Source organism: Talpa occidentalis, unplaced genomic scaffold (genome assembly GCF_014898055.3).
Source record: "Talpa occidentalis isolate TD23 unplaced genomic scaffold, MPIMG_talOcc4v2.1 talOcc4.8, whole genome shotgun sequence".
NCBI lineage: Eukaryota > Metazoa > Chordata > Mammalia > Eulipotyphla > Talpidae > Talpa > Talpa occidentalis.
In genome coordinates, this window is record NW_023605194.1 from 20,878,814 (window position 1) to 20,949,710 (window position 70,897).

At 44.8% G+C, this 70,897-nt stretch overlaps 2 protein-coding genes across 6 annotated transcripts; one reads left to right on the top strand and one right to left on the bottom strand.

Annotated features, from left to right (window-relative positions):
- The first annotated feature begins 428 nt into the window (after positions 1–428).
- On the top strand, positions 429–29,365 carry SEC31B (SEC31 homolog B, COPII coat complex component). Of its 5 annotated transcripts, none has more exons than XM_054690264.1 (26): positions 429–615; positions 4,142–4,265; positions 4,601–4,724; positions 10,719–10,914; positions 11,133–11,228; positions 12,167–12,310; positions 12,658–12,800; positions 13,585–13,684; positions 13,809–13,970; positions 14,472–14,606; positions 17,083–17,313; positions 19,216–19,290; positions 19,546–19,644; positions 19,967–20,066; positions 20,580–20,758; positions 20,994–21,120; positions 21,469–21,614; positions 22,331–22,504; positions 23,022–23,183; positions 25,526–25,703; positions 26,121–26,426; positions 26,665–26,723; positions 27,015–27,161; positions 27,424–27,543; positions 27,979–28,050; positions 28,258–29,365. In XM_054690264.1, exons 1-26 carry the CDS (start codon positions 604–606, stop codon positions 28,435–28,437), a joined length of 3,591 nt encoding a protein of 1,196 aa, XP_054546239.1. In that variant the 5' UTR covers positions 429–603; the 3' UTR covers positions 28,438–29,365. The 5 variants fall into 5 exon arrangements, with proteins under 5 accessions (XP_054546239.1, XP_054546240.1, XP_054546241.1 ...); XM_054690265.1 differs by having other exon boundaries at positions 12,170–12,310; XM_054690266.1 differs by lacking the exon at positions 429–615 and adding an exon at positions 763–842.
- A 3,738-nt stretch (positions 29,366–33,103) lies between these two features.
- WNT8B (Wnt family member 8B) lies at positions 33,104–36,574 on the bottom strand. The gene is made up of 5 exons (XM_037497142.1): positions 36,545–36,574; positions 35,616–35,754; positions 34,690–34,815; positions 33,824–33,966; positions 33,104–33,649 (listed from the first exon to the last, which is right to left on the bottom strand). The coding sequence occupies exons 1-5, from the start codon at positions 36,557–36,559 to the stop codon at positions 33,104–33,106; spliced, it is 969 nt and encodes a 322-aa protein (XP_037353039.1). The 5' UTR covers positions 36,560–36,574.
- Positions 36,575–70,897: the final 34,323 nt, after the last annotated feature.

The following is a 70,897-nucleotide window of genomic DNA, read 5'->3' on the forward strand; positions in this document are numbered from 1 at the left end:
GAATCCCTGCCTCCAATCTCTTTCCAAGGGGACCCATAGTACTAGTCTCAAAATACCATCTATATCTTATTACATCCCTGTCCATAATTTTCAGCAGCTCCCAATTAACTGCAGCGTTGAATTAGTATTCCACAGTGTATGCAGCCCACTCCCCATGAAATAGCCTTTCATTCACGGCGTGGGAAATGTTACCAAGCCTGTTAGCCAGTTCTGCCCCTTCCTCCTTGCTGGAACACCACCTATCATTTTGCAGCTCCAAGGAATCACATCCGTCTAGCGCAACCTTCGAGGAAGCCCCTGGTCTACAGTAAGATGCCCTCCGCACACCTAGAGCCCTTAATTAGTCCAACAGTTTCCGGGCACCAGCTGTTGCTGGGCTGCAGTGCCGTCACTCGCCGCTATTTACAGCCTTGATTGCTCCACACCATTTCAACCAAGTGGATTCCACTGAGAGCTCCTGGAGCTAGGCCCGGGTCTTTGCTTCAATAAATAGATAATGAATTAGTATTTTCGCTTTTCCGAGGCTGCTTACGGAGCTGGCTCAAGTTGAATAGACCAGGACTTACAGGTAGCAGGCTCCGGCCACGGCAACAGAACTGTGCAATGACAGAGCAGGTGAGGGAGGCCTGATAAAAATCACAGTCCTCCAGGGAACGTGCTCCGTGGGTCGGCGGGGCCGGGCTCCGCGCCTCGAGCCGGGTGTGAGCGCAGGTGCCCTGCCAGCCAGGACAGCTTTTGGCCCTCCGCAGCCGCCGTCCACAACGCCCTGCTGAGCCCCAAAGCGGGTTGCGAGGACCCGCTCGGCTTCCACGCCTGACCCCTGACCTGGGCTCTCTGCGCAGGTTGGTTTTCCCACCTGTTTGGGGCCCCGGAGAGCAGAGACCGTGCTGGGGGCCAGAGCGCCGCTCCTCCCTCCGGAGAGGGTGGGGGTGGTGTGGGGAGGTGCGGCGGGCGGGAGGAAGAGCTCGCCCCCCGGAGACCCCGGCCCGCGCCGGCCTCGCCCCCAGGGCTCCCTCCAGGGTGCCTCTCCGGGTCCCCCACTAAGCACACCCTCCGAGGGAGCGCGGCTCCCCTCTCCCCGCCGCGTCCGGGGCCCCCAGACCGACGAGGGGCTCTCCTGCGCGGCCCTCGAGCCTTGCCATCCTCCTTGGGCGGTGATCGGACCCGAACCCGGGGCGCGCCGGGTCTCTGTGCCCGGCCTGGGCGGGAAGGCCTGTCATTGCTGACCCGGCTCACCGAGCTTCGGGTAAGGCCCGAGAGACTGGGCGACCAAGGCAGCGGGCGACCTTCTTTACTGCAGGGTTCACCCCTTTGTTGGTCATAGCGCGACCTGTCTTCACCCCCACCCTGAGTACCCCCGCCCGCCATCCTCGCCCCAGCCGGGTGCTTTTAGTGAACGTCTGTCTCTGAACGTAGCAGACTAAGAGTTTATCTTCCCAATATCTAGGCTGTCAGGGATTTAAACACTGTTTGGGGGTTAGTTTAATACGATGGCTGAAAGCACGGCTCTGGAGGCCAGAAAACTGGAGTTTTCTTTGCTGTAAAACGGTGCTAGTAATAGTACTTAACGCACAGAACCATTGTGAGAATTAAATGAGATAGGCACGTCAAAAGCGCTGTGCTAATCTAGCTACTTTTTTTGGGTAAACCATCTTTCTCCAGAAACGTGAAAATGCCTTCGACCAGCAGGTGGCACCGGTGACTATAGTGCGGTGTGCAGTGTCAGAAGACACTTCATGTAGCCTCAAGTTTAGAGGCCCCCTGGAAATCTTGGCTAAATTGGTAGCCTTAAACCTTCTTGAAGCTGGAAAGTACAGTCGAGATTGAGTAATGCCACCTCCTGTTTCTGTAGGATGTGACTGACCTAACTGTGGTTTGCTCAGCAGGTCACAGTGGGTCCAAAGTTTCCTTCCTCAAATCAGAGTTACTTTAAAAATAAAAACCTCTGCTGCTTTGCTATCCACTTGAGTATGTTTAAATTGAATTGGAAACTACCAATTAAAAAGAAAATGATGTCTTCATATATCCAACAAATATTATCGAGTACTTGCTATGTGTCAAACATTTTCTGCCGTTGGTTACAACATGACATAGCAAACACCATGCCAACTCTTGTGGATTTTACCTATTAGTGGATGATACCAATGATATAATTGTAAATAAATGTATAATTGTAAATTCCTAAGAACAAGAAAGTTGAGGCTATTTGCGATTGGATGGCTCACCTCTCTGAGGTAAGAAGCTGAACCCAAAAAGATGTGATAAAAAGTCAGTCACCCAGAGAATGAAGTAAGGACATTTAAAGTATAGGAAACAGAATTTATAAAAGCTCAAGGTGTGAAAAAGCCAGGAAATGAAAAAAGCACAATGAATTAGGGGGGAAGTGGTACTAGATGAAGTTTAAGGGATAGGCTGGAAGCTTTGAGCAGGGCCGTCATACAGGGTTTGAATTTTATTCTGAGCATGGTAGAAGTCATTGAAAGCTCTTAAGCATGAAATTCCAAAATCCTGTTTTTTAAAAAAGATTTATTTATGCATCCAAGAACTGGGGTATAGGTTGGAGGGGTGGGGGGTGGGGCGTGGGCAGGGGAGGTTGAGAGGATTCACCAGAGACAGAGTAGGGAGCAGAACAGCCAGGTTGACTGAAATATACTGCTGAGGGGAGCAGCGGGCGAGACAGGAGAGGTCTGCTGCGCCGTGTGGGTTAGCTCCCTGGCTGGGTTTCAAACTCATGCTGTAGTGGCTGCCGATAGCCTCATAGTGCTGAGACTTAACCCCTTGTGCCACCAGGGAGGCCCCCAAAATCCTATTTTTTAAAAGTTCACTGCTCTTGTTATGTAGAGAATGAACTGGGTGAGAGTAATGAGTACTAGGGAGATGGTCGGCTGGAAGATTACTGGTGAAAGGTGATGGTATCTTCTAATATAGTGGTGGTAGTGGAGCTGGAGAAAAATAGTTGAAGATATGTTTTAGAAGGGAAGGAAGGATCAAAGGAGTTTTCAGCTTTCTGGTTTGAGCACTTGGATGGATTGTGGTACTATTTACTGAAATGAAGAAAACAGAAGCAAGAACAGATTTACAGGGAGGACATGGTGGGCTAGAGAATTCCATTTTAGATAGACTAATCTTTTGCTATCTTTGCTATGTGCAAGTGGAATATTTGATTAGGACTTGAATATAAGAAATTGGAGCTGAGGGTCTCCCCGGTGACACAGCAGGTTGAGCTCTGCGCTGTGAAGCTGTCTGCAGCCTCTGCAGCGCGGGTTCAATTCCCTGCTGTCCAGGGAGAAACCCATATGGCGCAGCAAACCTCTCCTGCCCTGCCCGCTGCTCCCCTCAGCAGTGTCTTTGGTCTGTCTGCCTGTCCTACTCCCTGCTCTCTCTGGTGAATTCTCTCACCCTCCCATGCCTCTGGCCTGCACCCCAATTCTTATATAAATAAATAAATCTTTTTAAAAAAAGAAATTGGAGCTGAGAGGAGAGATTTGTGTTGGTGATAAGAATTTGGGAGCCATCAGCATATGGATGATATTTGAGGCAATGAGAGACATAATCACTGAGAGATTATGTGGTTCGATGATTATAATCACCATTGGGCCTATAACAGCCAGTGCAGTTGAATATCTTCTGGGCTTTAAAGTATTAGGTTTCAGGGCCTCCCCTGTGGCGCAGCGGTTGAGCGCTGGGTTGCGAAGCTGCCCGCAGCCTCTGCAGCGCCGGTTCGATACCCGGCTGCTCCCCGGCCACCAGAGGAGGGTCCCACATGGCACGCAGACCTCTCCTGCCGCCCGCTGCTCCCCTCAGCAGTGTACTTCGGTCCTTCTGCCTGCTCTGCTCCCTGCTCTGGCTCTGGTGAATTCTCTCACCCTCCCGCGCTTCTGACTGTACCCAGTGCATGTATAAACAAAAACAAACAAACAAACAAATAAATAAAAAACATGCCTCTATAAAAAAAAATAATAAAGTATTAGGTTTCAGCAATTGAGTAAATAAACTGCCCTTACAGAGCTGCAGATGTCAGTAATTGTCACTCTGTCTTGCCCTGAAATGCCCCACCCCATGATGGAAAGAGAGAAACAAGATCTTCTGAAACACAAGTGTCCCTAGCTCTGGCTTTAAGCTTGCTGGTTTCTATTTTCAGTGGACTGAAGGCCATGTCAGTTTTCTGCCACCTACAGGACAGACAATGAAGCTGAAAGAACTCCAGCGGCCTGCAGTCCCTGCGTGGAGCCCCGCTAGCCAGCACCCTGTGTGTCTGGCCACAGGTATGGCGATATTGCAGACAAGGATCCACTCTAAGGTTGTGGGGAAACTTAGAATCCAGAATTCTTTATTGAGCATCAGAGAAAGCTTTAGAGTCATGGGAAGGTGGGGTCAGCTTACAGCACAAAAAAAGGGATAGTAAATGTTTTTACTGGGGGCAGCCTTGCGTGAACTCTAACTCAGTGGCAGATACCTCACGCTTTCTTTGCAGTTATCACTTGAGAAGGGTCTACCTAACCCCTTTCCTGTTCTCTCCTCTCCCTAACCAGTTATACCCACAATCCGTGCATATGTTTTTGCTCATGTACTGCCTCTTCCTGACTGTTCTTATGCCTAGGAACATCTGCTCAGCAGCTAGATGCCTCCTTTAGTACAAATGGCACACTGGAAATCTTTGAGGTTGATTTCAGGGACCCCTCTTTGGACTTGAAACGCAAGGGAGTCCTTTCCGCCTCAAGCAGGTACTATGTCTGAACTACTGGTGGGGGTGCAGAACAGATCCTGATCCTAACAGGGAATAGTGTGTGTTCCTCAGGGCTCATGTGGAGATCAGTGAGGAGAGAAGAAACTTCAAGTCAAAGAAAGGTTAACTCTGGGTTTTTTGTTTTTTTTTTTTTGTGATGGTACCAGCAGTGTCAGGCAGAATCATGTGTAGAGACTCCTCATTGAAGCCTGGACCCAGAGTGTACCTCATCTCTCTCTGAACCTGGGGACTGCCTCCTTCCTCCCTTGGCTCTTGTGAAGAAAACGTTGTTATGCAATATCTCTCTTTTATGCCTACACCAAGCAGAATAAATGATCTTCTCTCCATTGCCCTGGGGCACTGATAGGGCACTCACAGATTCTTTGGCCCTGACAGCCTTCAAGGACGGGTACTGGCACACACTGAGCATACATGCATGCAGGCACTGTGTTGGGGGCTCAGTCTATCCTGTTCAGGCCCCAAAATAGGCCTGGGTTATAAATACTGTTATTCCCATTTTACATAGACAAGAACAAAACTCTCAGAAGCTTGGATTTAAATCTAGGCGGTCTGACTCCCAAGCCTATCTTCTCTACATTATTCAAGTGTTCTTTTATAGGCTTTGTAAGGATGAGGCTTACATTTTGAAGCAATGGTGCCCAGATTTTTGTACCATCAGGAAAATGAATCATCACTATATTCAAGTTACATAGTCAACATAAGTAATATACTTACCGTGCTGTAATACATTGCAGCTTCTCTAATTTTTTAGGTTACAAATACAAATCTTTTTCTTATATCCCAGAGAATTATCTTGCCCATTTCATTTCAGAGATTACTGGCCTAGAATGCAACTTTCCATCTGTTGATTGATAAATCCTTTGTGCATATTTTGGTCCATCTGAGAGATATTAAGACAGACATACTCTCTTTTTCTTCTCACAGTTTAACCTAATAATGAAGGATTAGTTACTGTCCTCCATTTCTTGAGCCCCTATATCTTTTTATGACAGTATTCCTTATTTTTCAGGTTTTTAGAAAATACATTTTTTAAAAGATTTATTTATTTATTCATATAAGAACTGCGGTACAGGCCAGAAGTGTGGGGGGTGAGAGGATTCACCAGAGACAGAGTGGGGAACAGAACAGGCAGATTGACCAAAGTACACTGCTGAGGGGAGTAGCGAGCGAGACAGGAGAGATCTGCTGCGCCATGTGGGTATCTCCCAGGCCAGGGATCAAACTCATGCTGCAGTGGCTGCGGATAGCTTCATAGTTTGTGTCTTAACCGCTTGCACCACCAGGGAGGCCCATAAAATATGTTTCTTTTACATGGATAAATAACCTGTATCTCTTGAGCAGGCAGGGGGGTGGGGAGATGTTACACATATTGGTGAGATATTCTTAGCCTCTAAGCAAGTATTTCAGAAAGGGTCCCTGAAAGGGGTAAACTAATTCAATAAAGTTTACAATCACGGAGATAAGAAAATTAGCAATTGGCAAGGGCTTGTATCCTCACAAGCTGAACAGCAACTTCAGCACAGTAGTGACTCCCTATTGCTAAGAGTTCCTGAGAAAGAGGCAACATAATTGTTTAAGAAACCTTGAAAATTGAATTCTAAGAATCTACATGAGATTTTTGTCTGTTTTATTTGCTGCTGTGTCTCCAGCACCTACAAAAATGTCTGGCAATAGATGCTTGTTAATATTTGTATAATTTGGGGCCTCCCTGGTGGCGCAGCGGTTGAGCTCTGGTTTGTGAGGCTGCCCGCAGCCTCTGCAGCGCCGGTTCGATCCCCGGATGCTGGGCGAGGGTCCCACATGGTGCACAGACCTCTCCTGCCGCCCACTGCTCCCCTCAGCAGTGTACTTTGTCACTCTGCCTGTTCTGCTCTCTACTCTGGCTCTGGTGAATTCTCTCACCCTCCCACGCTTCTGACTGTACCCAGTGCTTCTATAAATAAATAATAAATCTTTAGAAAAATATTTGTATAATTTATGAGCCATATTAGAAACTTTTGTATTACCAAGCTGAACATTCAGGGCCACCTCTTCAGTTACAGATGGTCTTGGTGCCTTATGAGGTTTTTGGGTGGATGATCTGTTTGCTTTGTAGCCAACCAGGTTGCAGGGACTCTTTTTGAAATGTTGGTACTAAATTCAGGATCATGAACCTCACTTCACACCCTTCCTCCATGGCAGGGATTTGGGGGCTGTGACCAAAATATAGAATACATATAATTGATAGTACTTCCTGTCTACTTTCTTCTACCTTTATAATCATGTTCCAGCCTGGGTTAGGTCACTTACTCAAAAGTCAGTTTCACAAACTGTTGACCAAGATGCCAGCTCTGTCGAGTGCATCCCCATTCTCTGCTGTGTGTGTTCTCTTTTCTGTGTCATCTTCTGTCTGGTTCTGTGGGAGTTGCAGCTCTGGCCACGGTACTAATAAAGCACTGTGTCTTTGGGCCAAATCAAGGTTTCCTTCCTTATGTATAAAGAAGAGGTTGTACATGAAGGCCTCTAGGAACCCAGCAAGCTCTGAATTCAGATCTTATGTCCATTCTCTCCTCTTATTTAATTCTTCTAGCTTAGTGGCCTGTACTTCCTTTTTTTTTTAACTCCTCTTTGTGTCAACTATTATTTAGTACCTCTAAATAGGTACTTTTCAAAAGCTTCCCACTTCCTTTGCCTGCCTTTTTTTTTTTTTTTACCAGACCCATTCCTTAACCACATTTGAATCCTGAAAACTTCCTTAATCCTCAATCCAAATACATCAAAGAAATCTTATTTGTTTATAAATTCCTGCCTGAAAGAGAAATATTCTAACACACTGCTATGGGTATAAAAAGGGACAACTTCAAGTGTTAGATAGCCTGATGAGAGTGCACGGCTAGATACCACTGGATGCAGTCAAAATCAATAAGGATTAGCATGTGTAGTTAAAAAAACAGTATTTGGTTTGTAAGGTGAATCTCACTCAAGAGGAACGGTGTCTGGAAGAAAAATACATTGTTTGTGTATTTCATTGACTTGTGAACTGAGGACATTGCTGCTGGGGCCAGAGACCAACATGAGAGCTACACTCTGCCCTCTGTCGACACAGCGAGCCTGGATCTCTGACCGCTGTCACCTCTGTATGGCCCATCTCCTCATAACATGGAGAGGCAGCTGATCAACCTTCCAGGACTTTTCTCTCAGTTCTAGCAACTTGGGGAACACTGTAACCTCTCCTCAGGTGCCTGTATAAGGGACAAAAAGCAAGTGGAAAGGATGTCTTGTGTACTTCTTTTAGTTTTCCTGTTTCCAGGTCTTTCCTTTTCTATGGAGACATCAAGATCACAGTAGAGAGCATGGGCTTTGGAAGGACTCAGGTTCAAGTCCCAACTTCCATGTATTTACCTTTCAGGAACATTATTTAACTTCTCTGACCCTGTTTCTCCTCTCCAAATCTGGGGTACCGAGTCGGCACACAGAACCTGGTACATACTAGCCATTCAGAAAAGGGTTCTCCTCTTGGACAGCCATCACTGCATTCCACTAGCTTCGTTCTCCTGCTCTAATGACTGTATCATAGAAAGAGTGAGGAAAGGATAGTAGTTTCAAATAAAACATGCAAAGTTAACCATCCCCTCATGGGTCAATGCCCAGCCAAACAGGGCTGGCCCAAAGCAGGGCAACTGAGTCCTAAAAACTCGCCCTAGTCTAAGCCCCTTCTGGCAGGGAGGCTGAGGAAAGGGCAGAAGGGGCCAGGCAAGTCTGGGATGAAGGGAGTAAAAAGAAAGCACAAGATCACAGCTGCCATTCTCAGCCTCCCTCCTTCACGCACCAGGTCTCTTCCGAGTGTGTCTACACATCTCACCCCACATGTCTTCTTCCGTGGCCGAGAGGCAAGCCCACCCTTCTTCCCCACATGTCTCTGCTCCATCAGAACATGTGTTTTCTTTAGATACCAGCCATCATTGTGTGATTCCAGAGGGTCCCTGTTGTCGCCATCATTATCCTGAGAACCTCGATAACAGAGAATCCATGTTCTTAGTTTCTATTTTCAAGCCAAAAGCTTTTAAAATAGTCAAACATTAGAAACTTTACAGAGTAGCACAATGGACAGTCATCAACTTTCACTTAAATTCATTTGTTAATATTTTTCATGTTTGTACACTGGGCTCTCTTTGCCCATGACTGCCCCCTTCCATCCCTCCTGATGATTCTCGTTCCACAGCCCCTTGCAGAGCAGAAACGATTGACGCTTCTCAAGCCCCCTGCATGGTCAAGTCCCTGCCCTTGCTTAGCTTGTCCTTGGTGTTCCCTGACATGTCCCGTTCGGACTCCATGTCACTGTCGTGAGTGAATTTAGCAGGAGGACTGTGCTTTGATGTGCTTACAGAATGCAAATCATTTTGTCAACCCTGCGTTCTGCATTTCAGCTCTCTAACATAACCGGCCTTTGGTGACACCCCTCTTGCAGCCTCAAGTTGCCTTTTACTCTGTTCTGTATGTCCTGTCCTCCCAGTCCCATGCGAGTTTCTCACGGCCCTCTCTTCTTGTGTTCTGAGCGACCTGTGACAGGGTTCTGTAGCCCCGCTGTCAACTTGCCCTCTGCCAGGCTGAGCTCTGGCCCCTACATGACACGGCAGTCTCCTTTGTCAGTGTGGAGCCGTTCTCCCCTTGTCGACATCTGCACAACCTTAGAAAACACAGCCTTTCTGACAGTAGCGTTAGCGCCGTCATCAGTGTCACCTCGGCTGCTGCTCTGCTTCAGATGCTGACCTGGTCTGAACCGGTGCTCAGCTCTTTACTTCTGACAGGTTGGTTCTGTGCTAATGACTAGCCAAACAGTTTCCTGCCTGGTCACCCACTGCACGTCTCTGCTGACTGTTCCCTGTGCATGGAACATTTTATTTGGGTTAGGAATCTTGTGACATCCTATGGGAATCCCAGCTTCTGTGGAGGGCTGTGGAAGTGTCCTTGTCTAGCAGCTGTGAAATGAAGGCCAGACCACCTGCGAGGCTCTAGGGCTTTCACATGCCCTCCCTAGGGACTCTGCATAGGACTCAAATTTGTCTGTAGGGGGTACAGGCTCCATCTTTCTCTTATAAGCAAGACACTGGCATTGTCTTGTTAGGCCCATGCTCAGAAAGCCAGAAAAGGGTTTCCCAAATTGTATTAATTATTCGTGCCCAGCATCCCTGGGGGCAGACCCTTTGCTGCCATGTAGCATCTCCAGTGGGCCAACTTTATGGGAGAGGCAGGATGCAGGGAGGCCCTTGGGCCTTTCCTTACTTCCAATTTGAGAGGCAAGAGGAGACTGCAATTGTTGGTATAAGGAACCTGCTTCTAGTCAGGCACATAGTTCAGATCTTCCTCTAAACAGAAGACAGTATTTTATGATGTTTAAGAGCTCTGGCTCTGGAATAAGACGGGCCTGATTTTGAACCTTGACTGTCACTTCCTAGCCGAGAAATGGGAATAAAATTGCTAGCTGTGTATATCAAAGTTTTATAACTCTCTGTGCCTCAGTTTCCTCAGTGGAGAGTGAAGTTACTAATATCTGAGTATTAAAATATTAATATTAAGATATTAAAGCAGAATGTTAAATTAGCTAATACATGTGGAATACTTAAAACAGAGCCTGGCACGTAGGACATAATCAGTATATTGTCATTGCCGAGGGGTGAGGATTAAATCATCTATTTGAAGTATTCATCACCGTGCCTGGATAACCCCAATTATAATAACTTAAAAAAATTCCCCACACAATTGTAAGGCAGTGGCCTCCTGACTTCTGGCATAATACAGATGGAATGCTTTTCCAGAGAAAGGGCAGGATGGGGCAGAGAAGACCTCTGTTTTTGTGTCTGGGAACTGGGAGACTCCTGGCACCCAGCTGGGAGGGGGGTCCTGCATGAGGGCAGAGGCTGACAGAGACTCTACCTTTTGCTTTCCTGTGTGGACCTGAGTTGGTGCTGATGCCAGTTCCTCCTCTTTGTAGGTTTCACAAGCTGATCTGGGGGAGCTTTGGCAATGGGCTTCTGGAAGGCTCCGGGGTTATTGCAGGCGGCGGGGACAATGGCATGCTTACTGTATACAATGTGACGCACATCCTGTCTTCAGGGAAGGAGCCTGTGATTGCCCAGAGACAGAAGCACACGGGGGCTGTCAGAGCCCTTGACTTTAATCCTTTCCAGGTACTACATTTCATCAGTTGAGCAGGGCCATGCCGGGAGCGTCAGATCTGTGTGCAAGCACTCACTTGCGACCTCTGGTCCATAAGTGTGAGCCTTTTCCAGGCACTTACAGGGGAGGCTTTGGAATCCCCAAATGTGGGTCTTCCCCCTCCCCAGCCCCTTTCCTGTTCTAGCTTTCCCTGGCATGCTTGGTCTCCAAAGGCCTGTTCTTCATACAGGGCAACCTCCTGGCCTCAGGGGCCAGTGATTCTGAAATCTTCATTTGGGATTTGAATAACCTGAGTGTGCCTATGACCCCAGGATCCAAATCACAGGTGAGGAGGCTTCTGGGCTGCTAGTTAAGAACGTGCCACTGATTTCCCCAGCGCAAGTCTTAAATTCTGGAGGCTGACAGAGACAGGCAATCTCAGTCTTTACCACTAGAGGACAGTAAAGCTCCACAGACAAAGGTGCTGCCATTAGCTAATGGGGCCAGGGAAGCTGGCAGGGGTGTGTGAGGGGTGGTTTTTGGTGGTCATTAACTGTCCTGGGGGCTTCTGAAAGGACAATGAAGAAAGGTGAGGAATGTAAAAGACTTTGAGAGGAGCAGAGTACTGTTTATCACACTGTGCTAGCAGGGTGTAGCTACTAGGCTCAGTGGAGAAGGGATAAGAGTGGGACCCCAAGATAAATCCTTGTCCTTTTTGTGGGGAGGGGCTGCCTTGTCTCTGTATGTGGTTCTCCCGTGCAGTTGGGGCCTTGTGTATCTTCTGTTACTTGAGGGTTCCTGTGTGTCAGTTTGTAACTGGGCCCATCTTTTTGCTTTCTGGCTTTTCCCTGTCTTATGCTTACAGTATCGTGAGGTAAGTTAAATAGAATTTGATAGCACCTTGTGTCCAAAAAATAGCAATGAATTTTCTTTCTGCCTCATTCTCCCTGGGGTCAGAGTGTCTATGTTTCCTTCCTTCCCTCATCTCTCTCCCCTCCCTCTGTCACAGACAAGGATTATTTGTAAATTTCGACTCTATGCTCTCAGGAGTCCCTTGGGATGGGTGTAAAACCCAAGAATGCCTGCCATTCCCTCCACTTCCACACCAGTACCATAAAGGATCCTCTCTGGAAATTTTGAACTCCCAGCTCCCTGAGACTGTCTTGGTTTGGGTACCCCATATCTACTCTCAGACTTACTGTGGGTGGTTGGGAGCAGTGGAACAGCAGATGGCTCTTGGTCCAGGGGTGACAGGTTGTCCTGCGCCCCCTCATCCTGCCACAGCAGCCCCCAGAAGACATCAAGGCACTCTCCTGGAACCGGCAAGTGCAACACATTCTGTCTTCTGCTCACCCCAGCGGCAAGGCTGTTGTTTGGGATCTCAGGAAGAATGAACCTATCATCAAAGTCAGTGACCACAGCCGCAGGGTGAGTCTTGGAGGCAGAGTCCAGGCTGGTCTCTGTCATCCTTGCCATTGGTGTGCTCCTCCCCGGGCAGGGTTCTGATTTCAGCTGTAGCACATGTGGGTTCGGCCCCATAGCGAATTTCCTATTGAGCATGAAGCTTGGGGAGATTCAACAGAGTTAATCCGGCAGCCACTGATGTGCCTTACTTCTTTGGGACCATCACTTATTCCCTGATGGCAGTGGGGTTCTCCGTCTTACAGAAGAGACACAAAAGCTGTCCTCAGGGTGGTCCCATTCCAACTGGGCAGAAGTGGTTCATACCCAAACTCTCAGGTTACATCACCCACTGGGGTCTGCTTTGTTTCTAGATGCACTGCTCAGACCTGGCCTGGCACCCGGACATAGCCACCCAGTTGGTGCTGTGCTCAGAAGACGATCTTCTCCCAGTGATTCAGCTGTGGGACTTGCGCTTTGCCTCCTCCCCCTTGAAGGTGCTGGAGAGTCACAGCAGGTAGCATCTCAAACCCTAGCCACATCCCTCTGGAAAGCAGGGAGGTACGGGGCATGGTAGGAGGCAATGAATGCCTGGTTTTGCTGCCAAACATTCTTCCTGGCTTCGAAGCTATTCCGGTGATAGTCACCCAGTCCTAGCATCAACCAAGAGGAAGGTTCTGGAGAAGACTCCAAGACTCCACCCAACTTCCAGAGATGGGAGTGGGCATAGGGTCCTGAGAAGTATTGGAACCAGCATTAAGTTCCCCTGGGAGTGTACCCAGGTTCTGGTCTCAGAATAACGTTCATATCTCTAGATGATGGGTTTGCCTCCTCCAGAACTTCCTAATAAAAGAATCTTGACTCTGGTCTGTCCTTGAACATGCTTCCTCTGAAGCTGTAGCTCTTGGACCCACAGCAGAGAAAGCAGGTTCCATAGTCTGCTCTTCCTCACTAAAGGGCCGTGCTGCCTTGGGGTCTTTGAGAGTCTCTACTCCCAAAGGGACTAGTCTGATTCCTACTGACTCACTGTCCCTGTTCTACTGTCCAGGAGAAGAAGCGGGCTGTCCTGAAGTGACCTCTGGGCGGGGGAGGGCTGCCACGCATGGGCATAGTCTCTGGGCTTGGCCTTGAGTTCTGGCAAAAAAGTTCAGAAAGTTACTTTGTTTTTCAAAGCCTCGTTTTTCTCATTTGTGAAATGAAATCAGCCTGTTCATTTGATAGGGGTGAGATTTTGCCAAGATCTGGACGGCACCCCATTCATTGTAGGTATCCGACAAAGGTTAGTTTTCTTTCCTGTTTAGGGGCATTTTGTCAGTGTCGTGGAGCCAGGCTGATGCTGAACTGCTGCTCAGTTGTGCCAAGGACAACCAGATCTTGTGCTGGAACCTGGGGAGCGGTGAGGTAGTGTGGTTCTTCTGTCGGGGTGCTGGGACGGGAGGAGAGGTGGTGGAGGAACCCCAGCTGCAGCTCTGTGTTCAGGGCTGCCTGGACTGCATGGTTTCTAGTGGCGTGTCCCTCCTGTCAGGTGGTGTATAAGCTGCCCCCACTGAGCAACTGGTGCTTTGATGTGCAGTGGTGCCCTCGGGACCCTCCAGTGTTCTCTGCTGCCTCCTTCGATGGCTGCATCAGTTTGTACTCTGTGATGGGGAGGAGCTGGGAAGTTCAGCAGATGAGACAGGCTGACAAGGTTTGAGGGGGTTGGTGGAGGGAAGGAGCCATTTCTATTTGGGGGAAAGAAAAGGACACGTGACCTGGGAAGAAGTGGGGCTGTTAGAGTCAGGGAGACTGAGGCCCTTGGCTAGGGAGGGCTGCACCTTTGCTCCATCACTCATCTTGCTGGGAGGATGTGCATTCCTACAACAATATGGAGGAAGTCTTCGCTTAATTCTTGTTCTTGCTTGTTTTCTGTGATGTTTTAGGTCACTAGACCTCTATGCTAGGACCATATTTACCTCCATCTCCTGTAGATCTCCTTGTGTCTCACTCTGTTGTAGACTTGCCAGCAGCTACCTAGTGGGAGTCCTACCTTCACTACCAGGCCCACTCCCACCCCCTGGGACATGGGAGTCCAGCATTCATGGCCCACATTGTATATCTCGGGCAATCCTCCAAAAATGGATTTTGTAGGTGGAGTTCCTGGCAAAGATACCACTTCAGGCTGGTGATTCAGGTCTCTTTTTGCCCCCAGATCTCTTCTTCTTTCAGCAAAGACTGGCCTCTCCCACCATTGCAGGTGCCAGAGCAAGTGGCCCAAGCATCACTGGTACCTTCTCTGAAAAAACCCCCCAAATGGATGAGAAGGCCAGCAGGCGTTTCATTTGCTGTAAGTGGGGTGTGTGTGCGTGTGCACGCACGTGTGTGCATGTATGTGTGTGTGTGTGTGTATGTGTGTGAAGCTGTATGTCCAACAAGGCCTATAGGAGATTATCTCCACTGCTGCGTCTCAGATCAGGTCCCACTCTGCCCTAGAGCATAGGGTTCCTCTAACTTCCCTCTCCAGCCCTCACCCTGATTGCTGTGCCAGCCTGCCTGAAGGGAGTTAATTGCATTAGACCTCCCAGTTAGGAAAACAGCCTGAGGTTCCACTGAATTTTCCTTTAGTCCCTACTTGTCTGTACTGGTAGAGAGTCCAGACACGTCAGGGTTAGAACATAAGCAGCAAAGGAAAAGCTGTCAGCATCAGCCTCCGCCGAAAGCCCTCGCACTCCATGCCTTACCCACTGAGGCCCAGTGCCCACAGGCCCCGTGTTCTTTCCACCTTTTATCTCCACCTGATTCTTTTTTGTCCCCTGTGCTCTATTTACATATGATAACTTCCTGTTCCATGATTAACTCAACTCTGCAGCCTCACCTGTACCCACCCTGCCCTTCAGCTTCTCTCCTGGGCCTTTGAATCCAGCTGTGGCCTTTCAAGATCCCTTCTCAGTGCTGCCCACCTTTAGCCCTAGTCAAACTTCACCTCCTTTCTGTAACCTCACAGATTTATACAGCATGAATGATATATTCTAACTGTACTAACATTATTTATATACCTTTGTGGTTTTTTATATACCACTACACGGTCATAGACTGAGGATAGGGACCATGTCTTATTCATTTTTATCTGTAAAGCTGTGCTTCTCCAACTTTCATGTGCATAAAGTCACCTGAGAATCTTATTAAAGTCCAGATTCTGAATTTGGTCTGGAGGAGGGCCCAAGTCTAATTTTCCAAGTTTCCAGGTGCTGGTCTGGCCAGTAGCAAGGCCCTAAAGCACTTAGCACAATGCTTTAAATATAAAATAGGTGTACAAAAGTAGGAGTTCTTGATTTCAGAGTTAACAGTTTTATTGGGGACATAAGATTAGCATCTCAAGAAGCAGTGAGATCGAGAGGTCTGATTTCTCATAGCTCTGACATCTATTAGCTGGATTACCTTGGGTAAGTCGCTTAATTCAGAACTTCAGTGTTCTTATGTATAAAACAGAAATAGTAATACCTGCCTACCTTACCTTAGTGAATTGACATGAATCCCAAATAAGAATATATGTAACCACTTGCACTATACAAGTCAAATGTTCAGATGGGTTTGTTTAGCATTGGTCTGCAGTGTACAACTTGTGCTGTACGAGTCAAGAGAAGAATTCAGACTGGGAAATTTCATCAAGGAGGGGATCGTAGGAAGGGAAATAGTGAATGGCCGGGGAGTAAAGCATTAGTTGTCAGCCATGACTGCAGTCAGAATAAATACCAATGGCCCATCCCACCCCAGATACTCTGATTTTATTGTCTTGGGGTTCAGCTTGGCTCTGGAGGTGGCTTTAATGTGTATGTTGGATGGAGAATCACTGGTGTAGGAACTATAGGAAGAGCCACTTTTGTGCCAGGTGCTTCACAGAGAGACCTAACTTGGCAAGAAGGATACTCAGGTGGGGATGTGGTAGGTTAAGGCACAGAAACAGGAATGAGGGCCTCCCTGGTGGCGCAAGGGGTTAAGCCTGCACTATGAAGCAATCTGCAGCCACTGCAGCACGAGTTCGATCTCGGCTGCCCAGGGAGCAACCCACATGGCGCAGCAGACCTTTCCTGTCTCACCTGCTGCTCCCCTCAGCAGTGTATTTCAGCCTATCTGACTGTTCTGTTCCCCGCTCTGTCTCTGGTGAATCCTCTCACCCCCCCCCACATCTCTGGCCTGTACCCCAGCTCTTGTATGCATAAATAAATAAATCTTAAAAAAAAAAGAAACAGGAATGAGCTTTAGGGATGTGGCGTAATCACATATATGAACGGGGGAGAGCTGCTGGAGGGCAGGTCTGGCCCTGTTTTAAAGGATTTTGTGCAGTTCAAACAGGAATTTAAGCCCTTTGCTGTGGTCTTTTGAAACCATCACCAGCTCTGGAGCAGCAACAGGTATAGGGTAGTAGGCTAAGGCTTGGGCTAGAGAAGGAAAAAACTTGGAGGCTCACAACTGGTCTGGTAATTTAGGCCTGGGGCAAAGGTGAAGAGACATTAAACAAGAAGAGGTGAGACTTTGTTGTTACTTGGCTACAGTGGGCCACTATCCAGGTGTTTCGTGCAGGCGGCTGGGAGGACGGTGGTGGCAGGTGCAGCGTTGTGAGTTGACAATGCTAAGAATGCAGCTGAGAATGCTTTTAGTGTGGAGCACACTCACTACTTACTTCCTGACCTTATTCTACTTCCGGGATTTCTCTTGTCATTAATTTCCTGTTAGAGTCCACAGATAGGTTCTTGTGATCCTGACTTGGTATTAATTTTTGACTTGATGGTATAATGTTTACCCTTCTTACTTTTCCTCACCAGTTTGGGGGGAAGCTGGTTTCATTTGGCATCCCCAGCACCCCTACCCATCAGGCGCCACAGCCTTGCCTCCGCCTAGTCTTTATCAGTCAAGTCACCACGGAATCTGAGTTCCTGATGCGCTCCACTGAGCTGCAGGAGGCCCTGGGGTCAGGAAATCTCCTGAAGTATTGTGAGAACAAGATCCAGCTTGCATCATTGCAAAGTGAAAAGATGCTTTGGCAGTTCCTGAAGGTAGGACTCTTGGAGGCTGGCTGCACCCCAAAGCTGGGAACCCCACCCTTTGTGAACTCCAGGAGATGCACAGCCACACTGTGACCCAGATTACAGAGGCCCTAACCCTGTTAGGTTTTTTCCTACATGACACCCACACAAAATCTGAACGCAAAATCATCACTCTCTACCAGAGGTTCAAAAGCCATTTGCAGCTAGGGAAGCTGAGGAGTGTGCAACATTTGCCCTTGTTGCTACTAGTGCTGATGGCCTGGTACTTCACCAGAGCAAAGGTGAAGGTTTTCCCAGTGCTATGCCAAAGGCCAGTTAAGATGATGGGAAAGGAGAGAAGGGGCAAGAAGGAAAGAACCAGTGGGAAAGGTTCATCATTGTGAGGAGACTTTGTGTTTCTTTCAAGTAACCCAAGACAAATGACTGTGGCGGACTCAGGCCCACATTCCTCTTACTATGCAGGGAGCTTCAGCTCCAGTGCTAGGTTAACTTCAGGTGTTTAGGACACCAGGAAGAGTGCTGTACCTGTCAAAGACAATGAACAAATGAAGGAGATAGCTGAAGGAAAAGAGAAATAACTGCCTGGGCAGGCAGTGAGAGAATTATTCAAAAATTTGGCATTGTAGAGACAAATGCAAAAAGAATGATGTGTCCCAGGGGTTCTGAGAAGAACTTGAGGTCTTTGCTTCAGGCATGGTTGAATTTATAAAGGTAGACACCAGAAATCTGGGGAGAGGAAAAGGCTTTCAGAAGGATCATCAACTGTAGAGTGAAGCTAGACAAAGATGTGGGAAGAAGAGTGATGCTTTCCTTTTAAGCAGGATAACAACAGCTTCGGGAAGGGTAGGGTGGGACAGAGCATAGAGGGCACCATCAGGAGTTCAGCCTTTTCTCTGCTGAACAAACGAGGCAGCAGTGTCCAAAGGACAGAGGCCTTCTGGTTTAAGAGCTGTCCAGCATGATGGTCCTGAAGCTGGGTGTGGGTGAACATTTCCATTTCCCAGGGAGTGGGCTGTAAGAGACTATCAGGAAGACCAGAGTCAGATTTCATGTTCAGTGTGGGGTAAATGGAGGGCCTAGGCCTGCTCACCCAGATTGGGGCAGGCCTTCAGAAGGCTTGGCCCTCCTTAGCTGAGACATTAAGCTGGAGAGCTTTGTTTACCGTGTCCATGCACCTCCCATCAGGAGTCTTCCTCAACTAGACATTTAGACTTACAAGACTACTGCAGGCTCACGTGGCCTTCATCTGGATCTGGGATAGGAACCACAGCTTGTCAGCTGGGCAGCCTCAGGTGGCCCTTTTCTATGGGAGTCCTTATAGCAGGCCATGAGGCCATTCAGAGTTCTCTTCTTCAGCTCCCAGAGAGACAGCTCCGGGGCAAGAGATGAGGTGTATCTCGGGCAGGTGTGTAAGTTGCCCTGGCTTAGAAGCCTCTTGCCCACAAGAGCCAGTATTTCTCCTACCAACTCCACAAGCATAGCGTCTAGTGTTCCTGCAAGGGGCCTACACGGTGCCGAGAGTCCTCGCCATCTGGGAGACCCGGCCCATGCTGTCCAGTTATGCTAGTCCATATAGGTCTGCTCAGGTGCCATTTACCAATCCTAAGTAACGTTGCCTAGAACATTGACTCCTATCTGACATTTTACTCTTATTGGGTATTAGATCTAAGAAGTCAAATGATGGTCCAGTTCTCATGCAGAAGGGGGGAAAGGGTTTGTTAATGCTATGCCCCCAGCCCCACAGGAATCAAGTCGGGAGAGAAAGGGAGAGGCAGGATTGGCCTCAGTCGAGCACCTCTGGTAGCACAAAGAACAGTGTGGCAGGCTGCGCTGGCACAGCTGCCCAGCTTGTGCAGGAGGGGGTCTCTGACTCTCATTTAATGGAGATGCCTGTGTTCTATGGTTCCTTAGGTTTCCTTAGAGCAAGACTCCAGAACAAAGTTCCTGAAACTGCTGGGGTACAGTAAAGATGATCTTCAGAAGAAGGTAAGCTGCTCTCACATCTGACACATGGGCTTGATGCAGAGGTGGTTTCCCGTGGAAACCACCTCAGAATACCTCCTCCCAGACTTTATTAACCATTTATGAGCATTTTACCCCATGGACTTAGGCTTTTTAGGAGTTAGGGGAAAGCTCAAGGATCTTAGAGAGTCCAGTAGGCAGTGTCTGGCCGTGTGGGGAAGCATGACGTCTGTTTACCCTTGTGCTGGGAAGGGTGGTGCTCACGGGCCTTCCCCGCAGGTGGCCACATGGATGAAGAGTGACATGGGGCCTGCTGAGAGCCCTCAGCTCAAGGGAGATGGCCTCCACCGGAACAGACAGCAGGCCTTCAGCAGCCAGGTTGGCCGGAGCCCAGTCGTCTGGACCTAGAGTAACACCCTTCCCTTCCCGGCCCTTTGCTTTGCTCCCAGTAAGTGTCCGGCTTCCGTAGAAGTCTTCAGCCTCCTTACACTTGGAACCAGAGTGAGCCCAGAGTCTGTAAGCTTAGGGGGTGGGAGTGGAGGTGTGTTTCTGCCAGGAACTGGAGTTCTTCCCAAACCTTACCGGTTATTCTTTTAGCTTTACCCATTTATGGCCAAACAGAATTCCCAGAGAGAGCTACTAAGCCAGCTCCCTTTCCCTGGGTTCATTTCCTAAGCAGCCACCACTGTCCTTTGTACAGGCCTCCAAACACACCACAGAGGAAGCCTCTGCCTCCTCAGCCTTCTTTGATGAGCTGGTCCCTCAGAACATGACTCCATGGGAGATCCCCGTCACAGAAGGTACAGGGACTCGCTGTGCTCGGGAGTAGGTGGATTCAGAATTCTCGGACTTGAGGACATTTCCATCTTGTCCCTTGCCTCCTACCTCCTTCCCAGCATCGCAGATGCTGCCTTGTTCTGTTTCCAGTTAGAGCTCTCCCTGGGTTTAGATTTTCATGGCTAGGTTCTTCCTGTGGAAGGCCTTCTACCCCAGTATCTTTTTCTGTCCTTTGTATTCTTGCTTAACGGACTGTGACTCTGTTCCTGCTGAGCAAGCACACTTCACACTTGGGATACTGCCCCCTGAGTCCTGCCTGTGGGTCCTGGTCTTGGAGCCTGTCCTTAGAGGGTTATCGCTGGATGTGGTCACCCCAGGCTACTCATTACATTTTGTTGCTGATGAATGAAGCTCGGGACTGTTTTTTGGGAAGGAAGACTGAGTGATACAGAGCTCAAGGAGGTGTGGGCTCTGCAGGGGATGAGGAGCTGGGGTCCGAGGGCTGGCTGAGGTGGAGGGGTTGTCTCTGCCTGCAGACGTGGACGGACTCCTGAGCCAGGCCCTCCTGCTCGGGCAGCTGGGCCCTGCTGTGGAGCTGTGTCTGAAGGAAGAGCGTTTTGCTGATGCTATCATCCTGGCCCAGGCTGGGGGTGCAGATCTGCTGAAGCGAACACAAGAGCGCTACCTGGCCAAGAAGAAAACCAAAGTCTCCTCGGTAACTGCCTGCCATGCCAGGAAGGAAGCGGGGGATACCTTAGACCTTGGCAGGAAGATACCCACTTATTGGGACTCCCCTTCCACCCTCCTCTAACCATTCTCACCTCACCTCTCGCCCCTCATCAGCGGTCTAACAGGAAGTCTGCTCATGAGTGGCTTTCCTAGCACAGGCGAGGCTCCCACTGGTGTGGCGTGACTGGCTGATGGCCTCCCTCCCTCTCTGCCTGTTACAGCTTCTAGCCTGTGTTGTGCAGAAGAATTGGAAAGACATGGTGTGTGCCTGTAGCTTGCAGAACTGGAAAGAGGCACTGGCCTTGCTACTGACATACTCAGGACCAGACAACTTCCCTAAGCTCTGTGGTAGGTGTCCCTAAGCCTCAGGATGGTGCATTGTGACTCCAGCTGGAGTCTGTGGACACCCCGAGGGTGGAGCAGAGGTGCAGCCCCAGTTCTGGGAAGCCAGGCCGTGGCAGGGACAGCAGTGCATGCCCTTACTTGCAGTGGAGAGCACCTATTGTCTGTCGGACTGTCTCCTTCCACATCCTGGTATAGATCTTTGCCCTTTACCACAGAGCAGGTTTCACCTCCATGTTGTCCAAAGCCACTGCAGCTGCTTGTGCATAGCTCATGGTCCTCTACCTATTCCCAAACAGAAGGAAGAGGATCATAGGAGAGCTGTGCATTAAAGAAGTTTCCATCTCTCTGCAGACATGCTGGGTTCTCGCATGGAGCAGGAGGGTGGCAGTGCACTAACCTCCGAAGCCAGACTCTGTTATGTGTGCTCAGGGAGTGTAGAGCGGCTGGTGGAGTGCTGGGCAAAATGCCACCAGGTTTCATCCCCCGTGGCTCTACAGGTACCCCTTCTCTGCAGGACACTGGTCCCTCCACACCAAGCTCTTAGGAGATGCAGGGATGTGCAGGGACATCCAAGTCAGTTTTCTAGATGCCCAAACTGGAACCAGGGCATTAGGAAGACGAGAAGGACAGTCGGTGTCCAAGAGCTTCTCCCAAGGAAGAGACAACACCTCCTTTCTTCTCAACAGGAGAGACTGGACAGCATCTGCTTAGATATTAACCTTCATAATTTTTTCCCACCTCAGATTGGTTATATATGTTTACTCTATATTTGAGTAATTGTGAGCCTGGCCCTTTTAGCTACTGTGAAAAGTTCTGAGACTCTAAATGGTCCCACACACTGCAGGTGACCAGAGGAGGTGGGGGCCACTGCTCATGGGGAAGCAAAGTCACACATGAAAACGTGTAACAGAGCCTAGACTTGCTGATGAAATTGTTAAGCTACTAGTAGAAAAGGCAAGAAAGAAAAAAAAGACACAGACATATGAGGGTCTAAGATCCAGATGGGCCCAGTTGAGCCCAGTCCTAGCAGCTTGGGAAGTGAGGCCAAGTGGCCCTTCTGTCAGGTTGCTCGTATGTCATCGCCTGCTGCTTCCACCTTGCTCTGGCTAGGTGCCCTCATGCCCATAGTGAGAAATTCCTGGCTAAGCAGCCTGGGCCTAAAGAGCAGGGTGTGCTTTGAAGAGGACTGACTGCCTTCATCCTTGTCCTGCAGGACCTGATGGAGAAGCTGATGGTCCTTAACAGGAGCTTGGGGCTACTGCGGGGTGCTGATGGGGTGAGCCCAGGTCCTGCCACAACCTACAGGATCACTCAGTATGCCAACTTACTGGCAGCCCAGGGCAGCCTTGCTGCTGCCATGAGCTACCTACCCAGTGACTGTGCTCAGGTGAGTGGGCCACATGGAGGGAGCAGATCTTTTCATTCAGTCAGATAACCCTGACCGAGTACTTCCATGTCGCAGGCACTCTGCTCAAGGCTGAAGCTTCAGGATGAATAAGATCTCTTCCCCCAGGAAGCTCACAATCTCTTGGGGGAGGAAATCAAATTTTATGTAATATGTGTGATAACCGTAGTGCCATAACAGAAATTTGTACATAATGCCATCTGGGACTTAGCAAAGGGCTGGTTTTTCCTGGAGAGGTCAAAGAAGCCTTCCCCTTGGTTAAAACACTTGAGCTGAACCGCAAAGACATAGCATACAACAGATGAAGGATATTCTAATCAGAAAGAACAGCAAGGGAGGGAAGCTTGGCAGGCACTAGGGACCTTTGAGTTAGCGAAGGTGGCCAGAGTGTACAGGTCAACCCAAGTTTGAATGCTGTATGGAGCCAGGCTTGTAAGAGGGACTGTTTGCTTATATTAATTTTACTTAACACAGTTCTTCATTATTACAATGTTTACAGCCACCAATTCAGCAGCTGAGAGATCGACTTTTTCATGCCCAGGATTCTGGCATCTTGGGCCAAGAGTCTCCCCCATTCCCATTCCCCCGGGTGGTTGTGGGAGCCACCCCCCACCATAAAGAGACAGCATCTTACAGAATGGGATTCCAACCTTCTCAACAGGTAAGACTGTATTTACTCACTCAAAAATACTTATTGTCTGCTAAGCCTAGTTATGGTTTTAGACACTTGGTATATGTTAGTGAACAAAAAATGTTGAAAATTCCTCACTTCGTAAAGCATAGATTCACTCATTTGTCCAGTAATTGTTTACGGAACAGCTGCTAAGTTCTTAAAACAGGTGTGCAAACCATGCTCCTTGCCCTCGACTAGCTCATAACTACATGAAAAGATAGATTTGTAAAAATCTTAAATACCATGATAAAGTGGTTGTCTTATAAGGTGATCTTATACTGTGGTGAGGGCTAGATAAGGTACCACCAGTGCTTGTATAAATAAATAAATAAATCTTTAAAATAAATAAATAAAATGTTTAAAAAAAAAGAAAGAAAGCATTTACTTGAGGGGGGAGTAGCAGTTCAGGGAATGTTTCAGAAGGAGAATGATTGTTCTGAGTCTTGAAAACTAAAAGCTCTTTAGGGCAAAGGAAAGGGTAGATGAAGTTTATTTCAGGCAGAGGGAGTGGCATGTACAGAGGCAGTGGAGGCGGGTGGAGAAAGCCTACTTGAAGAACTATTAATATTTTAATGGGGCTGCAAAACAGGTATCTGTGGAAGTGAGGTGAGGTTAGAGGAAGCTGGTAGAACAGGTAGAAGTTAGAGAATTCTGTGCATTCTGTGTTCAAGAGCTTAACTTGACCTTAAAGACAGGAGCTATTGAGTGGTCTTATGCAAAGGGAGGAGAACTATGTGTTTAGGAAGGGCAAGGCTGAGGTGGTTAGGAGACAACAGCAGAAGGTGATGAGGACATGAAATGACCTAGAACTGGAGAGTGAGGTTGGATTTGAGATATTTAGTAAACCTAGGTATTTATTTTTCTCTTGAACAAATGGTATGGCACTTTTAATTCTGATTCTCCCTTGTTCATTTTCAGTATGTAGAAATGCAGTTGGTTTTTTTTTTTTTTTTAAAGATTTCTTTACTTATTTATACAAGCACTGGGTACAGTCAGAAGCACAGGAGGGTGAGTGAATTCACCAGAGCCAGAGCAGGGAACAGAACAGGCAGACTAATGAAATACACTGCTGAGGAGAGCAGTGGGCGTGGCAGGAGAGGTCTGTTCCGCCATGTGGGACCCTCTCCGGAGGCCGGGGATCGAACCGGTGCTGCAGAGGCTGCAGGCAGCTTCGCAGCCCAGCGCTCAACCGCTGTGCCACCAGAGGACGCCCTGCAGTTGGTTTTTGTGTGTTGATCTTGTATCCTGTGACTTTCCAATGTTCAGAAACAAGTCTGCTGAACTTTTTTGTGGATTCCTAGGTATTTTGTATATAGTCATTTTGTTTGAAAAGAGACGGTTTTATTTTTCTATATGCCTGTATGTAATCTTTATGCCTTTCTTTTCTTTCCTTTTGTTATCATAATGGCTGAAATAAGAATGGCAAAAGAGAACATCCTTGCCTTGTTTTCAGGCAAGGGAAACATTCAGTCTTTCACTATTAAGTATGATATTAGTGGTAGAGTTTTTGTAGATGTTTTTTATGAGTCTGAGCAAGTTTCCCTCTATTCCTGGTGTACTGAATTGTGAATTTTGTCAGATTTTTTTCCCCTGTATCATTTTACATGATCCATATGATTTTTCTTTTGGCTTGTTGATATGATGGATTATTGATTGATTTTCAAATATATTGAACAAACCTTGCATGATTTGGAATAAATTCTACTTGGTTATGATATATTATTTTTTTGTATACACTGTTAGATTTGCTAAAATTTTGGTGTGTGTGAGTGTTTGTCTAAACTTAGGAGAAAATATGGGTTTGTCATTTTATTTTGTGCTGTCTGTTGTTGGCATAAGGGTGATACTGACCTCAGAAAATGAATTAGGAAATGTTCTCATTCTGTTTTCTGGAAGAAATTGTGTAAACGTTGATCTTTGAATGTTTAGTAAAACTCTCCAGTGAAACTATCTAGGTCTGGAGACTTCTTTTTGAACAGCTAATAGATAAGACTGTCCAGGTTATCTATCTAATGTAGATAACTGTCCAGGTTATCTATTTAATTTTCACTGGTAGTTGTCATTTTTGAAGAATGGGTTCATTTCTTCTAAGCTGTCAAATTTATGAATGTAAAGTTAGTATTTACTTTCCTTTTAATGGCTACTGGGTCTGTTATTCTGTTTCATCCTTGAGTTTGACAACTTGTGTCCTCTCTCTCTGACAATCTTTATAGAAATTTATGAATTTTATTGATGTTTTGTAAGAACTAGCTTTTTGTTCCATTATCTATTGCTTTTCTGTTTTCAATAACTTACCTTCTCCAAGCACTGACCCTTTTATTTCTTCACAGGTGGCAACTCCATCTCCAGGACCAAGGATTTTCACACCTCAGTCGTCACCAGTGATGCCTTTGACAGCTGCCCATTCGAGCCCTTACCTGGGCTGCAGGATGCAGAATATAAGCGATTACAGAGCGCCTGGGCTCCAGGCAGCCCAGCCTTTGTCCCTGGGTCCTGGAGTAAGGCCTGGTGAGTGAGCAAATGGAGATCTGGCCAGGCAGATCACAGAGGAGAACAGTGGCCGTCCAGCATGGCTTTGGGAGGTGTATTGTCTGTCTGGTGAGAGGACTCTGGAATGTGAATCTGAGTTCCCAGTACAACCACTGGGTTTGTACCTGTGAACAATATACTTAGCCACGATTTTGAAAAATGGGAGTACTACTTATGTTGGTCAGTTCAGCCTGTTGGGATTGTTTTGAGGGTCAAATGAGAAATAGAGTTAAAAGTACTTTGTAAATGGTAGATCTCTAAACACCTGTGTTAACCATTTATGATCATCTTTAGTTTTGAGTTCTGTTCTTTCATTGCAGCCCTGTTCCTCACTCAGGTGCTCTGAGTCCCAAATTGACATTTGTTGGCAAATAAACTGTTTCTCTTCTGCTTTAGCTGTATCTCAGCCACAGCAGTTGAGAGGGCAAAAGTCACAAGCTCTTAACCCTGTGGGAGTCCCTGGATTGTGGCCTTTTCCTGGTCCCCTGACACCCACGGCACCCCTAGACATCATGCAGCCTGGCTCTACCTCCCTGTCTGCGATGCCTCAGCTGCTCCCTGTGAGGCCACCGGGTCTCAGCCCTATGAGCTCCCAGCCCCTCGCGGCTCCTGTCAGCTTCCCTGTGGCACACCCTCCGGGAGGACCAGGTGCTCCGTGCTCCGGTGCTCTCCCCGCCATCGGCATCTCGCCTCCTCATCCAGGTCAGTCTTCCTTCTTTGAGTCACTCCCTCTCCTCACCGCCCTGTTACCGCTTTGGGAGTATCGTTCCTTGAGCAGTGAAGTGGGGCCTGTCAGGCTGGAGCATGCGAATTGAGAATGCGGCCAGTCTGCAGAGGGAGATGTGGGGGACACCAACTGAAATAGTGTTCAGTTCTCCAGACTGAAAATTTCCAGTGTTCTTGACCATACCCTAAGTACCTCTACCTTTGTACCAAATAGGACCTCAAGATTCCTTGAAAAATGCCGCAGCTCCCAGGGGAAACCTTCAGAGGAAAAAGGTTAATGCGTATCTCCCCCACCCCGTATCTCACCAGTGACCCACATCTGGTCCCTGGAGAGCTCAGCTGGGTCCTTCCCATCTTCAGCCGTCCGCTCTGGTCTCTCTCCTTCCCCCTCACTCCTCTCCTCTGCCCCCTCCTCTTTCCTTCTTACACACGCTCGCCAGTCTTCCCGCTTCCTGGTGCCCCCTCATCCTTCTCTTTGTTCCTTCATAATTTTGCCATTCCCTCAAACCAGGGCCTCAGGAGCCTGAGGAAGTTAAATGCTTGCGCCTTTTTCTCTCTCTCTAGTTCCCAGAAACATTTGTACCCCCAGCAGCCATTACTGCTCCAGTTATGAACCTCACCCCCGAGCCACGAGGGACCCTTTCCTCACAGCCCCCTGTCCCCGGTGTGGGTCATGCTCCCCCTGGGGCTCCGGGAGAACTCAGCCTGCAGGTAATAGAACAGTCTGTCCCCTTCCTCTTGGGAACTTTGCAGCCCTCCTTGGGTGTGGACAAGCAGGGGGCATGGTAGACAGGCCTCACTCTTCAATACAGAGGCAGGTTCTGAGCTGGAGGAAATGGAGGGTGATTGCAAGTGTCCTCACTGTAGAGACGGGTTAGTGCCCCTCTCCCTGTCTCTGCTCTACGGGGGGCAGAGGACCAGTCCTGGGGACGCCATCTTGCCTGTGTCTCCTGTCTCCCTGCTCTTTCCTTAGCGATGTCAGCAACGACCACCTGAAAAGGTGGAAAAGAAGGAGCTGCCCCCGGAGCATCAGTGTCTGAAGACCAGCTTCGAGGCACTTCTGCAGCGCTGCTCCTTGTGTGCCACGGACTTAGTGAGTCTGAACCTTCCCCACAATGCCCTCCTCACACCTGTAGGTGTTTCCAGAACCCCTTGTGTGACATTTCTTGCGCTGCCCTTTGTCATGCTAGCTGTATCTTATAGTTATTTGATGTCTGTGTGGAGTGGGGGGATCTTGTCTGGTCTGAAGTCCAATTCCCTGGTAGAAGGACCCAAAAGCATCAAGAGTTGACTTTTGGAAAGGCAGCAGGGAGTACTGGGAGGGAGGGTGAAACAGGAGGAAGGAAGCCTGCCGTTCCTCCACCGACTGTCAGCGTCATCACGTCATTGACCCTCTTTGGGCCTCCCCTTCTCTGTGAAACAAAAGAAGCAGCATCAAGGCCTTCTAGCTCTAGTATTCTGTGATTCTTTATATCCTGTGTAGTGTGGGGCTAAGGGGCTGGAGTCAGAATTGTTTCTCTCTCTGCAGAAGACAAAACGGAAGCTAGATGAGGCAGCCCAACGTCTAGAATGTTTATACGAGAAACTTTGCGAAGGGACAGTGAGTACATTAGCAGTGCCTCCTCCACCTCCTGCCTCTCCACCCTCACCCATGGCCAAAGGGGACCCATGTCTCCTCCCATCAGCTCCCCACAAAATACACATATCTCATCTGAACTGGGCTCCAGAACTTAAGTCCTCTCTTAGCCATCCCTGCTGCCAGGGGAGGGGCTGGGCGCTCACTAACCTACGATCACTTCCTCCACAGCTCTCGCCTCCTGTCCTGGCTGGGCTCCACGAGGTGGCCCGCTGTGTGAACGCGGGGAGCTTTGAGCAGGGCCTGGCGGTGCACACCCAGGTGGTGGGGTGCAGCAGCTTCAGCGAGGTCTCCGGCTTCATGCCTGTCCTGAAGGCTGTCCTCACCATTGCTCTGAAGCTGCACATCTAACCTAAGCAGCATCTGATGGAAGCCACTTCTGCTGTTACCCAACAACTCCCTGCAGAAAAGGGGAATTTTGGAACAGATTCAGTTTGTTTTCCCGACCCCCTTCCCTTGCTGTCAGATATGTGATGCTCTAGGCGTGGCTCCAAACCTGCTGAGTGCCTGCTTCGTGCCCCTTGTGCCTGGCCTTCTAGGACCTGCCCAGGGCTCTGTCCACCCTGGAAGCAGTGTTTAGAGCCAGCTCCTCACTTGCCTCCTGCCACACTCCCAGAGGCCTGGGACAGAGTGTCTTCTCCTCCAGGGCATTGTGGTTAAATGGCTCCTGAGGAGGTGAGCAGGGTTGTTACTTCTCAGTCTACCTCTGCTGTACCCATCTGTGGGTCTTTTGTTTTTCCCCTTCTGTGGATGAGGAGCCTGACCTGGCCTTCCCCTTGCATCTGACTTCATATTTTCAGGTACTTATTTCTCTGAACCCTGGAGCCTGGGGTAGAATTGACTGTTGCTCACTCTTGGAAGAAGTCATGGACTTGAAAGATGGGTTCTGAGCAGAACCAAGAGAAGAAAGTTTGGTCCTTTTGAAAACCTGCCAGCATTATCCAGGGTGGGCTAGGTTAGTTGGAAGGTGGGGGGTATGTACTGCCATTTGCTGGGGGCTGTCTTGGGCTATGAGAAAGGAGCAGAGGAGCCAATGCCCAGGGGGAATAACCCTGGCCCAAGGCCCTAGATTATTCATTCTGTGATAATAAGTCCAGTTCTGGAAAGGGGCCATGTTAGCAAAATATTCTTCTAGCACTGATCCTATAAGGTTGGAGGCCCTTCTCCCCTCTCAGCCCCCACGTGTCTCAGGGCTGCCTTCTCTGGCTGTACTTTCACGGTTGGATTCTGCATTTGATGCACTGATGTGTTTAATGTGCAATAAAGTTGTGTTGATTTGGTTTCCTCAGTCATCTCCCAATTATTTCCTTTGGGTCCTATTTTGATAACCTCTCTTCCTTGTCCTCTTTGTTCTTGCTCCCTGCACCCCCATAAGGCAGGGGGAGAAATTTGGGGGCAGATGGGGAGTCAAGTGAGTCGAAGAAATGAGGGAGTCAGTGAAATTCGCTGCAAGATTCTCTTGCTGTGTGTGTGTGTGTGTGTGTGTGTGTCCGTCCGTCCCTCCCTGCATCACATTCAGCTCCAGGGTTTCCCCCACACCACTTCAGGGTTGAGCTCAGCTGCACAAAGGGGCTGGGTGTGAAGCCAGGGGGTACTACCTCTAATCCTGTTGTAGATCCCATCGTGTCTGCAGGCTAGATGTGTGTGTTTGGGAGGAAGGGATTGTTAGGCAGTATTTGTTTGTAAAGCCACTTGCTCTTCAGATAATACTTGCACTAACTTCTATTGATGAAGCAGTGTGAGCCCCAGCAAAGTCCTTTCCCAAAGTGTCTTTGAAGCCAAGAGCCCATTGAAGGGAAGAAAGGCCGGGAGAGAGGATTAGTTTGTTCAGCAGCTGTGAATTTCAGTGGGAGGTTGATGAACTCCGAAGCCTTTGTTTAATTTAAAGGGGGGGAGAAAAAAGCCGCTGCTGGAGCGAGAGCCCCACTTGGGGCCCTGAACTAACACAAGGAGAAGTCTGAGCTGCAGGGAGCTGTGTACTGACTGTGAAGACTTTTCCCAAACACTTTCGGAAAAGGTGTTGTGAGAAGAGAAGGGGGCGGAGTGGGGGATTAGCATGTGAAATGAAGTTTTCATTGACTCCAGTGGGGGTAGAAGGCTATTTTAATGGCATTTTGTTCTCTTATTTTCTCTTCTTGAGCTCTTTAGAGATATTGTTTTGCTAAGGCAGACTTTCTTTCCCCTTCTTTCCAGTCTGCAGATCGCCTCTATGGGAGCCAACATAAATATTTCTCCTTCAGGAATGCGGGTTAATTAAAAGGAAATGAATGAGTGGAAGCATCCAATCCAGACCCACAATAGGCGAGTGCCCTGGCCTGCCCTCCCCTCCCACCAGCACCAGCACCACCAGCGCTGAGCACGACCCTGTCTATATCTCTGCCCCAACCTGCTGCTAAGGCCAGTTGAGGCTGGGATTCTTTTCAAGAAGAGAACGCCCTGCCTGTGTGCAGGCTCATGGGCCAGGGACAGGAAGGAGACAGTGTTTTGCTCACCCCCACCGGTGTCCTTGTCACTTCTCAGGACCTCCCTCTGCTTCTGTCTTTAGGTGGAGACAGATGGGCCCCTAAAGAGCACACAAGAGGAGGGGTGGCGCCTGGGTCCCAGTCCTCACCCCACGGTGACTTACTAGTTAGTTGGTGGGACAAGCCAGCCATCTTTCTCAGCATCAGTTTAAATCTGTAAAAAAGAGGGGTTTGACTAGCTGACCTCCAAGATGTCTTCCCAAGCAGCTGTTTTCAAGTTGCCCATATTTGTAAAGCAGGGCACAGCCCTGGTGAGGAGTGTCAGGGAGAATCTAAACTCTGTGAGTGAGGCTATCAGTGTGGTGTTCGCTCCGGTTCCACTGCAGTGTTTGTGGAATGCACAAATGAATGAGTGGATGATACAAGAGGTAGCGGGGAAAAAAGGTAGGATATCAGATCTAAGGTAGCTCAGTAATTTTTCTTTATAGAAATCAAGTGAATCTGGTATCAATCACATCCATTGGAAATACAAAAACATAATCTATGAATCTTTCTGGCAGCACGACATGTTCCAAGAACTGATTGGGCGTTACCGGATAGGGAGCAGGATAGTTTTACCACTTTTATGCTGAGAGACTTGGAGAATGCACCTTACTTCCAACACTGTACTTTATGTTTTCCAGCTGCTTGCCAAGTCAGCTTACTGTCCGCCGGGCTAGTATCTGCTGCTGCTCCATTAAGGCAGGAGGGCCAGGCAGGAGATTCACGAGGCCCAGAGCAAAGCTGAGGGTCTTTTGCTGATAGCGCTGGAAACAAAGCCCTAGTAGACCATCAAAGGAAGTGTTGAAAGATCCTGAAAGGAAGGGGAACCTCTCTCCTCAATGCTAGGAGGACCAGAAGATGTGTAGGGGGGAGGCCAGGGGCTTGGGGTCTGACGTGGCCACAGTATCAGTTTGTGACATGGAGTCCTGCCACTCTCACAGGTCAGCTTTATACCGAAAGCGTGTTGTTATTTACATAGTCACATTTCCTCTGTGCTCTTCCTCCTCTGGAGAAGTGGGGGAGGTGGTCCAGCGTCTGACCACTTCTCCAGAAGGACTGCTTAGCACCAGGTCCAGTTGCTGGCTGGGCAAAATTGTGGGCAGCAGAGGATCTGTCAGGAATTGACTGTCCCCTTCCCAGAGCCCCCTTCCACCAGTAAGTCCCTGCCCACTGCTGCTCCATGAGAAGAGAATCAGGAGACCCAAGCACTGCAAGCAACAAACTCTTAATTATTGAGTGAACGTATTAGTGGGAGATTTACGTGGCTGATTTACTAATCCTTGGCAGCTTAGCCTCAGTCAGGTCAAGATAATTACTTAGGCCACTGGGGAAGTGAGGCTTTAGGGAAGCAAGAAGGCTTAGAGGTAATATCTTCTACCTGCCCTCCACTTTGTCCCCAAACATAAGTTCAATAATTGGGGTGAGGCGGGGGGAGAGGGCATATCATGGTGTCTGCAATAAATTAAGGCTCAAGGTGCTGAACTTCCTGTTAGCAAGTTTTATTGCAGGAAGTTACTGAAAAGTCCTGTTTGATACTCTGTTTGATACTCCCAGGTTTGAGAATCAGGTTAGTAAAAAAAAAAAAAAAAAAAAAAGGGTCCTACCTTCTCCTTCCTTATGACCTGCCTATTGAGGTGCAAATCAGGATCTGAATGAGAAATTGGCTTTATTTAGCCAACTTATTTATTTAGTCTTGGCTCAGATAAACAAGGGATCCTTTGGGGAAGGAGAAAAGGTGAAGTTGGTAGGAGAAAATTGGTTAGGAGCAGGGAGGAATTTAACAGGTAGGCAGTGACAGGTCATCAGTGCTGACATTGTTCCCAGATATTGTAGTTAAGTGTCTGAAGCCCCTTGGGTGATGGCAGAAAGGTCATTGTCCCAATGGTAAGTCATTTGAGACATGGCATTACAAGGACAAGGAACACCCTTGGTTTTCAGCAAGTCAGAGCTCCAGGGTTACCACTTCCTCCATCTTCAACCCCCTGCCTCTAGGACCCGGCCCCCAAAGACAGGCTGCCAACACTGAACAGGGAATCAGAAGCACCGGAGGGGTGCTGCAGAAGAAAGATGGGGCCATGGCAGAAACCTGATAGCCAAAGTGGGGACAGAAGGAAGAAAATGGGTAAAGGAGACCAGCCATGGTTACACCAGGAGTCTGCATCTCTCAGAAGGTTCCGCCAGTTCCTAAGTCTTGACAGACTAGGTCAGGCGGTGGGGCAGCTTGGAAGGGCAAAAAGGAATGTCTATTCTCATCCTAATCCAAAGAAGACCAATAGTCGAAAAATCTCAGAACAGTTCTCAAACCTATTAGTGGGCCGCAAGGATGGCTCAGACAAAACTCCAAACAGTGCAGAGGAATTGAGGGAAGAAGATGGAAAGCGGCGAGCTCACAGAGAGCTCTCGGGACCCCTGGGCTTCAGAGTGCGAAGGCCCTATAACCTCAGGTTCCTCAGTACTGGGGTCGCTAAGAGAAGCCGAGGACAAACGCGGCAAGGAGGGGAGAGAGGCGACCCCTAGGGCTTCCTCCCGGGCCTGTGCGCCGCGCCACCCCGCGGCCGCTCCGCGCGGCTGCAGAAGTACTTGGTGACCCGCCGGCGGCACTGCTCGCAGCGGACGGCGCAGCACCAGTGGAACTTGCAGTTGCAGCTGGACACGGTCTCCGCGCGGCGCTCCTCCACCGCCAGCCCGCAGTCCCCGCAGAGCCGGCGGCAGCTGCGGCGCTCCCAGCGCCCCAGGGCCCTCCCGCGCCGCAGACACTCCCGGCCCTCGGTGCCCAGCAGCCCTAGCGTTTTGTTCTCCAGGCAGTAGTCGGGCGAGTCCTCCAGGTGCACCAGCTCCCGCGTGGAGATGGAGCGGAAGGTGTCGGCGATGGCGCCGCGGCCCGCCGCGCTGTTGCCGGCACCCTGCAGCAGGTCCACCTTGAGCGCCGCGTGGTACTTCTCCTTCAGGTGCGCGCCCACCTCGCGGAACTCGGGCAGCTGCAGCCAGCAGGTCTGCGTCGTGCAGCTGCCAGACACGCCGTGACACTTACACGTGCGTTTCATGGTGCCCTTCACCGCCTGGAGAGAGAGCGGAGTGAGCCCTGGGGAGACGGCCTCTGGGCGCTTGCGAGGCCTCTAATCTACCTGCGCAGCTCACCTGCCACTGCTGTTGAACGTACCGAGGAGCCGCCCTCACCTCAGATGGGGTGTAGCTGGAAGCAGCTGCCTAACTCCTAGGGCTGAAGGACTCACCTTGCGACCAGCCTCGTTGTTGTGCAGGTTCATGGCTGCCCGGGCATCTTGTCCGGTCTCTAGGGCATCCACGAACTGCTTGGATATTGCCTCCCCGAAGCCCACGTTGTCGCTGCAGCCTCCCCACAGCCAGCCTTGGCCCCCTGGAGAAGTGCATGGGGAGAAAAGGTTGTTGATCAGGCGGCAGGGAACTTCCTGCACTGCTGTTTCTAATTAGGTTCGGGGGATTCGGGATGTGGAAAGATTAAGGTTTGGGCGAGTGCCTTGTCTCCAGATTAGTTTCAGCCTAGATTTTTTTTTTTTTTTTTTTGCCACCTTTGCGCGCCCACGTCTTGCCCCCGCCAATCTCCTGCTCAGAAATCCATGACGTAAGTAGTTGCCTAGTGGATTCCTTGCCCGGGGCCGGCGTGCTCCTCCGAGCACAGGGTTCGGGTAGAGCGTGCACGTGCTGAATAAGCAGGTTGACATCCGGACAAAATAAGCCGAAAGGGCGAGGAAAGCCCAAGCATTTAGGGGAGAGTGAGGCACCACTGAAAGAATACGGGACAGCCAAGTTGGAAGTCGAGTTGGAGGGCTCAGGGCATCAGAGATGCGAGAGAAGGTCGAGCCCAGGGAGAGGGGCAGGTAAGGACTTCCCCCGTGTCTGAGGGAGTGACAGTGTTGTTCCTTTATTATTTTAATTAAGGAAATCGCTCAGTGGAAGTTGAGTTCCAGGCTATATGAGCCCAATTTGTCACTATAGGGGTTGGGCTGCAACTGGTTGACCCTCAGATTTTGAGGAACACAATTCCTCATTCTGCTAAGCTTTTCATTCTGTAGGTGAACTTTATTGGCCTGTCCTACCCACCCCCAAAACCGCTACTCACCCAGTTGCCCGTTGCGGGAGTCATCACAGCCACAGTTGTCAAAATCCCCAAGGCTGCAATTTCTTGTCAGGGTGTACATGACCCCAGCAGAGCTGATGGCATGTACAAATGCTGTCTCCCGATTAGCTGGCAGGAACCAAAAATAGGAAGAGTTGGAGGGAAGGGCTGTAGCTCAAACAAATACCTTCCTTGAATACCATCGGTGTACCTCCTTTCCCGGCTGCACCCTATTTCCCCATCTTTATAACGTACCTTCCCCACTTTCAGGATCTGCTCCAGCCCTGGTCTCAGCCCCACTTCTCACCCCTCCCATCTTTACAGGGCACACATTTTATGACTAAATAGGCAGCTGGGTTATCATTGATGCACATGGTTGTAAAGGATTTAGGTGGGGAGGGGAGAAGGTGAATCTGAGGGCCAGGTTATAAAGAACCCATCCCCACTTCCTCCTGAACACTACTGGTCTAAGAGGCCAGTGCTAGTCAGTCCTGGAGAGAACCTGTGATGATCAGCTCTTTCATTCACTGGCTTGGCCACTCTATCTTCTCCATGAGCATCTGTTCACCCAGTCAGTTCCCACTTGTCCAGTACCTGTCTACGTAGTGTGCTGAAGGAAGAGGCTAAGAGGCAGGGAGAATTATGACTACCACCTACCTCCTGAAGTGACTTGTTGTATGAGGAAGACTTTAGCTAACTGGGATGCCAAGGATGGTTTTGAAATGGGAGTGAGGCAAAGGTGTTGAGGATGAAAGAAAGAAGCTGTATGCACAAGAAGGAACAGAGCAGATCCCAGAGGGAAAGATGGCCTGAGAGTAGAGACCAGATAGGGCATCAGGGTGCAGAGGAAACAGGGGACCATCCCTGGAGAGTGGGGCTCTAACCTGTGGCCAGGGGGTCCAGGGAGCTGTGGCCGAGGCTTTCCTTACCACTGCGAAGGCCACCGTGGCTGGACAACTGCAGGGCTCTCTCAGGGCAGTTCCAGCGGTCCCAGGCAAACTGGTATTTGCATTCTTCAATACCGCTTTGGGCACCAGCTGCCACGCTGCTGGAATAGATCAGGTAAGCCTGTGGGGACACAGGGGTCAAAGTTCAGACTCACAGCAGCTGGACTTGGGAGGTTTTGCCTTAAAGAGACCAAGCACCTCTCTCCTGCCCGCTCTCCTATCCCTCCAAAATAATGACAAAGTAAGCACTTTAGAAATGCTATCTTATTTAACATTAAAAATAGTCTTGTGTATCAGGGAGTCAGAGACTCACTTTATAGATTAGAAACTTAAGGCTCATGAAGTTGAAATAAAGCAGTTTTCCCAAGGTCCCATAGCTAGCAAATGGTAGAAACTAGGAATGAAACACAATTTTATCAGATGCTAGGCCCCATTAGCCTTTATTCACTGTACTAGTCTGCTGCTTTAAAAGGATCCCCACTTACATATTTCATGAATTTTCAAGCTGTTCTTATTCCATTATAATCTTAGAAAATAACATTTTGGAGCTGTAAATATCTTTATATGTCAGTCAGCACAATTCCAGCATTTTCAAAATGAAAAGTGCATCTTGTGCCTACATCTAGTGAATGCATTCCAACCCTGGGGAAGTCTCCTGATTTTTCTGACTCTGTAAATTCTGTCCATAAACTCAGAATCAGTACTCCTGAGTTCTTGCCCTTGCTGACACTAGCTCTCCATGTGGTGCTGGGTGTGTCACTAGCCTTATCTGTGTGAGGGTTTTTCTGTCTGTAATATAAACAGCATAAAAAAATGGCAAATGAAAATGAAAAATAATTCGGCCTGCTTAGTCTTCATTCAAGAAACTAAGACTAGTGAAATCCAAATAAGTCAAAGGAATTTTTCCTTACCTTTGGACCAGTCATCAGGAAATTGTTCACAGACCTAGAAGAAAAGTTATAGTGTGTGTAACAGAAGAAGACCAGAGCATTTCTATTGGCAAGAATTGTAAGAGTTAGTTCGGCAAATATAATTGATAGGAGGAAAGGGAAAATGGTTTTGCCAAAGAAAAACTATGCATAAGGAATCTATTCATGATAATTTATTTTGTAAAAATATGTCCTCAGGAGCTAGCATGATGATTTCTTTGGAAAGTTAAACTTTGAAATACCATAAGCGGTGGGTGTTTGGGCATTATTTTGCCATGGGGTAGGAGGAAAACTAGCATTAACTGACTATACCAAATGCTCTACTCTCATATTTTACATGTTGATCTTGTTGAGTCCTTACTGTCTCAGGCATTACTCCCCCTATTTTTCAAATAGGGAATCAGAGACTCTTAAAAAGTTAAATATATTGTTCAAGCTCACCCAGCTAATAAGTGATTGAAGCAGGATATGAATCCAGGTCCATCTGATTCCATGGGACTCTGGAAAGAATAGTTTTCTAATCAGAAAGAGGTAAACAGTGGAATTTCTCTCTAGGAATTGAGTCATGATTGAATTCCAAGAATAATCTGATTCTGGGAGAAGTTTAGGTGCACCTTTCGAAACTGAGCATGGACTTGCCATATCACTTGGCAGTTCCATGCTAGGTCATTTTTTCCTAGAAAAAAACTTATTTTTATTTATGAACTTGCACTTGAATGATCAAAGTAACCTTATTCACTATAGTAAAAAATTGGAATCTACCCAAATATCCTTTAAAGATTGAGTGATTAAAACAAAACCCGTGGTATATCCATTCCATGGAACACCACTCAGCAGTGAAAAAGTGAATCACTGATACATGCATCAGGGTGAAGCTCAGGGAAGTTACACTGAATTCCCAAAGCAAATCTCAAAAAGATACATACTGCATGATTTCATTTACATAAAAGTTATGAAATACAAAATTATAGAGCTGGAGAATGGATAATTGGTTGCCAGAAGTTAGGGATGGGGGGTAAGTGTGTCTGTACCAGAATCTCATGGTGATGGTAGAGTTAAGTAGTTTGACTGTGGTGGTGCTTAGACAAAACTCTACATGTGGCAAAATTGCACCAAACTATATGAAAATGCGCGTGCACACACACAAACACGTATATGTACCACACTGAGTGAGCTATCGGTATTATAAAACAGCTGTAAGATGTTAACACTGGCATAGACTTGGGAAAGTGTACCTAGGTCTTTCCTGCACACTTCTTTGCAACCTTCTGAAAATCTATGATTATATAAAAATAGTAAACACACACATGTGTATGTACATACATAATCTTGACTGCCAGTAATTTGGCAAATGAACTTTAGTATAGGCATTTGAAAATTAGTCCAAATATTACCTGTTATTTTTTGTTCTCCATTATAATGGCAGAAAGTAACATGGGAATCAGGTGGGGTTCCTGAAAGCTGGTGACCCCTGCAGTTCTAAAGGCCATGAAGATGCTAGGCATCACCAGAAAGCAGACAGAAATGAAATCAACTGAGGAAGTTCAGTCCCCTGTTAGAGGCTGGAAGAGCTTGACTCTCTTCATACAAAATATGCGCAACGCCCAAAATGTGGGTAGCTTTTGAAAAACAGCGTTAACAAACTGGGAGGCTGCCAATTTGTTATGAGAAGGTGAAAAAGTTTCTAAAAAAAAATACAATGGAATTTTAAAAAAATCATAAGGTTACAGAGTCCAGCAAAACTAAGACTGACTTTTTAAAGCTTGGCAGGCAAAGTTCAGTCGACAAAAACAAGCATCAATCTCTCGGAGGAGCAGGACCAGTAAAGACAACTTCAACCCCTTAGTGAATTCACAGTTGCCAAAGCCACTATGAGTTTGGGGATAAATTTCTGCTCCTTAAAGACACGTTAGAGAAGTCAGGTCATTTGCCTCAGAGAAAGGAGTCTCAACTTTCTCTGGCTGAGAGCACAGCCTTTATGTTAGGAATAACTTTCAAAGACTTTTGGATATTACCAGGCCAGACAGGCTAGTCCATTCCATGAGAGACAGTATCTGGAAAGTACACAAAGTAACCGAAGAAAAATAATGTAGCTGAGAGGAAGTTTTGCCGTGAGCCTGGGTGAAGATACTTTCTGTGAGAGGATATGTAGTTGGACTCACAGGGAGTAATGAGCAAAGATACTAGAAAGCTTCCTGGGAGACCCTACAATATGCAAAGAGATGTATGACATTCGGGGTTAGCCAAAATGATTAATCAACCAGATTTAACTGAACATCTCCTATACAATAAGACAGTGAACCTTATTCAGACATTGCCATAAACTGACTTGTGTTGTAAATCCTCAAGTTATTTGTAGCCATAGTTGAACTGTTCTGGCTGGTTTACTCATACCCAAACCATTCAGTATTAAGAAGAGACTTGTTATAGATGTTCACTAGATTTATGGTAATGATCACTTCACAATATATCTATGGAGTCATTATGTTGTACACCTGAAACTAATCTCTATGTCAATTATCACTCACATAAAAAATAAAAAGACTGTGTTCTTGTGGTGAGCCCCCAAAGAGAAGGATCTTGATTTTCATTAGTGACACCATGGCAAGGTGTCTTTTTTTTGGGGGGGAGTAAAATATAATATGGATAACAATCAACATGAGCATGTGATGTGAGGTGATAGCCAAATAGCAAGGAATTTAAGTGTTTGGTACCACCAGGAATAGTTATGATGGAAGGGATGACCCTCACCAACAGTTTAGCAGATAGAGGCAGCTCTATAGGACACAGTACAATTAACATACTCCTGGGAGGAGGAACAAGCCTCCCTTCCCCGGTGCATACAGTTTCAGATGATATAACCCAGACTGGGTGTCATTCAAAGGACTTAAGCCTTCTTGGATTTTCTCAACTATTCTCAGACCTTTTCCTGAACTCCAGACTTACATATCCAAATACAATCTTGACATTTCCATTTCAATATTTAGTAGACAAACTTAACAGGTCCAAAACTAAAGTCCTGCCTCTTCACCGCCACCACCCAAACCTGCTTCTTCAGTCTTCCCCAGTTAAGTAAAAGACAGTTCCTCCTTCTAGTGGTCAGACAAAAAGCTTGGAATCTTCTTTGATTCCTTTCTCTCACATCCTGTTTAGTCTGTCTTCAAATCCTGCCAGCTCCCGCTCAAACTATACCCAGACTCTAGCCAGTTCTCAACACCTCACCCCGGTCTATGCTGTGATCATTTCTTGCCTGGATTATTGTCAGTGCCTACTAACCAATATCCTTGCTTCCATCTTTATTTTCCTACATTCCATTCTCAAAATAATTGGTCTCTTCAAAGATTAATTCCTTTAAAATATAAATCAAGTTTTGCCACTCTAAGCTCAAAATCCTGTACTATCTCCCATAGCATAAAAGTTAATTCTTGTCATGGTTTATAAGATCCTACATAAAGCTGCTGCATCCTATACTACTTTCCCCTGGATTACTCTGATTCAGTTACTCTGGTCTCCTTGTTCTTCCAACACACCAGGCACTCTCCCCTTCTGGGCCATTGCACTTGCTGTCCTCTGCCTGGAATACTTTGTTTTCTCAGCTGTCAGCTAACTTGTTCCTTCACCTGCACCTCTTGCCCTTTAAAACAAATGTGTTCTTCTCCCAGAGGCTTTTCTTGATGATTTTATTTTAAATTGCAGCTCCCCATCCCCTTTCTTGCTTCATTTTCCTCCATGGCACTTTTCATCATCTGAACAGTAGATTTGATGTTTGTTTGCTCTTTGCTTCTTTATGGTAGTGTTTCTTGTCTGTTTTATTCACTAAGTATTCCTAGTACTTTGAGCAATCACTAAGGATAGTAGGCATCTAATAAACAATTGTTAAATCAAGGGAACTCATACTTAGGGGTGGGAGCAGGAAGATGTTATCATCCGAGGAAACTGAGAAGGAACAACTATCTAGAGAGAAGATGGATTAGAGAGGATTCCCTCACGCATGCTCATGGTCTTAACCACCATGCTTATGTCATTATTGGGAGACATTATAATGTCTCCCAAGCCTTTACCTCCAACTCTGACTTCCATGCTGAGGCTCAGAGCTGCCTTTCCAAATGAATACTAGATTTCTCTACTGGGATTGTTTCAGATTGTAAAGAGAGTATTTCAAAAACCAACTCATCTTCCTTGCCAAACTAACCACTTCTGACTACCATTCTTTTGTTAATGGAATCACCATTCACCCAAGTTTCTCCTAATTCATTGTCAGTTATTAAGACTCATCTGCATTTCAACCCTATTGTACTTTTCACACATCCATTCCCTCTTTTCTATCTCATGCCACAGCCTCAGTTGTAGACCTAATACCACTGTAGAAGTGCCGCTAATTGACCTCTCTGCTTGTAGTTTTTACCCCATTCCAATTCAGTGCACAGTCTGCTGCTAGGCCAATTGTCTAAAAGTCTGATTCTTATGTCATTCTGCTCAAGAATCTCTTGTACTTCCCCAACTCTTGCAGCTCAAGACCCTCAGTAATATGATCCCACATATCTTTCCTGCCTGTTGCTCATGAAATAACCCTTCTTGTCCAATCTTCTAGTTAATCTGAACCACTCGTGATTCCTGGACATCCATGCATTCATACCTCTGTGCCTGTGCTCATGCTATTCTGTTAAATCTTACCCATTACTAGTATTTTCAACCTATGGTGCTGGAACAACTGGCTTTTCATGTGCAAATGAATGAAGTTGGACCTGTACCTCACACCATCTGTAAAAGTCAACTCAAAATGAATCATAGACTAGCTGTAAAAGCTAAAACTATAAAACTCTTAGAAGAAAATATAATAGAAGTTTTCATGACCTGGGATCAAACAATGATTATTTTAGTTATGACACCAAAACACAAGTGACCAAAGAAAACATTAACACATTGGATATCATCAAAATTAAAAACTGACTCGTGCTCACTTCAGCAGCACATATACTAACTAAAAAATAAAAAACTGACTCAAAAGGCAACATCAAGACAATAAAAAGCCCACAGAATGGGAGAAAATATTTGTCAATCATTTTTTTTAGGCTAGACTCATGTATCAGATGCTTTATAAAGAAGACTTACAATTAAACAATAAAAAAGCAAATAACCCAATTAAGAAAAAAGGATCTGAACAGGCTTTTCTCTGAAGAAGATATACAGATGACCAAGAAGCCCATGATCAGATATCATTATTAGTCACTGGGAAATACAACAAAAATTCATACCCACTAAGTTAAAAAAACAACAATGAATATTGGCTAAGATGCAGAGAAATCAGAACCTTCATTCATTGCTGGTGGGATTGTCAAATGATGCAGCTGCTTTGGAGAATAGTCTGGTGATTCCTCAAAAGATTAAACATGAAGTTACCATATGACCCAGCAATTCCACTCCTAGGTAGAAACGCAAGAGAATTAAAATATGATGGAAAGATGAAATCTTTCCATTTGAGACAGCAAGGATGGATCTCAAGGGGGTTATGCTAAGTGACATGTTGATTTCACTCATTTGTGGAATATAAAGGGAAAAAGCCATCAAAGAAACCAAACAAAAACATACCCTTAGGTTCTGATAACAGACTGGTTGCACAGAGGGGAAGGAGGGGGGATGGAACCTGTAGAGGGCCAAGAAGTTGGTTGCGGATGGTGGCTGGACATTTGGTAGTGGCTTGGTGTGATACAGACAGTGCCCAAGGTGAGAATCTGTACATCTGAAACCCATGGAATGAAGTAAGCTAATGTTACCTCAATAAAAAGGAAAAGAAAAAAACCAAACCAAATCACAACTAAAAAACCATGTTCAACAAAAACTTCTACATGAGCATCCATAGCCATATTATTCATAGAGCCAAAAAGGTGAAACAACCCAATGTCCGCTAATGCTTATTGGATCAATGTAATGACACAGCCTGTCTGCACAGTGTACTCAGCTGTAAAAAGGAATGAGGCCCTGAACCCCCCTACAACATGTTGAACCTTGAAAACTTCGTTCTAAGCGAAAGAACCCAGAAATGAAAGGTCCAGAAGAGGCAGAAGGTCCAGAAAGGTCCAGAAGAGGAAACGAAACGTAGATTGGAGCTTGCCAGGAGCTGAGGGCAGAGGGAAGGTGATCCCCAATGGATATGGGGTTTCTTTTGGGGATGTTGAAAATATTCCAAAATAGACTGTAGTGAGAGCTGTGGGGGTTAGTGTCCATACCCAAAACCACTGGTGTCACTTGAAGAGTGATTTTATAGTATGTGAATTAAGTCTAACTATTATGTAAAATCTTACTTATTTTTAAATAAGTCTCTAGTTCAAAGCCTAAGAGCATTTCTTTTTCCTGCCTGATGCTAAGGTTTCTCTTTATTCCCTTATACTGGGCGACAAATATGAGCTGTGTTCTTCATCTTTGTATCCCTCCAGCTCCTAACTTGGTACCTTGAGCACAGTAAGTAATCCATAAAAAGTGGATTGAATTAAAGAATTAAAAAAATGAAACATCATCAAAAGCAACAGAAAATTGGAGGAAAATAAGGATAAGATTCGGGACGGAAGTCTGTGGCAAGCCAGTGCTGCTGGGAGTTCCTGATTTCATGAGCAGATGACTGTGCTCCATTAGCAGCTGATCCCCAGACAGCAAACTCCAAGCATATGTACACAGAGGCTGTGTTACCATCAATATTTTCAGCGAAGTCAATCTGACACTACTGCTATGTGTAATTGTTATCGTGCCTCATAGTAATCAAGCAGAAGTGGTAATCAGTTTGCATAAATACCTGTAGTTACTTCTGCTTTTCCACTGTCAAATACAAGCATTATTGTTTTTTCTCCTTTTGTTAGTCTTCTAGTATATCTGTTGATAGCGTGTAAAATGTAATTTCTCTTACACAATAAGAGCTAATATCGATCAAGTCTTTCAGGAACTCTCCTGAATGCTCTACCTGTATCATTATTTTTAGTTTTCATAACCGCCCCATGGGGTAGGAGTCATATTATTTATTGTTTATTCTGTGCACACCGAATACTGTCTTAAGTGCTTTACATGTTTTAAGCTCATATAACTATCTAAACAATGATATGAATGAGAAGCTATTACGTTTTCTGGTTCACAGACAGAGAGGGGCTCGCCAAGCATCATGTGCATTAAGTGGCAAAGCCAGGCTTGGAATCTAGTCGGTCTGACTCTGGAGCATGTGCTCCATAGCTTTGCTCTTCTGCGGCCCTTATTTCCCTTGCTCTGATTCCCACATGCTAATGCAGGGCTTCTGGTACCTGGAGAGTCCTGAAGTGCATTTCTTGAAGGTCTCAGTGGTGTTTTGCACACACCCGGGGACAGGCCCAGCTAGTTCTCACGTCGTGTTTGCTGTTTTCTGTTCTTCCAGTCTGCTGCTTCCAGGTCAGGAGGCACCCAGATTTGCCAGGCATAGGCTTTGCTTTATGTGGACACCACCACATCCCCTGGGAACATTTTGGGGGGACTGCTTACACTGTTGTTGCTCACACTGGGTTTAATGAATTAAAAAAAGTAGGGACAAGCAAATACAGCACACTAATGCAAGATGTTAATAATGGGGGGACACGTGCAGAGTCAGAATGAGGGGTTATGTGGGAGCTCTGTACTTTCTGCTCAAGTGTTCCATAAATCTGAAACTTCTCTTAAAAAATAAAATCAACTAATTTTTTAAATATTAGGATAAATGTCTTCTAACCTCCTTTAGAGTTTTACTTTTCCACTCTGGTATCCACACTGCCATGTGTTTTAGTGAGATTGTTCTTCCAGTTTGGGCTTAAATACCCCCCACCCCCACTCACCCTCCAGTGCCCTTCACTGGACAGAGGGTCCACGGACAAATGCAGGTGACAAGCTTGGTGGCTGGGTCTTCTTGATTCCCTTCCTCTAGAGAAAATTCTCTGCTGAGAAGCCTCTAGAACCTGGGGTCTGCAACCCTACCAATACTCTAGCCCTCCCCATTGTGCGGAGTCCAAGTGGTGAGCCCAGCCTGGAGCCTCTGCAAAGGGTGGTCCTCTCCTTGCAAAGATATGGGCACTTTAAAAAAGTACCAAGTAGAATCTCCCATGTTCTCTTGATACCATGTTGGGTTCAGCTTTCAGGAGTCTCATGCTCTCCTGGCCATTATGGTAAGCTCCTCTGGGCTTCCTCTACCCCAGTAAGGTCTCTGAAGAATAGGTGCAAGTGCACTTTCCCATTTTAGGGAAGATTCTCTTCCTTGGAAGTTAGCAGTTTCTGAGGGCTTGAAGCAAATAGATGAGGATAGTTTCTGGCCAGATAGAAAAGATAATTACTGAATGAGACTCTGACTGAAGTTCTAGCCCTGCACCTGTGCCCAGATGCCTGAAGAGGGTTATTTTGATGAAAGCATCCCCACAATCTGTTCTGGCCTCATTGTGAGTCCCAGCGAAACAGGAAAAAGGGAGTATCCAGGTCCCCTGCCCCACCCAAAGGAGGGTAGAGCTGAGCAGGGAGAAGAAGCTGGAGAGGAGACTAGGGAAAGGAGGAAGATGGATGGGGAGCAGTGAGGAGACCTGGAGGAGGCACAGGGAGCAGAGAGACATGCGAAGAAGCTGCACTTGGTTTTTGGCCCCGGACTGTGTGAAACAGACGTGGGTGAGAGACCCATGGGAGGTGAACAATGGCAGCTTTTATCTTGCTTTGGACTTTGCTCTTTTCTTCCTAGGCTTGTCTGGCTGTTTCTGACCTTTTTCTATGAGTCCCCACCTGAAGGTGCTTTAGACCCATGGCAGGCTTTCAGGCCTTGTTTTGGGCTAATCCTGTTTGGCTGGACATTTACCCATGAGGGGATGGGTAACTTTGAGTGTTTGATTTAGAAACTATATGCTTTGTCTTTTCTGTGTTGTTACCCACCCCCCTCCGGAGGGGAGTTTATTAAACAAGAAGATTCCTGGGTTCCAGCACTTGTTGAGTGGTAGTGATGGGGGCATGGTGGTAGCAGTTGGTGTGGACACCTTCCTGAGATGGACAACCTTCCTGTGTTGAAAATGACCCTCTGAGTCCACCTTAAGAAACACTGGAAGGGAGGTGCCTAGAAGCAACTGATGCCTCCACTTTTGGACAATGACTGCTCAGCTGCAACAGTAACAAACTGGTGGACATTCTCTTCTTTGTCTGGTTCTGGTAGCTCTCCAAGCTCTCGCCGGTCACTGTCCTTAAGGGCTGGGTCTCTGCACTCAGCATAAAAATCGTGGGTCTCTTTTCTTCCCTGCAGGTTTTCTTGGTAGTACGGAGTGTTTTCCTGGCAACCACAGTTGACCTCCTTCTCCATAACAGGAATAAAAGACTGGGAAATTGAATATACCTCCGAGGATTATCCTCCGCTAACTCCTTAACTAACTGACATGCTAACTACCCCTGCTGAGGAAGTCTTCCATGCCACAGCTATTACGTTGTGGCCTTATACCACCGCCACGTGCTTGTCTTCATTCCTGAAGCCAGTCTTGAACTCACTCTTTGGTCTGCAGTTTCCCCTGCAAGTTTCTAATGCCACCTTGTCCTTCTCCCAAGTTAATTTGCTAACAGTAAAAATTTGGGAGAGCGATCATCTCGCTCACACTCTGCCGCTCATTCTGAGCTCGCACAATAGTGTTCCCCAGTAAGTAGCTTCTGTTGTCACTTGCTCCCTGCTAGGTTGGTCATCCAAGTTGTGTCCTTTTGTCTTTGTCATCACTACCTTCTGCCACAGTTCCGCTGATAGCAATATTTACGAGTTCTTTACCCTTCCTTTTAATGTGTCTAAATCCTAGCTGTTCTCTTCATTACTAAAAGTCTTTTCAACTATTGTGAAACTACCATCTGCAGCTACAGATGCACTAGTAAGTTTGAATTCCTTAGTATTGCTAATGCATAGATTTGTGGATAGAAAGCTTCTATTATTTCCCGCTTGCTTCTCTGCTCTAAGTACCTTCTAAACTTGCAACACCTCCATGGCTAGAAGCTGGCCATAATTTAACCACAATTCAAAAGATTTTTGACTTCAGGCACTAGAGCTCCTCAAATACCCACAGCTGTCGGATTACATGACTTCTGTCCTGGGCTGTGTTGCTTTCCAAATTGCCTGTCCCACAATCAGCCTGGCCACCAGGAAAAAGTTTTCCAGGAAGCTGAGACAGGGATGAGGGGATGGACTTTGGGTCAACCCAAATACAAATGCTCTTGGAAAGGCTCCGAGTTTCTTTTGTCTGTCTGTCTGTCTGTCTGTCTCTCTCTCTTTTTTTTTTTTACTAAAATTTATTGTTTGCAGATGTATACACTTAAATGTTAAAAGCTTCTCTTCACCTGGTATTGATTAAAAAAAACTGACATGATTTTACCATGCCAGAGAGTACACAGAAAATTGCATTTGTTGAATCCCCGTTCTCCGGGGGTGATGTCTAGTGGTGGAGGACAGGTTTAAGCCAACTGGTTTGAGCTATTTCTCCCTATTTGGGGGCGTCTTGAAACTAGGGTGGCGCCCTGTGGCATATCCCATTCTGCGGTTGGCATGGGCACCATGCTGACACATGCTGATTCCGCCCAGCCTGTGCACACCACCGGGCCAGGAATGCCAAGCCCCCTGCTCTCCTCAACGCTCTTCTTTTCTTTGCATGGCAGGACTGATTTTTTCCACCACCCACAAGGCCAAGTTTGTGTGCCCTTCCCCCTCAATCTGAGAGTTCCTTCTCAGGAAAAACTCGGTCTCAGCAGCAAGCTTTCTGTGAGTTGGCCTCACTAGTCTGCCAAGAGGGCCCAGATGCATCTGAACCCCAGGGGCTGACGTAGTTTAGACTTAAGTTGGGGTTTGCTTTCCCCCCTTTCCTACACATGCTTTTAAAAAGCAAAGGTTCTGAATATGAATCTTCACAAATTGGTGTTTTCTTCCCAACACCCGGGACTTGCACCCTCATGCCCTCTGAGCCCCTCTTTTGTTCTCTTCACTTTCCCTCCAAGTCTTTGAATAACATGTTTGGCCTCTCCCTACCATCTCATCTCTTCATGTCCATAATAAGTTCCTGGGTTGGGCCTCCCTGGTGGCGCAGCGGTTGAGCGCTGGGTTGCGAAGCTGCCCGCAGCCTCTGCAGCGCCGGTTCGATCCCTGGCCACCGGGCGAGGGTCCCACATGGTGCGCAGACCTCTCCTGCTGCCCGCTGCTCCCCTCAGCAGTGTACTTCGTCAGTCTGCCTGTTCCGCTCCCCGCTCTGGCTCTGGTGAATTCTCTCACCCTCCCACGCTTCTGACTGTACCCAGTGCTTATATAAATAAATAAATAAATCTAAAATTAAAAAATGAAAAAATGGTGTTTAAAAAAAAAAAAAGTTCCTGGGTCATGAAGTTCTGGTTGGCTTACTTCAGGAGAAACATCTGATTACTGTAAGTTGGGGTGATGGCCCGAGAGAAAGGGGAAGTGGTAGTGAAGGAATGTGGACCAAAGATTTCTATCTGATGATTTGGCACAAGGAAAGTACACTGGGCAAGGGCACAAAGGTTGAGGGAAGGTTCCAGGGAAGAGGTGCCCCAGTGAAGCAACTTCACCTTACGATCAGTGTTTGACAGCCAGTTTTTTCACCTCATGGAACTGGCAAGAAGTCTTGGGCCAGGGAGAGGCCAAGGACAGCTGTTTCTGAGCAAATTTCCTGTAACTATACATGTAGCCCATTGTGCACACATATACCAGCACACACAGAGACACACACGCAGTCGTATAGAGAGGGCAGGCCTCACTGACTCCTGGGAAGGAATACCCCATTGTTCCAAAAATAGTTTTCATTATACTATCTGAAAATACCTGAGCATATTTTAGCTAGGAACAATTCACTGTATAATTTGAAAGAGTTAAGCTAACATGCATTTTTTTCCCCAGGAGTGAATAGTGTCACTCATTCTTATCCACTGTAAAAATAAATAATTGAAGTTCTGCTCTTTCCTGGTTAGCTAAGGGAAGGGATTAAGATTAAGGAGTAGAAGGAGGTCTTGAAGGAAAGAGAAGTATTCAGAAATTCAAAGACAAGTCTCCTCCTATTTAAAAATTTGTTAAGAAGGAATAAAGTTGGTATCAGTCAAGAGATCAGTTTCAGTAGAACAAGCAATGGAACTGAAGCCAGACCTCAGGGAGCAAAGAGTGATGAAATGAAAGCAGCTACTGTAGGCCCCAGCAAGAATGATGGATTAAAAAAGGAGCGGAGAAGGAAGTGAAGATTGGGGCCAAGGGAAAGTTTTTTCAAAGTGAATAGAAAGGAAAAATTAATGAATGCAGAGTTTCTAGTCATAGCCCTGTACCTATATCACTGGTTTAAACTTCATGTCTTTCCCAATGGAATCGAATAGAAAATCCAGAAATAAACCCACAGATTTATGGTCAACTAATCTTTGACAAAGGAGCAAAGACTATGCATTGGAGCAAAGAAAGTTTGTTCAATAAATGGTGCTGGGAAAACTGGGTCGCTACATGCAAAAGAATGAAGCTTGACCACTACCTCACACCATACACAAAAATCAACTCAAAATGGATTAAAGAACTAGACATAAGACCTGAAACCATAAAATATATAGAAGGAAATATAGGCGAAACACTACGTGATTTGCACATCAAAGACATCTTTACAGACACATCACCCAAAGCAGTGATAGTGAAGGCAAAGATAAACAGCTGGGACTACATCAAATTAAAGAGCTTCTGCACAGCAAAAGAGACAATAACAAAAACAAAGAGAAACCCCACCAACTGGGAGAACATTTTTGCACCCAACACTAATGATAAAGGACTGATCACAAAAATCTGCAAAGAGCTGATGAGACTCAACAACAACAAAGAAAGTAATCCAGTCAAAAAATGGGCAGAAGAGCTAAAAAGAAACTTCTCTGAAGAGGAAATGCAAATGGCCAACAGGCAAATTGAAAAAATGTTCAACATCACTTGTCATCAGGGAAATGCAAATCAAAACTACCATGAGATACCATCTTACACCAGTGAGAATGGCACATATTAAAAAAACTAGCAACAACAAATGTTGGCGAGGGTGTGGAGAAAAAGGAACTCTCCTGCACTGGTGGTGGGAGTGCAAACTGGTCCAACCACTGTGGAAAGCTGTGTGGAGATTTCTGGACCTACTAAACATAGAGCTTCCATATGATCCAGCAATTCCACTCCTAGGTATTTACCCAAAGGACACAGAAACATCAATTCCAAAGAACACCTGCACCCCTATGTTTATAGCAGCACTGTTTACAATAGCTAAGCTTTGGAAACAACCCAAATGCCCAAAAATAGATGACTGGATCAAGAAGATGTGGTACATATATACCATGGAATATTACTCAGCATTCAAAAAAGATAAACACATGCAATTTGCAGCAACATGGATGGCGCTGGAAGGGATCATGCTCAGTGAAATAAGCCAAAAAGAAAAAGAAAAATACCGGATGGTCTCACTCATAGCAGGAATCTAGAAAACTTAAATAAGGGACCAGGAAAATGAATAACTATAAGAAAGTGAAAATCAAAATCAACAAAAAACTATGAACCAGAGACACTTTTAGGGGGGCGGGGGCGGGAGGGGAGGGATTGGGGTCAGAATGGGGGGGCTGCAATTGTATGGGGAATATAACAATAAAATTTATAAAAAAATAAAATAAAATAAACTTCATGTCTTTCTTCAAAGGGAATGTGACCTTATAAACAATTTTCAAAGCATTGTTTATAAATGTGCATTTTCTATGTTCTAACACAGTGCCCTCAAATACGAAAAACAAGTTCTGTAAACCAGTTGGCTTTAAAAAAAAAAAAAAAAAGTTAAACAGATGCATCCATTTCCGTGGTAGTCCTTATGTTAAGTTTTACAATAAAATCCCACAAATCCAGCCACTGCCAAATAATGACTCAAGGCCATATAATAGCCCACGGGGCAACATGGATCTCTGCAAAACAATCTCTGGCAGATTCCTTCCTAAGCAAATCACAAATTTTCAAGAGATAATCTTTCCCCCGGTACTGAATACCATTTGTAGAGCAGGATATTTTTATAGAGCGATAGGCTGTCTCTCCTTGTCCTCATTCCCTTCCTTCGTTATGCATTGTGGCAAACTCTGCTGAGAAACGCTGAACTACAAAAAAGCTCTCCAACACTTAGCATTTAAATGAGGGCTCTAACTGGGAATAATCTGTACTCATTCTCCATTCCGTGGTCTCTAAGTAAAAGCTGCTAAGGAACAACTCAAGTCACTGTTCCCAGAAAGCCTGGGATTGCAGGACACTCCCTTCCCCACACTCCTGTGTGTAGGGGGGGTTATTACAGAAGCTGAGAAATTTTTTCTGTTTTCTGATCTTGTTATCTTGGTCTCTATGGTATAGACTTTAGATAATATTCTCAATTGCATTGCTGGATACAATGCCAGTTTATTCCAGGATCAGAAGGTAGTTATCCACAAAACAACTAGCTGAACTGTTCAAGGTAGGAAAATTGACAGACTTTGGCTCTTTAATACTATTTTCACTATTTAATGGAACTAAATCCAAATGGTTGAAAAAAATGTTCTCTCTTTAATCTGATCTATCAATTTCTGTTGTCTTTGCTGACTAGCCACAGCTCAAACAAACATAAACTCAAATAGGTATTTGAATGGATCGTCTCTCTCCACTAATTTGTATTTTTGATTTTCTTTCCCCCAAGGGCGATCATTGCCAAATGATATCTCCCAAGATTCACTCTAATTACTGGCTCTTGATTTCTCAGACATAGGAATTTCTTTCCTATCCCTTGTCTTCCTATTTTGACCATGGTTGTATTTAGAAGATTCAATGAAAGGAAATATATACAGAGTTAAAAATGCTACAGATTAGTCAGGAGTATAGATGACACAGATTAGTCAGGATTGTAGGTATGGGGGTTCGTTATATATACCCTTTTCTCTCTCTTTGTAAAAACATTAAATTTTCTATAATGTAAATTAAACAACAGAATGCTCTTGAGTCAAAAATCTGTGCAATCTAAGCTTCAGATACTTTGTTAATCCAGAGACTTTGGATTAACATGAAGAAGAGCAAGACACTGTATATGGTTTGCTGTTTATTACCCTGGATATTGGTATGGAATAGAGACCCCAAAGTCTGGTATGACGAACCTGAAGAAGCTAAGTAAAGGAAAGAATTGAGATTTATGCAGCAAGAGAGAATTATAGATTTAAATGAAGAGTAAATTCCTTTTATGAATCCTCAGGATGATTTAAACTTGTAAGCATAAGAACTTCATCCATGGAGTTGCATAGAAAGACTAAACTATTGATCCACCTACAGGATCTGGTGAGACTACTGGGACACAGCCTCCTATTTCACTGGTTTCGGAAGATGTCTGTTGGGAGAACAATTTATTAAGAAAAGTGAATTTGGACTGGCCAGATAATGGTAAATTTAAATGACCCCCTTATGGCCTGATTTCTCTTGGCCTGGAAAAAGCTCTGACCTAAGAAGCACACAGAGAAATGACATGATCAATAACCAGGACCTACAGTAAAGATTGGGAAAAACAAACCATAAAGGTTTGACTTAAAATGAGACTGAAGAGTCTGTTCAAAGTGGATGGTAGTTTCTTTCAAGAGGCCTTGGGAGGGTAGGTATATTTCAAGTAGGAGACAATGGGAAATGTTATTTATATGAACCATGCTCAGCGTTCCCCCAAGTATTAGCCTTTTACCTAGTTAAAAAAAATTCTCCTTTCTGAAAAATGAGGATTTATTCTAAGAAAAAATGTATTAACCTCTCTCTAAGCTGTGCGACTCCTCTGCTTTTCTGATGAAAATAGAAATGAGTTAAATGGAGCCTGGGAAAGGAGATTTCGTTAATGGTCCCACGAGAGAATAACATTATCCAATATAAAGCAATATGACACCAATTGTCCCAACTGGGGGAAAAAGTAACCTCTTTCCATGGAGCAGAGGGTTTGGATAAATAGTCCTTTTTTTTTCTAGTCCTTTCATGGCCCCTTTATATCTACAGAATGTCAGAAGAAGAAGATCCTTCTGTGTGCCAAGTTATCCATTCACACACAGGAAGATGCACCCCAAAGCATCCACTTCACCCTTTATACTAACTGGTCTGTAAGAAAAGCTATAACGAGGTCTCTCTTCCCAGGACTTCCCAGAACTTAGCCTTTGTAAATCATCAACATTATCAATTAATAATAATATAATTATTATTCATGACAGAAGAAATTGAGGCTGTAAAAGGAAAAACTTAAGGCTTAAGTTACAAGGAAATCAATGACAAAACTAGGAGTTAAATTTCTAAAATCAGGTCCCAAGCGCTCTGAAGACTTTCCAATAGTGCAGCCACTGACCTGGTCCTCCCCAGAGTTAGGAATTTCAATTTTTCTTTTAATGGACTGTGAACTTTTTTTTTTTTTTGAATCAGGGAAGATCTTAGATATGTGATCTTCTGGCACATTATTTTTCAGATTCCAAAGCAATTTCCTAAACCTTACTTTTTATCTCCCTAACTTCAGAGTGTTCCCATCTCTGGGAAGAGAAGAGTCCCTTTTGAATGTGACAAAGTTTAGAAGATCCTCACAGGATTGCATTTGTTCTTTTTTGTATCTGTCATTGAGAAAAACTCAAAAAAACTTAATGTGACAACAAATCACCATGAAATGCAATAATTTAAGTGAGTGTATATTTTATTGTTTATTATATAAATTTGAAAAATAGTAACACCTATGGAAAGTGAGGAGAACAGAAGTGTTAGCTATAGCTGTTTGGTGAGAATATGGATTCAAAGTCCCCCCCAACCCCCACAGTAACTGGTCTTTGCTAATCAGAGGTCCTGCATCTGAGATAAAATTTCAAGAACCAAGAAAAAGGTTACCCTCCAAATGCAAACATAAAAGACCAAGGATGATGTCTTTCAAAAGCTGCCTTAAAACCCAACATTTCAGATCAATTCTTGCTCCACTGCAGAAAAGAAACTGACCCTGTTTAAGTCCTTTGGAAAGAAGTAGAGGCAGCGATCACTAAAGAATGAGAGCTGAGCCTCGCTAATCTGCGTCCCAGCGCATCCTTCTGGTTTGGCAATTAAGATGAACAGAGAGGAGAGAGAAACAGAACTGGGCAAGACCCACTATCATGATGAGACATCATCTGGAGTGAAATGAAAACAGCAGTCAGAGAAGAACATATTCTAGTCCTGTTCATCTCAGCTGAGTAAAATGTGTTGGAAGTGAAAAGTAAAATTGTCCAATTCATCTCCCGCCCCCATTACAACCCTCGCCATCTGCTTTGCGCCGCGTCCTGTCCGTTCTCTTTTTTAGGGTCATTAAGAGTAAGAAAAACACATTCAAAGGAAAGATTTTTCTCCAGCTACTACAGGATGCTTTGCTTCTCCTCAGAAATGTTCCGGCAAGAGGGAATTTGGAGACTGCTTTTCTCCCGGAGTTATTTTGTACCGAGATACCTAGCAAAACGGTGTATTGTCAGTGAATGCCATCTTTATTCTCTCTTTCAAGCCCAGGAATTTCTGTTGATGGACTCTTTTAGACAGTAATTTCAGGCAAGCCTACAGTTGAACCGCCAAGCAGAAATCGCGATTCTCTGAGGTTCTCATAAAAGGATGACAATAACGTATTAAGAAAAACATCGGAAAGGCAGCAGTTGGCCAAATTTCTCTGCTGGCACAAAGGAGAAGATGACCTTATGCAAAACCCTGATGTTTTCATTGTACAAACAATCAAGATTGATTGTTAAATTTAAAAATTGCTTTTCAAATGCTACCAAAAACAGACCCTTGGCAAAGGATAAATGTTTAATTCAAACTGGGGCTTAGAGGGAAAAAGCAATTAAAATCTAATTGCATTAGACAGGAGATTTGTACATTTTCTTCTCAAAGTCAAGCAAGGCAAGAAGGGGGTTTTAAACCCTGTTTTTAAATTAGAACTTTCTTTCTCATCTCTTTTTTTCTTTTTGAATCCAGACACTTTGGACAGAGAAGCAAGCCAGCCACCTTTCAGTGGGGCTGTGTCAGTATCGGAATGAAGTGACCGTGACCTCTGCAGCAGGGAAGGAACACACAGTAAAGGTATTTTTTATAGAACAATTCTTCACACTGCCCTGGTGACTGGGGAAAGGAGTCTCGTGTTTCTCTTTTGCTGATACTGAATCAGCTGGAGAATACCCTGACATCAAGTAGAAATGCTCTGAAATAGTCTCCTCTCCCTTTTGTCTTTTTGTTCTCATGAGGGGAAGAGGAGAGAGATTTTTTTGCACATGAAATATTCAATTAAAGCGCCAATTAAAACTGGCCGATTATTTGCTAATTCACTTTGCAATCAGAAATGTTGTAAATGATTGCATTAACTTACAAAGAGGGGTATTAATTTGTCATACTTGTTATCAACTTTCTAAAAAAGATGGTTGTACTCGCTAATGAAAAGAACACACACTCAATTAGCACAGGAAGCTGATTTCAGCAAAGAAATTCTTCTTCTTGTTTCCTCCAAGTTTATGTAGTAATAAGACTCCTACCTTAGATGGTCAGTGTAAGAGCTGATCGGGAGATTGGGATTATTTATTTCTCCGCTCACCCTAACAACACGCACTTCCCAGATCTTACTGCTGGGTGTTATTGTGTACTTGCTTATCAACAATTTCTCTGTGCAGAAACTTCATGTGGTTTCCAGGAGCTAAATAAAAATGATGATATCATCTATCATTTGTTGCAGTGGTTTATAGCTTACAGACCACTTTCACATGCATTATCTAACTTTCTGAGCAATTCAGAAATAGTTGTAAATTGAATAAATTAAATTCTTAGAGGAGTTTAGTTTTCTGAAATATTGTATTCAAACATGTTTGTTAACCTAATACCAACTCGGTAGCTCAAGTACATTTTTAACCTCTAGGAAGTGACTAGATGAACCATTACTTAGAACATCCTGAAAAATTAAAACTAAGTCAGAAAGTTCAAAATAAGATCCTGTGGAATTTTGTCTCCAGTCTTCACATCAAAGATCAGATTCAACAACAGTAGAACTTGCTTTGAACCACCTTCCTCTTCACAATGCTGACATTAGTATTTGGTAAGAAGAGCTACTGTCCATTTTCCCCAAAGCCACTTATATCTGTGGTAGAGCAATTGATAAAAATAGGGATGCCCCTTTTCTTACCCCATTCCTTTATAGGTAGGGGTTCTGAGGATTTACTGAAATCAGCCCTACATTTAGGAAGAGTCCTACTCCCCTGAGCAATTTTTCCCTAGGAGAGATTCCAAGACTTCTACATTTCTGAAAATGAAAATGAATTCTTTCCAATACATCACATGCATTTTCCTACTCCCAGTTCCAGGTCAGAGTCCAGGTTACTTACCAGGTGTGGCTGAGGTGTACAACACAGGTGAAAAGAAAGATGCACACAGAAGGCTTCATAAGAAACATAATCCTCTGGTTTAACAGAGCTAGAAAATTCTGAAAACTTGAGAGACAGAGAGTCAGATGGGGAAGTGTTCTCAGTAGTAGTGGGATGGAGTTCTCCTCAAACCCCAACTTCTTTGGTGTGTAAGCGATCCCAAACAGAGTTAAGGGGAGGTGAAATGGAGCTGCCAAACTTCCAAAGAAGAGATTATCTACTTAATTAAAGTTTTTTTCCCCTCTAAGTCCTTTAACCAATCAGAACTCAAGTGCCAGAGAAAGATTGAGTCGATCAAAAGAACACTCCAGGATCCTCCCAGACAAACGCAAAAGAAGGGGACGAGGAAAAGGGGACAAAGAAATGAACAGGGAGAAAGGGGACAAAGAAAGAAGGGAGGGGGAGGAAAAGAGACATAGCAAATCCCCTCCACATAATCACTGCCTGGAGCCCCTCTCCTCCTGCTGGCCCAAGCCCTCCCACCCCACCACAGCCTCCCCCACCCACCACACTTACTCCTAGACAGACCACAGAGGAGAGCTGGTAGCCCCAAGGGGATTTAGAAGGGACTGCTTCCCTGGTTGTCCTTTGTAGGGCTCTGAGACTTAATTTGCATTCAGGATCGCTTTCTTCAGGGAGAAATGCCCCAGGTACTGAGCATCAGACCCCAGGATCTGAGAATGTGGGGATTCTCTGCAACTATCTCTCCTATCCTCTAAGAAAGTTTAGGAAACTTTTGGGGGCCTGATGGTTTCTTCCTTCAACTTTTCCGCTGATCACTTGCTTGTTGAACACCTGTTATATTCTGAATTACACTCCACATTGTGAACAGTTTTTAAAATCAAAACATAATTTCTGCCCTGAAAACATTTACAAGTAAGGTGATAATAGAAGAATGTGATTTAATGAGGTTTTAAATAGCTACAAACTGACTACAGACCATGTAGTCTTTTAAAGGAGGGTTGCTGCAGAAGGTAGAAACTGCTTCAGAGAAGGGCTGAGATTTCAATAGGGAGCCAGATCTCTGGCCTCTGAAAATCTAGTGATGGAATCAAAGGCACCCTCACCTGTTCCTTCTGTTCTACTAGTGAGGAGGGGTTGCCTGAGTCACAGTGCAGGGGCCCTCAGAAGGCCCCCAACTTACTTCCACGTGGCCACATATGCTTCAGCACCCACATCATCTTTCCTCTGGGTTCCCTGGGCAATGGTCTTTGTTCTCTTCCCTTTTCTCTTTGCTCCTCTTGCTTCAGGACCCTCTGTGCCCAGACCTACACTGGTAAATTGAAATGGAAAATAAAGAATTGCTAGATGAATTCATTGTCTGGATTGTTCAGATCAGATGACTTAGGGATCTTAACCTAAATATATGACCTGATAACTTTGTTATCCACTTGGAATCTTCCAGAGTGGATCTTGCTCTGGGATCCCTTATTGTGAAATGAGCTCTGTCAGTTTTGATCCCCACACAAACAACTTGAGGTCCTTCACTCTCTCTTCACAACACCCTCCCCCCATTTTATTGAGGTATAATTAACAACAAAAAGAGAACTATTTAAGGTGTGATGGTTTTTAATAGAGAGATGTATATTTAAGCTTATTCATACCTCCCCATCACCTTACATGGCTACCACATGTGTGTGTGTGGTGAGAATGCTTAAAACTTACCCTCTCAGCACATTTCAGTATATGACACTGACTTCAGTCACCAAGTTGGCCATTGGCGTCCCAGGATATAATCATCTTGTATAACTGGACAGTTTGGACCCTTGGCTGGTCCTTCTCTCTTTCATCATTCAGAAAGATAATAGCAGAGTCTGTTTAAAACCAACAGTCAAATCCTAGGGCTCCAGGAATTTAATCTTGGCTTCTTCCCTGATGACTGGGGACAGGATTCGTCCCACTTACTGGACTGGCAGTTCCCAGGAGGTGGAAACACTTGTGGGAAGTAGAACAGAGTTGGACGACTTTTATGGGCAACAGAACAGCTAATTTAAAACAAGTTTCTTGATGTACGTCCCCATCCCCTTAGAATTTTCTTCCACAAAAGAAAAATTTAATACTTGTACAAAATTAATACATTCTCATTGTAAAAACTTTGACAGAAACATAGAAAGTAGAGGCCTCCCTGGTGGTACAGTGGGTTGAGCGCTGCACTGTGAAGCAGTCTGCAGCCTCTGCAGCGTGGCTTTGATTCCCAGCCAGCCAGGGAGATACCCACATGGTGCGCAGACCTCTCCTGCCTCTCCCGCTGCTCCCCTCAGCAATGTCTTCAGTCTTGTTCTGCTCCCCTCTCTCTCTGGTGAATTATCTCACCCTCTCATGACTCTCACCTGTCCCCCAGTTCGTGTATAAATAAATAAATCTTAAAAAAAAAAAAGAAACTTAGAAAGTTGACAGTTCCAGTCTCCTTTGCTGACCTTCCTCCCTCTCCCCACTCCAGGATAACATTACATTATCTATTAAATTTTGGATGGCCTTTTGGGTTTTTAAATATACATAATGAAAATAAATATGTATATTAACATTTTTCACAAAAATGAGATTACATAAAGTATATTTTGCAGTTGATTCTCTTACTTAATAATATGCAGTTTCCTATGCCAGGGCCTAAGAGCCTTCTCTTTTGTTTTTTTAAAAAGGAAGATAGTATAAATTGTCAGGTATATAAGTTGTGAGCAGTCCTATTTTGCCGAATATTTAGGTTATCTTCATTCTAGCAAAAAAACTGGCAACCGTAATTTATTTCAATTTGGACTTAAATACTTTTTAATCTTTGATACCAGAGAACAGAGTTATCACCATATCTTAAGTACAATGGATTATATATAGCAATGAGTTCCATTCCTTTGTATTTGTTTTCAACTTTATAACCTTATTTTTAAAATCACTATATAATTGACATCTAACCTTGCATTGCTCGAGTGTTAGGTGTTGGTTGGTACACTGTGAGTATCACCACCATGACCCCTCATAACGTATAATCAACATTTCCTTTTTGTGCTGAGAACAATTAAGATCTACTGTCTTAGCAACTTTGAAGTATATGTGATTTCTTTTTTAATTTAATTTTTATTTTTTTAAAGATTTATTTATTTATGCATACAACAGCTGGGGTACAGGCCAGAGATGTTGCGGGGGTGGTGAGAGGATTCACCAGAGACAGAGTGGGGAACAGAACAGGCAGACTGACTGAAACACACTGCTGAGGGGAGCAGCAGGTGAGCCAGGAGAGGTCTGCTGCACCTTGTGGGTTTCTCCCTGGCCGGCCAGGAATTGAACTCGTGCTATAGAGGCTGCAGACTGCTTCACAGTGCCGTGCTTAACCCCTTGTGCCACCAGGGAGGCCCTTAATTTAATTTTTATTAAACTTTTTTATTTTCTTACATCATTGTTCATTTTCTGTGCAATATTTGATTTCTTCCCTCATGTGTAGTTCCCACAAATCTCTTACCATCACATCACTGGTGAACCATCACCATAGTCCCTTGTGCTTTTCCCTCCCCTGTTTTGACCTCTCCCTTTCCTCTCCCCTGCTGTATGCCTCAGATTATAGTTTGCCTGCAAGTTTTGTCTTTTTTCTGACCCTTTGCTCAATTTCCCTATATTTGTCCTAAAAGTGAAACCATCAGATATTTTTCTTTTTCCTTCTGTCTTATTTCACTGAGCGTAATCCCTTCTAGCTCCATCCATGTTGCTGCAAACAGCATGACTTTATGTTTTTTGATAGCTGAGTAGTATTCTATTGTGTAAATGTGAAGTATATATGATTTCTTAATCTCTTATCATCTCCGTACCCTGCATCTGGAGTTTCTTATCAGTGTCCTCAAATCAAGGATTCCATGTAAAATGAACTATTTATATTTTTATTCTAAAACTCAACTACAGAGGCCTCTCTGGTAGCCTAGGAGTTGAATCTCAACAGTATCACATGGCAAGGGCCCACCACGTCAGCCTGAGTTCAATCCAGCCCAGGGAGTTGACCCACATGGCGCAGCAGACCTCTCCTGACTCCTCCGCTGCTCCCCCCAGCAGTGTATTTCAGTACATCTGCCTGTTCTGCTCCCCGCTCTGTCTCTGGTGAATCTCCTCACCTGCACCTCTGGCCTGTACCCCAGTTCTACACAAAAATAAATAAATAAATAAAATCTTTAAAAAAACAAAACTGAACTACATTGCATTTATTCGATAGCTTTTAATTATACAGATACTTGAAAATAAGATGTTCTTAGGTCTCCTAGAATTTTATACTGACAATGATATATCAAAGTATTTTACAACCAAATTTCTTCATCTCCTTCTACTCCTGTAGAAAAGCAATATACTGACTACTTTAAGTGATACTACCCTTTAAAATTATTATTATTATTATTAATATCCCAACACTCTACTATATTGTTTCATCCCTATTTCAAACTTTGATAGTGACACATTTGCCTTTTTGCCTTCCTAAGAAAGTATGAAAATGTTAATTTGTCTAAGTTTTTATTTGGCAAAAGCCTAACGACCTATAATGTGTCAAGTCATACTAAGACCTCGAATTACAGCCATAGGGGAGATGGCTACCACTTTTGTCATCTTCTGGAAGAAACATACTAGCAAATACTCCAAGGGCCAAGGGAGAAAAGTTGCCAAGAGGACAGAAGCACAGAGGCGAATGCCTAAGGAACAGAGCTGGATGCAGGGTGCAAGGGACTGGATTGAGTCTAAAAGAAACAAGAGTCCATTATTAGTGAAGGAGAAAAAAGGACTAGCAGAGGGCACTGCAGATCTGGAGAGCCACAGGGTGCATTTGGAGAACTAACCTGTCCCTGGAGACTGGAGTGTGAGTGAAGGAGGGCCAGAGGCACCAGTTAGGTGCAGGTGGGCCTGGCCTTTGGATTCTATCATGAAGAAAGGGGCTGAGCTGACCTGTGACATAAAAGGTGTACATCAGAAGGGCTGATTTGAGGCAGTAATGAAAGATGACTTAGATGAGACTAGAGGCAGAGACCATTTCCAGTCAAGAGCGGAAACCCAGGTGAGAGAGGATGAGGAGGGTAGAATTACACAGCCATTTAACCCTGGACGCGGCTGTTATCGAATCTTTGCTGCGCACTTCCTCCTCATTAAGTTTTCAATTTGTTAATATTTAATCTAGTGTCCTCCAGAGTATTTTTTAAAATCGCTTATTAAATTTATTACGAAGATAATTAATATTTAAGTAAAAGCATCTTTTTAAAGTTAATCAGGCATCCATAAAAAACACCTACTATAGACCCAATTAAAAGACTAACAAGAGAGGCCCAGGAGGCTGAGGAAGAAGGCGTGTGCTTGTGGTGACTCTGGAGTCCAGGGATGCAGCTGGAGCTGGGGTTAGGGCCTGCACACCCCACACCAGAGCAACAGTTTGCCTGCTAAGTTCAAAAATCTGCTGGTGCCAGGTAAGATTTAGCACATTCTCTGCGCTGGAAGCCTCTGCACCAAAGTGTGACGTAAAGAGACTATGTAAAGCCGCTGGCTGGTGATGCTGATGTTGTGAGGAGACTGATGAGAATTAGAATTCTCCACAACAGAAAGCGGCTACTGGCGGTTCAAAGCTGGCTTGACCCATGCATGTCAGGTTACTCAAGGGTAGGTGCACCGGCTTAGCTCGGCTGCGCAGGCAGTTTGGTGAGAAACTTAATTTGTCTTTTCTCAACAGAGGTAGCGTTGTCCTACAACGTTGTAGGGCACCGTGTGATTCAGCGACGTATGATCACTCCCGCTCCTGTGCAAGTCCTCACTCCACGCCGTCACTAGGGCACCCCGAGTCCATTGTGGTTCATTGTCTCCCCTCCCCACTTTGTCGTCCCCCTGCCTTCCCCACTTTGTAGCCTCCATTTGATGTGGACGTTCTTATCGTTCTTATCTCCGGACACACACACGTATTTGAAGCATTTGGGCGTGGAAACAAATTAATGAGGTTCTGCCACAGGAGCATATAATGCCTTGGAAATAAATGTCACTCCTTCGTTTGTGTTGAAGGACATTGAGGCTTTTCACTTGTCACATAAGTGTATTAGTTAATTGGAGATGACATGAAAGTAGGACGCATTGAATACAAAAAAATATTAAAGCCAGGCCTGTCTTGATGATTTTTCTGTTGGTGTTTTTTGGCTTTCAGTCCCTTCTTCAAATTAAGTAATTAAACAATTAAGAGCCACAAAATTATATCATTTTTTATAACATTTTGCAGCAAAACGTGTTGTCTTCTGTTAATACGATGCTCTAAGTTTCTTGTAGACTATAAGAATGTATTTAGTTTACATCCGATTTCTATGAAAAAAAAAATCCATCAGGCAGTAAATGGTAAAGTGTTAAGAAAAGTTGATCCTTAAAAACAAAACAAACCTTGTATCCTTACTTAGCTCTTATAGAATCTCAGACTTGAACACTTTGGACCCTTTTACTTGGTCAGGTTCTTTACATCAAATTTTGGGAAGTTGTGTGATTCTAGAGCCTGCATTTTGCAGAGTGAGCACTTTCTCACGGACTGTATGACTTGTTTTGAAGAGAACTTGACCGATGGAGGGAGTGTACTTGATGGGTTGACCGTTGTGTGCACAGACTATTATTATTTTTAGCAGACCGCATTCTATCTGCATTGAAAACAAGATATAGAATAAACAAAATTGTCAATATTAATCCTAGCCAGCATTTTAGAGAACCTATAATACAGCAGGAGATTAAAATTCCTTTCAACAGTGTTGATATAGCTAATATTTACATATAAAGGGCCTATTTTGAACAGTCTCCCTACTCCATCTTTTTCTTTTCTTTTTTTCTATCAATTCATTTTATTTATATATATTTTACACTATTGTTCATCTTTGTACAATGTATGCTTTCTCCTCTCAGGTGTAGTCCCCATAAAATTCCCACCACCAGTTCACCTGTGAACCATCACCCTTGTCCCTTGTGCGCTTCCCTCCCCTGTTTTGATGCCTCTCTCTCCCCCTCCCCTTCAGAATGTCTCTGATTTATAGTTGTCTGTTTATTTTTGTTTTGTTGTGGTTTTATTGTTGTTATATTTTTCCCTGATCCCTTATTTGGGTCCCCTTTATTCCTCCTATAAATGAAACCATCCAATATTTTTCTTTTTCCTTCTGACTTATTTCATGGAGCATAACTTATTTCCCTTGTAGCTTCATCCATGTTCCTGTGAATGGTATTAGTTTCTCTTTTTTGATTGCTGAATAGTATTCCATTGTGTATACACACACACACACACACATATACATACATATATAAAATCTTCTTGATTCAGTCATTTATTTTTGGGCATTTGGGTTGTTTCCAAGTCTTACTTATTATAAATAGTGCTGCAATAAACATAAGGGTGCAGATATCCTTTGGAATTAATGTTTTTGTGTCCTTTGGGTAGATCTCTATGAGTGGAATTGCTGGGTCATATGGTAACTCCCTTAAATGTATTTTAATTTGTATTTTTCTGTTGATATCTAAGTTTCATCTCTGTTTGTCCTCCTTCCAAAATTTGAGCAGTTAAGTGTTTTTTATCTCCCTTTGAATGTTATTATGTCCTGCCCCATCTCAACCATCACCATTTGACTATCTTGATTGCTTTTTATCTTTCCAGAACAACTTAACACTCCTCACAGATTAGTGACACTGTTTCTCGTTTCTGATATGAATTTAATCTCCTTCTCCATTCCACTCCCATTTCTTTAAGAGATTTTACAAGAGTCAACTTTAATTCTTGGGTGGTAAGTTGAGACTTACTATATATCTTTAGGCAGGTACTATTATCTCTCAACAGACTGTGTCCAGCTCTTGATCTTATACTCTACACTAGAATAGTTTTATCTTCCTCTTATTTCCCAGGAGGATTGTCATCCACCTGTAGACTCTAAGAAAATTGGTGAACATGTCTGAAGAGATGATAATTTCTTTGTCCATCATGACTTCTGTTCACCTCTGGCACATTCTATAACTGGTATTTGTGTGTACACTACATGTACATTCACAAAGCTGTATTCATTGTGGTGAACATTTTTCTCATTTTTCCCCATTCTTGAGCTTATGTGGTTCCAGAGAGCTGAGCAGGCTTGGATGGCTGCCACCATTCCCATCTGGGCTTCACCTCAGTCTACTCTTTGCCCCCTTGCTATCCTGACTCAAGCATGAAAAGTCAAAAAGCAAACCTTTAATTAAGGGAAACTGAACAACTAAAGAACAAATTTGCAACCACAGAAATAAATGCATCTAGAGAACATAGAATTCATTGTAATAACTAGAAATGTATTGAACAATTCCTGTATAATAGGATTTTCATGGATTAAGTCATATAATTCTCACACTCTATGAGGTATTATCATTTCCCTCACTTCTGGTTGAAGAAGCTGGGGCTTGAAATGGTTAAGGTAAGGTGCCCAGGTTTACACAGTAGGAAAATGGCAAGCTAGGATTTGATTTTATGTCTGCCTGACTCCAGAGCTTGTTATTTTAACCACAGTGCAGTGTCTAACAAAACAAAACTCTGTTCATTGATAGCCTCTGCCAGTGTAGTATGTGAGCTTCTCAGTTATGTGTATCTTTTCCCCACCTCAACTTCGGCAAGATTTAGCCCCAAAGCCCACTTTTAGTTCTAATAGCTTCTTACTAATATATACTTTAACTGTTACACATCCAGCCTTCCTCTGAGGTGTTGGAACTTCAGGCCTGAACATGCTTTATGAGTAGTGACCAAACACAGGGTGGGCCAGTGAGGCTGAGACTGTCTGGAATCTGAACCCTTTACTTATTTCACAACCTCTTCTCATTTCTGCCACAGGTTCTTAAATGGGTACAAGTATTTCCCCCAAAAGTGCTGGTGAAAATACAGGTGGAACCTGTAGAAAAATAAAAGTGATGAGACTGAAAAGGGCAAGATTAAGGAGAGATTAAGAAAAGTCTTTTCTTTACATGATAGGTACTTACAAGTTGAGGTTTTCTTATATAGCCATTATTTCAAACAGTAATTTCTATGTTCAACATAAGGCTCACAAATGAAGGCTGAGATTGAGAACTTTGATAAGGTCATAAAATAATATGTTAGAAGGTGTGAGATGTACACACTTACATGTTAAGAGGCTTAATAGCATATTTATTATTCACCTTAATAAGCAATTTAATGATTCCATTGAGTACCAAGTGAAGAAGAGACAGCAATTGCTTTAGGAAGGATTTAGTTTGGATTTTAGAAGGAACTTTCTAACAGCTCAAAGTTGTTGGACACTGGAATCCATTTTCAGAAACATGGTAGAATCTTCTCTGGAGATATTTCAGGAGACATCATGTTGCATCCTCCCAGGCTGCTTAAAGGTTAGTTCATTCGTTCATTCATTCAACATATATTTAAAATCAAGAGCTAGATGCTGTACTATGCACAGGGATTCACATATAAGACACAGAATCTAATTTTTGTTGTCATGGAGCTTACATTACAGAGGTGGGGCAGGAGGAGATAGATGATGAACAAATGACCAAAAAAAACCTCAGATACTACATGTTGTAAAACAAGATGATAAGAAATAACTACAGGTCTACTCTAGATAGTTTGGAGCTGGAAGGCATTTCTGAGGAGGTAATATATGCCATGAGACCTGAAAGACAGGAAGGAGCCATCTGGCACAGGTCCTAGGAGGAACATTCCAGGTGAATGAAACAGTTGATGCTGGGATCCAGAGGTAGGAACAAGTTAGGCAGGTTTACAGAGCAAAAAGAAGACCTGTATGGCTGAAGTACAGTTAGCAAGAAGGGGAGTAAACTAGATCAGAAACTGCCTTGAAGATGTTTGGATTTTATTGTAACAACAATGGAAGCTATACAGGGAATGATCATGATGTGGCTTATATTATAGGCAAATGTACTCTCATTTCTGTGTGAAGAATAGTTTAGAGGGTTTACAGAACAGAAGCAGGAAGAGCCATGTAGGAGACTACTGTGATTTAGGTGAGAGATGGTGGTGGTTTGGCCAAGGGTGGTAGCGATGGACATAAAAAGAAGAGGTCAGGTCAGATTTTTCCAGTACTTTGGTTCTATGATTTTATAAAGAAAGGATGTTTTTATTATTTCTAAAATAAAAATAATATAGACATGCAAGAAGCATGGGCCTTTTACTTGTCCCTACTCCTTTCCATTCCCTCTTAACCTCAGAGCCCTCAGAATGTTCATTAATGTCCACTAGATTTTGAGAGTGTTTTACATTATTGAATTGTCTACTAAGTAAATGTCCAGTATTTGTTTTTATTGTTCTGATGTACTTTGCTACACACAATTCTCTCAAATTCCCTCAATTTTGTTGAAAATGACTGCATTTCATCCTTTCTTATGGCTGAATAGTGTTCCCTAGAGTGTATATCCCCATATCTTCTTGAGCCAATCATCTGTCCATGGACATAGGCTGTAGATACTGTGATTAATGCTGCTGTTAACATTATGGAGCCAGTGGGTCGGGGTTATTAATGGTTTCCTATTCTGGGGATATATGCCCAAGAGTAGGTTTGCCAGGTCATACGATATTTTCATTTTTAGTTTTATAAGATAAGTCCAGATTGCTTCCACAATGATTTCACCCATTCACATTCCCACAAACAGTGTAATATGGTTCCCTTTTCTCTGCATTCTCTCCAACACTTATTATTGAGGTCTTTTTAATATGTGCCATTCTCACAGGTGTGAGATGGTATCTCATTGTAGTTTTTTAATCTGCATCTCTCTTATTAGAAGTGACAATGGACATTATCTCATATGTCTTTTGGTCACCTGGATATCCTCTTTAGTGAATTGTCCATATCTGCTGCCCCTTTGTTCATTGGGTTGTTTGTGGTTTTTTTTTTTATTTTTGGATTTTATTCGTTTTTATATATCTTGGCTATTAATACCTTATATATTACATGCTGTGTGAATATCTTCTCCAATTCAATGTGTTTGAATTGTATTTATATTTCAAATATATTGGGTATGTTTCAATTCTGATCCATTGGCCCATGTATATATTTTTGGGCCAATACCATACTGTTTTTAATACTGTTGCTTTACAGTAAAGTTTGAAGTCACTTAAAGTGATACTTCCATGTCTCTCCTTTTTTCCTAAAGTTGCTTTTGCAATTCATGGTCTTTTGTGGTTCCATATAAATTTCAATTTTTTTGGTCAGATTTTGAAAAAAATATTGCTGGTATTTTGAAGGGGGTGGCATTTATTTTGTATTATTTTAGGTACGATAGTCATTTTGATTATATTGATTGTCCCCACTAATGAGCATGGGATGCCATTCCCTTTAATAACATCTAGTAGTTCTCATTGCATTGGTCTTTTACCTCCTTCGATAGGTTGATTTTAAGGTACTTAATCTTTTGAAGCAATTATAAATGGAATTATTTTCTTCTTTTACTTCTTGTCTGTTGTTTGTATATAAAAAGGTTATGGGTTTTTTTACATTAATTTTTAAACCTGTATTTTACTTTACTGTATTTATTTGTAAATAATAATTTTTGATAGAGTCTTTCTTTACGTTACAGGGCAGGGAGAGGGGCATCCAGAACCCTCAAACCTGCCCACTCTAAATAGGTCCTGCCCTCTGCTGCATTAAGACAAAACATACTCTCATGCATAAGACCTTTAATGGAGAGGAACTTTAATACAATTAGTGTGCAACAAAGAAAAGGGAAGAATATAGTTTCCAAATCAAGCACCCAAAGTAACCCATCCCGTTGCAGATAAATGCCCATCCAAACAGGGTTGGCCCAAAGCAGGGCTACTGATGCCTAAAAGCCTGCCACAAGTCTAAAGCACCTTCTGGTATGGACCAGAGAAAAGGGTCAGAAACAGCCAGACAAGTCTAGAAGGAAAAGAGCAAAATCAAAATAAAGATCAACACCGCCATTGTTCACCTCCCCACGGGTCTCTCACCTGCATCTGTTTCAACCAGTCCATGACCAAGAAGCAAGTGCAGCTTCTTCACATGTCTCTCTGCTCCCTGTGCCTCCTTCCGGCTCTCCATCCTTCCTCCCTTCCCCAGCCTCCTCTCCAGCTTCTTCCCCTCCCTCCTCAGCCCACCCTCCCTTGGGTGAGGCAGGGAATCTGGAACCTCCCCTTTCCCTGGGGACCACCCTGTTACATTTAGGATCTTCCCTATATAACATCGTGTCATATGCAAATAGTAATAGTTTTGCTTCTTTTCCTACTTGAATTCCCTTTACTCCCTGTGCTTGTCTGATAGCTCTGGCTTAACCCTCTAGTTCCAAGTTAAATAGAAATGGACAAGGGACATCTTTGTCTTGCACCAGATTTTATGAGGAAAGATTCCAGTTTTCCACCATTGAGTATGATACTGGCTGTTGGTTTCTGATATACAACCTTTATTATGTTGAGGCAGGTTCCTTCTATTCCCTTCATGATTAGAGTTTTATCATAAATGGGTGCTGAATCTTGTCAAATGCTTTCTGTGCGTCTGTTAATATTATCATGTGATTTTTATCTTCACTTTTTTTCTTTCTAAAGTTTTTTTTTTTTTTAAGATTTATTTATTTATTTATACAAACACTGGGTACAGTCAGAAGTGCGGGAGGGTGAGAGAATTCACCAGAGCCAGAGTGGAGAGAAGAGCAGCAGACAGATGAAATACACTGCTGAGGGGAGCAGTGGGCGACAGGAGAGGTCTGCGCGCCATGTGGGACCCTCACCTGGCGGCCGGGGATCGAACCCGCACTGCAGAGGCTGAGGGCAGCTTCTCAACCCAGTGCTCAACCGCTAGGCCACCAGGGAGGCCCTATCTTCACTTTTGTTGATATGTTGATAATATCACTTTTAGTGTTTGTGATTTTACAATCACAATACCCTTACATTGTTTGGGGATAGTGCTAATGAAGTCAGCATCACCTTGGTATCATGGAATGATCTTGATGGAGATGCACTCCCTGTTTTGCACGTCAACAATAGCTCTTTTCTTGTTAAGTCCCTGAAGTCACACCATGCTTATAAGCAATAAGGTTATAACACTAAGTTATAGCAGATGGTGTGGAATGTTGTATGCTAGGTTAAGGACACCATACTTTATTTTGCAGGTGGAGTCTTTGAAGGTTTTTCAGAACAGAGGAATAACATGATTTTAAAATGTTACTTTAAAAGTTAATTTGGGGGTCTCCCTGGTGGTGCAAGAGATTAAGCACAGCACTGTGAAGCTATCCACAGTCACTGCAGCATTTCCATCCCCAGCCGGCAAGGGAGCTACCCATGGCACAGCAGACCTCTCCTGACTTGCCTGCTGCTCCCCTCAGCAGTGTCTTCGGCCTGTCTGCCTGTTCTGTTCCCCGCTCTGTCTCTGGTGAATCCTCTCATCCCCGCCGCCACACGCCTCTGGACTGTATCTCAGTTCTTGTATAAATAAATAAATAAATAAATAAATAAATAAATAAATAAATAAATCTTTTTTAAAAAGTTAATTTGGGAAAATATGGATCAAAAAGGAGAGGTCCTAGAAATTAAAAAAATCATCTATAAAGCTCCTGTATCAATAATTGAGCAGGGAAGGAGTAAGAGGGATTTAGGCTAGCATAAAGATAAAGGGGTCGGGAAGAAGGAGCTAACTAGCTGAGACAGCTTGGAGGTTGGCTCAATTACCAGGACGTCCGGGTGGAATGGATTGGAGTTCATAAGTGAAATAGGGCAAATAGTCAACAGTTGTTTCTGGGACTTTGGATTTGGACGAGCGGGTTGCTGTTAAGAGCAAGGGGGCACAGAAGAGGAGGTGGCTTGGGTCAAGAGGGAGGGAAGCAGACCTGTCTCACAACAATGAACATACCTAGCACTGCTGAACTGTATATTTCATAATGGTTAAGATGGTGAATATTGTGTTTTTTATGATGTTAAGAAAAAAGGAAACAGGACAAAGGCAGCAATAACAAAAAAAGCAAGCTATTCCGTGACAGCAATCTGCTGAAAGAACAGAGAGAGAAGAATTAGTTTGGTGAGTTACATGGCAAGTCAGGGAGACAGATGGCAGCCTTTCAGCTTAATTCCACAAGAGAGAAATATGGTGTCTGTGACCACCTCAGCCTGTGCAAAGTCCAGCCCTCCAAGAAACCCTCTGGGATTTTAATTTACTCTGGATTCCTGAAGAAATAGTTTCCATATTTAAAAATAAACAAGCAACTATGCAAAAAGTTGTTCATTGCTGGCAGTAATATAAAATTTGGTATTTTCTTACAAAACTAAATATGCTTTCATCGCACAAGCCAGCAAGCACCTGGTGTTTAACCAAAGGAACTGAAAACTTATGTCCACATGAAAACCTGCAGGAGGTTTTATTCATAATTGCCAAAACTTGGAGGCAAGATGGACTTCAGTAGTTGAACAGTTAAATAAACGACATGACCAGACAATGGAATATTATTCAGCTTTAAAAAGAAATGAACTCCCTGGTGGTGCAAGGGTTAAGATGCAACCTATAAAGCTTTCCACAGCCACTGCAGCACAGGTTTGATCCCCGGCCGGCCAGGGAGCTACCCACATGGCACAGCAGACCTCTCCTGACTCGCCCGCTGCTCCCCTCAGCAGTGTATTTCAGTCAGTCTGCCTGTTCTGTTCCCCACTCTGTCTCTGGTGAATCCTCTCACCACCCCCACACCTCTGTCCTGTACCGCAGTTCTTATATGAATAAATAAATCTTTAAAAAAAACTAAATAAAAAGAAATGAACTATCAAGCCACAGCTCTGTTGATGTGCATTTATGTTGTTTCTGTAACTTGGTTATTATAAATAATACTGCAATTAACATAGTGTGTATATCTCTTCAAATTAGTGATTTGCATTTGTTGGGTCAATAGCAGGAGTGGGGGGTCTCCCTGGTGGCGTAGGGGTTAAAGTCTCAGCACTATCAAGCTATTACCAGCCACTGTGGCATGAGTTTG

Bases quoted from the DNA above. Each gene is read 5' to 3' on its own strand.
- SEC31B (XM_054690264.1), top strand. The intron at 4,266-4,600 runs GTATGGCGATAT...TCTTATGCCTAG, and splicing joins CCCTGTGTGTCTGGCCACAG to GAACATCTGCTCAGCAGCTA. The intron at 12,801-13,584 runs GTAGCATCTCAA...TTTCCTGTTTAG, and splicing joins GTGCTGGAGAGTCACAGCAG to GGGCATTTTGTCAGTGTCGT.
- WNT8B (XM_037497142.1), bottom strand. The intron at 34,816-35,615 runs GTAAGGAAAGCC...GGTTCCTGCCAG, and splicing joins CCACGGTGGCCTTCGCAGTG to CTAATCGGGAGACAGCATTT. The intron at 33,967-34,689 runs GTGAGTAGCGGT...GCACTTCTCCAG, and splicing joins CTCCCGCAACGGGCAACTGG to GGGGCCAAGGCTGGCTGTGG.